At 41.6% G+C, this 62141-nt stretch overlaps 2 protein-coding genes and 2 long non-coding RNA genes across 4 annotated transcripts; 3 read left to right on the forward strand and 1 right to left on the reverse strand.

The window, feature by feature from the left end:
* The first annotated feature begins 38 nt into the window (after nt 1–38).
* Nucleotides 39–1107, forward strand: LOC118561682. The gene is made up of 2 exons (XR_004930225.1): nt 39–138; nt 225–1107. It is a non-coding gene; the product is annotated as an uncharacterized LOC118561682 (long non-coding RNA).
* A 10239-nt stretch (nt 1108–11346) lies between these two features.
* adra1aa (adrenoceptor alpha 1Aa) lies at nt 11347–30418 on the reverse strand. Its single transcript, XM_036133890.1, has 3 exons — nt 30159–30418; nt 24527–25984; nt 11347–13892 (listed from the first exon to the last, which is right to left on the reverse strand). Exons 2-3 carry the CDS (start codon nt 25422–25424, stop codon nt 13351–13353), a joined length of 1440 nt encoding a protein of 479 aa, XP_035989783.1. The 5' UTR covers nt 25425–25984; nt 30159–30418; the 3' UTR covers nt 11347–13350.
* A 12043-nt stretch (nt 30419–42461) lies between these two features.
* On the forward strand, nt 42462–45513 carry LOC105939206 (transmembrane protein 230b). The gene is made up of 3 exons (XM_036133889.1): nt 42462–42809; nt 44966–45088; nt 45182–45513. The coding sequence occupies exons 1-3, from the start codon at nt 42714–42716 to the stop codon at nt 45320–45322; spliced, it is 360 nt and encodes a 119-aa protein (XP_035989782.1). The 5' UTR covers nt 42462–42713; the 3' UTR covers nt 45323–45513.
* A 5229-nt stretch (nt 45514–50742) lies between these two features.
* On the forward strand, nt 50743–61736 carry LOC118561683. Its single transcript, XR_004930226.1, has 3 exons — nt 50743–51233; nt 57839–57934; nt 61703–61736. It is a non-coding gene; the product is annotated as an uncharacterized LOC118561683 (long non-coding RNA).
* Nucleotides 61737–62141: the final 405 nt, after the last annotated feature.

Here is a 62141-nt window from a genome sequence, read left to right on the forward strand (position 1 = left end):
TGAGTCCAAAGATGATGTCCACAGTTTCTTGCGTGAAGACCTCCCCCGCCAAGCAGCAGCAGCAGCAGCAGCAACAACAGCAGCAGCTCCCTCATCAGCCAGTACGCAACCTCCACCAATCTGGCTTCAGCCTGTCCGGTGAGTGCATCTCCTCATCGCTGGCGAATCCCGTCGGAGACGAGATGCATTCTTCTGACCGACATCGTGTTTATTTGTTTTTTAAGGCGCCCAGATTGACGACAACGTTCCCCGTCGTACCACTCAACGTATCGTGGCACCCCCTGGTGGGAAAGCAAACATCACCAGCCTTGGTTAAGCCGCTTTCCCTCGATTGAGCCGCGGGGAGGAACATGGGAGCAGGATCCACGGTTACCACAATCACTCCTGGCTCCCCTGCATCCCTTCTGTCCATTTTTACTCTCACCACCTCCACCATGTCACCTCATTCAAGGAAGAGAAAAAAACCATGTTGTTTCATGCCTCCTGCCACATTCCTGTATCGACGTAGGAGAAAGGGAATTTAGGATTTTTTTTTTATGCACATCCATTTGAATTTTGATGATTTCAGTTGTCTACATAGTTTTATAATGTCTGCTCTACACGTTAAAGCTGTTCCAAGAATAGATCAGAACGCTAGACAAAAGCTTAAGGCCAGGGGAGTCAGTTTTATGACATTTTAACAGCAACAAATGTTCAGTTTTGTGTTGTTCTTATTGCAGATGATTGAATGTTCTGATGACTGCGTAGCAGAAAGCGCTTTTGGCCAGAAAAAGCACCGGCCTGTCCACGTAAAAATACTCTCGACTCTTGATAAAAGACGGAAGCAAAAGAGTTTTAATGGCGTAGGTCAGAAAACAGCGACCCACGTCTATAGTATGACGTCTTTGTTTTGCCAAGAAATCACCAAACTAATTTGGTGCGTATAAAAGTATAAAGTTAACAGCAGTATGATCAAGTGATCAACATTCGTTTTTGAGCCTGGGTACAGCTGGAGCTGAGCAGCGTGGATCCTTACTTGGATCCGCTCGGATACATTTCCTTTTTTTTAGACCATGTTATGCTGCACTGTCGACGAGGCATGGGCTGGCATGAGTTATAGCCTTCGGGGGAAAATTTGACAGTATTTGTAAAAAGATTTAAAGCAAAAATGTGTAAACAAAACACTTAATTTATCTTGATGCTGTGACAAAAGCTGTAAAATGTTGATTATTACAATCAATAATATATGAACCATTTTCTGATGTATTTTTTTTCTTCTTTTTTGATATATCTACTTAAACAAAAATGTATTTTAAATCCCTGCTAAATTTAGCATTAGTTTTCTAAGCACACCTTCTAATTCTTACAATAGCCCTATTAATTCACGTTTATGTAATCAGAGACAACGCAAACCTACCGTGGCCTTGTATGTAGGCCTGCTGGTCGCAGGGAAATCTGCAGACCGAGGAAAAATTAAAAATTAAAAATCACACACAAAACTAATTAGATGCTAAAAATCTACCTTTTGTCATTCTGGTCTTCATAGATTAACAACCGGAAATTAGGCGCTTACTTTGTGGGGCTATCTGCTCCTGTAGCCCATCCTCAGTAGGCTGCCTCGCAGACACGCTACTCTGAGCCACCGTAGTTTTAAAATTGTGTTGGTTTAACGAGACTGCTTTAGTTTCCACACATTTACCCACAAACTGAAACGTTAGCAGATAGCGGATTAATTTTTCTTGTGAAGGAAATTGTCTTTTTTTTAAACCGGCTGACCGGCAGTGCGCAGCAACGGGTGGGGGAGGGGTTCTATTAGGCTTGGGATGCTAATCATTCTGCCACTTTCTCTGGCGTTTCATCAAAGGGACTTATATTGTTTGATGAAAGATCTGAGCCGGCGAGCGGCCCACGACTGCAGCTGACTCAAAAAAAAAGCTTGAATCATCAGCAGGACGTTGTCTTCTTTAACTTCCTCGCGGTTGTGTATTTTTTTTTTTTTTTTCCCCGTTTAAGCTTGCAGTATTCAGTGTTTGTTTTCTGTGCTGTATTCCTCCGTTTCGTTACAGTTGCACTTTCTTCTTCCTCCCTTTTTTTGATGGATGGTATATGTCGTGAAACGTTAACTTAGACTGAAAAGGAAAAGAAAAAGGGGCGTATCGGGGTCGAGCCGCTCACTCGGCGTCGCCCTGAAACTTTGGGTCGACGTGACACTTTGGTGGAGAAACGTGAACTTTTGCCCTCATTATGTCGTGTTTAGTTGTTTTTTTTCACCCTCATGTTTTTTTGTTTTTTTTTCCCGGAGGGTCGTCAGGCCAACAAGCCTCCAATCTCCAGACGTTTGTCGTTCAGGAAACAGACGGACCCTACGGGGGAAGTTTGATTGGAGGTTTCTGCCGGCCACCTCTCCCCGCCTGGTGCTTTCTGACCTTCTTGCTGTACAACGGCAGACGATGTCCACATCCGTGCAGCGGTCGGGTAGTTTCACCCAGTTTCTTTGATGTATTTGCACCTGCAACAATCCAAAAAGTAGTAAATGTGTACGTGAGATAGCAACTTTGTATCGGATATATTTGTACGTTTTACGGATACGTGTTGCCTGCCCTGTTCTGTAAGATATTGATAGCACACTGTATCTATGAAGGCTCTTTAAAGAAGTGAAAAGATGATTTTGTTCGTTTTTTTTTTTTTTTTTTTTTTTTTTTTTTTTTGGGAGACCTGATGAAAATCTTCTGTGCGTGTTTACATGAAGTCCCCTCACAGTGTGCTGATGATGTGTCCTCTGTTCTCGGTGTTAGTGCTGTGAAAGAAGTATTAAGATGCTGTATATTGTCCCTTTACCTTCCTATTTACATAAACACCAGATTCACTTAAGCTAATTACTGTATTCACGGCCACGCGCGTACAGCTCCTCGGCACAACGCTGGATTATTTCTCTTCATTGCCTTGTCAAATGTAGGTTGTTTTTGGGGTTTTTTTTGTATGCAAAGCTATATACTGTGAAGTGATTTACATTTGGGGAAGTTTCTTGGAAAATTGTTTAGAGTTGTAATGTTGAGCACTGTTGTTTGACCTCCTCCACTGACTGTGACGCTCTCGTTCATGTTTGCTTGTTTTATTTTACTTGGCTATAACCAGAGTTCGGAGGGAACCGTCGGTCCCGTCAGCATTTGACCTTCTCTGTGTCGGATTCAATGGATTAAAATAATAAAAGCAAACTTGGCTTTATGAGTTTTTTTTTTTTTTGGGTAACTAGTTCTTAAGAATTTAAAGAAATACACCTCTAGTTTACTAATGATGTAACAAGAAGTGACCATAATTATAGGAAACAAACGGGTGCAGATTTAAAGGAACATTACTCTTCAACAACAATTTATGCCCTCATGTTATTTGTATACTGCAGCCCTGGAAGGCAGTGGCTCTGCTGTCCCTTTAAAACATACAGCAGTGTTAAATACGTCAATGTTTTCAATTCAATTTTATTTATATTGCGCCAATTCATGAAACATGTCATGTCAAGGCACTTTCCAAAGTCAAATTCAATCAGATTATACAGATTGGTAAAAAAAAAAAAAAAAGTCCAATCTAAGGAAACCCAGCAGATTGCATCAAGTCTTGACAAGCAGCATTCACTCCTCCTAAAGGAGCGTAGAGCCACAGTGGACAGTCGTCTGCATTGTCCATGGCTTTGCAGCAATCCCTCATACTGAGCAAGCATGAAGCGACAGTGGGAAGAAAAACCACCCATTAGCGGGAAGGAAAAACCTCCAGCAGAACCGGGCTCAGTGTGAACGGTCATTTGCCTCGACCGACTGGGGGTTAGAGAAGAAAGAGCAGAGACACAACAAGAGAGACAAAAAAGCACAGAAGCACACATTGATCCAGGAATCCTTTCTACATTATGTGGTAATAGTGAATGATCTGTCTTCCCTGGATGATGTCACAGCTAACAGAACGTCACACCAGGTGTACCTACAATGAAGAAAAAAAATGACAGAGAACAAAAAGTTAAAAGCTGAAATGACGACAAACAATGCAAACTGGAGAACAGTAGGAGAACTCAGCAGAGTGAGAGAAATAGATCCTGATGTCCTCCAGTAGCCTAAGCCTGTAGCAGCATAACTATAGAGATAGCTCAGGGTAACATGAGCCACTCTAACTATAAGCTTTGTCAAAAAGGAACAGAAGGGAGTTTTCTCTTTAAATATATTAACATTTTTAGAATTCATATCAGATGTCTATAATAACTTAAGTAATCTACACAGACAGAGGATTCAAAGCAAACATGTCCACCCTGCATGTAAGACCTGATGACTACATGTTGTCTGGCACTATCCGCCTGTCTATGGCTTTTGGCTAAAAGTACACCACACTGGCAAAAGTATTCAGTCCCCCATCCAAATGTTCACAATCAGGTGCTCCAATCACTTCCATGGCCACAGGTGAATAAAATCAAGCACCTGTAGGCATTCAGACTGTTTCTACAAGCTTTTGTGAAAGAATGGCTCTCTCTCATGAGCTCAGAGAAGTGTTGCCTTTGACTACACGCAGCGGTTGCAATCTTTGTGCAGACCTCCATGCTTCTTGTGGCCTGCAGATTAGCTCAGGAACAGTGCGTAGTGAGCTTAGTGGAAGTTGTTTCCATGGCCAATCGACTGCTTCCAATCCATGCGTCACAAAGTGCAAAGCATCAGAGGCAGCGGTGTAAAGCACACCGGACTCTAGAGCGGTGGAGGCGCGCTCTCTGGAGGGATGAATCACGCTTCTCCGTCTGACAATCAGATGGATGAGTCTGGGTTTGGCGGTTGCCAGGAGAACGGTGCTTGTCTGACTGCATTGTGCCAAGTGTAGAGTTTGGTGGAGGGGGGATTATGGTGCAGGGCTGTTGTTCAGGATCTGGGCTTTGGTCCCTCGGTTCCAGTGAAAGGAACTCTGAACGCTTCAGCAGACTAAGAGATTTTAGACTTTAAATGCTCCCAACTTTGTGGGAACGGTTTGGAGATGGCCCCTTCCTCTTCCAACAGGACTTTGCACCAGCGCACAAAGCCAGGTCCACGAAGGCATTGATGAGAGAGTTTGGTGGAGACGGATTAATTAGAAATATATTTACTGGGAAAAACCTTTGACATGTTTAATGCTTATTGTGCAGATTCATGTTCCTTAAACGTTTTTACAATACAAGACTCAGTGTAAGTATTTACAGGGATTTCACTAGAGCATAACTAATGCATAACGGCAAAGTAGAAGGGATTTTAGACATGGATTTTTACCAGTTTTACAAATAAAAACACGCCTCTTTATTTTGATACCCTACAAAACATCCAGAGCAACTTGTTTTTTACCTTTTAGAAATCACTTAATTGATAAATGCAGTCCAATTTAAATGCGGCTGTTCTGCTGAGGCCTCAGGTCAGAGAACATCACAGAACAAAGAGCACCGTAAAGACAAAGGAACACCCCAGACAGGGTTTGGAGAGGTTTAAAAACAACGTAACCCATACGGGGAACCCAGCAGACGTATTAAAGGAGGCACAGTCGACAGTAAACCTCTTAACCAAATGCAGAATGCGACGTGTGACGTAAAAGACTGTCCTCAGAGTAAACGGGGTTATGGTAGCATCACGCTGTGAGGATTCTTTCCTTCTGCGGTTTAAATGGAAAGATAGATGGAGCTAAATACAGGGCAATCCAGTTTGAGGCTACTGTGGATTTGGGAACATGGATTCAATGGAATGGATGTGTTAGAATCAATGACCCAATCAAAGTCCAGAACAAAACCCAGCAGTAAGCCAGAAAACCCTGACGTTCACAGACTCTCTGAACTCTGCCTGAGCTTGAGTCATTATGCGCAGAAGAAATCCCAGTCCCCGTATGCATGTCTGGTAGCGACATACCCAAGAAGACCTGCGGTCGTGCAGAGGAGCGCGGTGGATGGATGCGAATGCACATCAGGCTTTTCAAACTTTTTATTGGGAACTGTTCCCACTTCACAAAGATGAATCACTCTGTGTTGGTCTATTACATCAAATCCCATCAAAACAGACTGAAGTCAGACGTCATAATGTGACTAAATGTGAAACGGTTTAATGGGTCTGAATGCTTTTGTAAGGTACTGTGGAACATTAGATATTCAGATATCGACTAATCTTGCTCCCCTGCTATTTCCAAATGCAGGCTGAGAAGTTTGACACGAATAAGTCGGCAGAGACTGACAGACGACGGCGGCGGTTTTCACACTCATCTGACGGCGACGGCACATTTACCGTTACATTACGGTTTTTGATCCGCCTGCCAGTCAAGCTTCACAGGAAAGGCTCCACATAGAAGCGCTGTCTCAGTAAGTATAGCTTTATGTTCAATGTCTCCAACGTTTAAAATGAAATCTATATTTATCTCAGACACAAGGGTGGCAGGGCAGACGCTGGACTGTTTTTAGGGTTCTTTAGTAGGACATGAGTAGTAGAATCATGAGTAATTATTTTAATTAATTTCACCCAAAGAATCCTAACACTTCTTCCATTTTACAATTAAAAAGTTCTCTTGGTGGAAATCCAAGCAGTCGGGACTGATTAATGGGAATCCCACCGGCCAAACGCAGTCTCCAGCGTCTACATGCGGAATCCTCTGACACATGGATATTAATCCTCACTTTGAAAGATGAATCACCGAAATGAGTCCAAAACTGCCCAATTAGGAGTGAACGGAGCAATAATCATAGCTTAAGTTAATCAATATGCCAACAGATCCATGCATCCGTACCTGCGTTGTCCTCTCGGGGGAGCTGGGGGCTATCTTGAGTAATCAATTAGGGGCAGGTGTATAGAGTGAAAGACACAGACACTCATAAATATGCATGCAAACCCTCACACCTGAGGGACATTTACATTTCTGTTTAGTCACTGTCGAGTTGCTCTCTCTGTGTCAACTATAGAGCTTTCTTGTTCTTCTTATTATGATTAGCGTTATAACTTAATGAATCCCAAAACCCAATCCAATGTTTTTGTTTTGTGCAATCCTAACTATTCAAGTTTCCGCACCTGACTAAAGACAAATTGTTGTTGAATTGCAGTCATGTGAAGAGGATGCTCATGGTTGTCTATTATGTTCCTTCATCTTTATGAAGGATTCTTCTTTGGATAATTATCTCTAGAGGCTGCAGAGTGGTACTCAGAATAGAGCCAGCCTGTTTGTTTAGCTTTTTTTTTTAAAAATTGCTGGTTCTTACTGCTGACCCAACAGATAGCAGCAGAAGATGATGATTATTTCAATTATCATCATGGCTGATTTCAAGCTGTCACTTTGCTGCACCTACACTGAAAATTTCCCCACAGAGGGACAGATAAAGGACTAACTGGACCACAAGTTACCACATTCTATTCTATTCTACTCTAGTATCTGGGGAAAAACATGCAAACTCCATGTTTGAGCTCAGCTAACCTGACGAAATCTACGTGGTGAGAGTCAGGTCACCATGCAGCAGCATCCCCCCCCCACCACCACCATCACCACCCACCCCTAATATATTTTTTTAAATTGCTAAAATCATGCACGCATATAACATCAAATATTGCTTGGAATCAATTCGAGTAACAGTAAACAAAGAATTATCATTATTAATTAGCACAGAAACAAAATCATATGTAATAATAGAAGAAAAGCAAGAGGGGGAAAAACAAACAAATTTGTTTGAAACCATATGATTACATGACATGTAGAATATCACAGTGTACAGATCAGTAACTGGTGAAAATGTATTTTAGGTGGATGAATTAATTTATTGGACCGTTTATACATCATTCTTAATTTTTGTGAGTTTCTGTCCACCACAGCCACAGGACACTAGGTGGAGCCGAGGAGGCGCAGAGTAGCGGAGTCTGAAAGCATCCGCTTTTCCTTTTCTTTATATATATATATATATATATATATATATATATATATATATATATATATATATATATATATATATATATATATATATATATATATATATATATATATATATATATATTTACAAAATATCCCTGCTTCGTGTTTGCTTGCATCCACAGGGAGGGGCGAACAGAAGGTAGAGAGCAGCAGCAAAGTTATCTGATTAGATTAAGCGACGCCCCAATTGGCTGTTGGACAAATGTCCAATTAAGACTCACATGATGAGCGCGTCCTGATGATGGAAGCTGGCCATGAGGACTCCCTGTTATATTAACAGATTTAACTCACTGATGACAGCTTCAAAACGAGAGAGAGAGAGACAGACAGAGAGAGAGAGAGCGAGAGAGACAGAGAGAGAGAGAGACAGACACAGAGAGAGAGAGAGAGAGAGAGAGAGAGAGAGAGAGAGAGAGAGAGAGAGACAGGCAGACAGACACAGAGAGAGAGAGAGAGAGAGAGAGAGAGAGAGAGAGAGAGAGAGAGAGAGAGAGAGAGAGAGAGAGATGAAGAAGAAAAAAAGTGAAAACACCAGGAGATTTTTTTTTTTTTAACCAGGCTAAAACCTCTTGGGAGAAGTGTGCAAACATGAGTCACCGGCAGCACTTGCGATGCTTTCAATCCAGTGAAGCGCAGAGGCTAGCTATTAAAAGACCACGCTCCCTGCCGTAATTGATCTGCCACGACGCGCAGAGTATTCCACCTTTATTAGACTGTAAGTAGTACAAAAACATCCCCGTTAGACGGCCGCTGTGTAATTCCACTAAACTGGCCGAAAACCTGGCAAATAATGTAATGTACTGGTGTGCCTCCAATACATTACAAATAAAACTGCGGGAGGACGATGTGACGCGCGGATCCGGCAGGCGCGGACGAAACACAATGCGCGCTGCCCCTCCAAAGATATAATTACGGTAGATGTTTATGCTGAAGGCTGAGTTCACAACCTCCCCACTTTCCATAAGGAGCCATAATAAAGCGAGGGGGGTGAATTAGGGTCACCTGTGGCAGCTGTAATTTATTGCCCCTCCAGCCCAGTTGCTCCCCTCCTAATGGCATCTGCGCGGAGATGGGGGGTAATTTACAGGTTGGCGGCTATGCCAGTCAATGACAACGGGGACACTCGCAGGCACTCTCGCTGTTGTGTCGCTTCCTTCCCCCTGAGGGGAAAACTGTCAACTCCACTTGTGCGAATGAACTTAACATGGATAAAGAGAAAGAAAGAGAGAGAGAGAGGTGGGAGGCTGGCTTAACGATGCCGACTGCATCTCTTTCCGCCTACACTCGGAAGAAGGGAGCGCATCTTGCAGGGAGCAGGGAATAGCCGGGAGGAAATAAATCGATACAGCTGGCAGCGGTTGTCCTCCTGGCCTTTTTTTCCGCGTAAACAGAGGCACTTTGCAGTCCTGGACTCGCACTTTAAAGCTGCCAGTTTCTCACCTTTAGATTTTGCTAAACACATGGATGCCTGGTGGTGAGGGCCACGCCACGCGGCAGGGAAACCCACTGTGGAGGGTTTGCGACACGGGCGCACTGTGGCTCACTGCCCGGGGCGCCACGTGGTTTCCATGTGGGGGGTGCCGACACGAATTCTGGGCCCCATGACAATAAATGAATAAATAAATTAAAATCTAAATCGTCCTGAAAGCTCATAGACGTGTATAGAAGTTTATTTTCTTGGAATTGTCCTAACCTTCCCCCCTATGTGGCGCCCCTGTTTAAAATACATACATTTTTTTAAAACACTCAGAAAAGAGGAAGCCATTACTCCCAACAACAACATGGAGATCCTTATTACAGCTTAGCCCTACACATGCAGTCACGGACGACGGCCTTCACTGTGAAGATTCAAAAATCGAATTCAAGAGTCCGGCCATGATTACCGTCGCTATGCTTGGAAGAAACAGGATGAAGCTTACAAGCCTGAAAACATCACTCCAGTTTTGAAGCACAGCTGGGAGCGTCACATGGTTTGTTGGTTGCTTTGTTTATGAATTTAAAGGACGTAACAATTCACTTTGAAAAAATCTCTCTCATTACTTTGGCATTTAGAAATGATACGAATAAATGTGATAATCCTAAGTGAGCTAAAGCAGGAAAAGTCAGATTTAATGTCACTGAGAATATATATATATATATATATATATATATATATATATATATATATATATATATATATATATATATATATATATATATATATATATATAAAACTAATAAATTATTAGGAAAAAAAAATGCTCAGAAAGTATCATGACCCTGCATGCAACTCAATGTTCAAAGGTTAAAGAGCTCCAGCAGTAACCTTCTGAGCCCATCGGGTAAGAAATATCGGTAACACTTTATTTGAAGGGGTGTACATAAGACTGACATTCCACTGTCATAAACATGACATAACACCTGTTCCTGTTGTGAACATAAATGACTCTTAATGAATGTTTAGGACTGTTGTCATTAATTGTCATTCAGTAAATTATGACACTATTAAAGCAAAGTTGACATTGTTTAACATGTCTTTGTTATGACAAGCCCTTAATTTAACCAAATCCCAAATTATGACCTTAATTTAACCTAATCCCAAATCAAGCCATAAATTTAACCTAATCCCAAATCAAGCCATAAATTTAACCTAATCCCAAATCAAGCCCTAAATTTAACCTTGTCTCTGTTAATGTCAAGTTGTCATAACAAAGACATTTTAAACAATTTCAACTTTGCTTTAATAGTGTCATAATTTACCGAATGACAATTAATGACAACAGTCCTAAACATTCATAAAGAGTCATTTATGTTCATAACAGGTGTTATGTCATGTTTATGACAGTGTAATGTCACTCTTATGTACACCCCTTCAAATAAAGTGTAACCGAAATATCTCAGGAACTAGCAAATGCCATCATAACGCTCTGCTCAGATGAAAATGATTGTTTCAGAGAAGGCCCCACTTTATTTGACGACTTTAGAGACGATGTACAGTCTGGATGAGTTCTGCATAGTCAAGTCAAGCCAGAAATAATACAAATAAATGTGACCTAATGCAGGGAAACTCAGATGTCAGTGAGAAAATCATTGGTTTGTGATTACTTTTATTTTATTACTTTTATTACTACCCATGGGAACTCCTTTTAAGGCAGTTTTATTCCCACTTTTTCTTACTACGTAATTCTATGTATTATTTCGTCATTGTTTTAATGTCTTTACTAATATCTACAATGCAGGAAGTAATAAAAATAAAGACCTCTGTCACCATTTAACAGAGGTGTGTGTCCAAACTTTTGACCGGTGGTGTACATGGGATAGGCTCACCCAGGGCACTGTTAATGCAACAAACACCACTGGTTGACGGTTATTAAACGGGACAGCAGTAGAAAAAGGGAGCGCGGCCTGAGAGAAGAATGTCTGAGACTGTGTGAGACTTTATCCTGACATCTCTAAATCTGGCAGTTTTTTTTTTTTTAAGAGGCTTGAGGTTGGTCAGGATGGAGGCCAGCAACCACAAGGTCAGTTAAAATTCCTGAGCAGTATATTAAGAGATCCATCTGGCACTGTTCACGAGGTTCATGACACTGTGGGAACGTGGTGGAAAAACTAAAGAGACAAATCGTGCAGTAAATCAACCCACAAAACGAAACAAAGCAGAAAAAACAACAAGCAACAGAAGCTCAGAAACGTCCTCAGAAGTCCCCCCCTTTGGGAACATGTCATAGGAATTTATTGGAAGTGACGCGGAAGCATGTGAGGTTCCTCGGCTTGTGCTTCGGACACGAACATTTTCACAAGATGAACAGCTTCAGGAAAACTTTGGAAACATCAGGAGCACCAGAATTTTTTTTTTAAATATGTCCTTTGAGATCATGCAGTAGATTAAGCTTTCGTATTTACAGGTTTATACATTTAAACCTCTGTCCTATAATGTAAAATACATCAGATAGAAAACGTCCAGACACCGCTGCGAAAATGTTAGATTTTTGTAATGCTAAACCATTTAGATCATGATTAATAATTTCTGAAATCATCAACCTTTTGTACAACTACATTTTTATAGAGATTATGGGGTGGGGCTGCAGAAGTCCCTTACAACTGATTGTAAGGGTGCCTCTTGTACACAGCCCTCTTCAGATCAGTCCACAGATTCTCTTTTTGGTTTAGGTCAATGCATTGGTAATTTCAAAACTACTATTTTCTTCTCGTGAAGCCATTCCTTTGTTTGGATGCATTTGTTGGGTCATTTCTGTGGTGGACGATGAAGTTCTTATTTGTCTTCAGCGTTCTAATAGAAGCTGGACGAGTTTAACTAGTAGTGATGCAGCTGGCTCAGTGTTTCCCTGCTGGATATTGAGTTCTTTTAATTAAATTATATTTTTTTGTTTTTGCAGAGACTGTGGTCACAAAACATAGTTTAATAAGGGGGGGTGGGAGGGGTTGCTTTAATGCGATTTTGCTCAATTTAGCATGGCTATGGTGTTTCATCTTTGTAAGAAATGTCTCCCGTTCTCCCAAGTTACAACATATCTTGGCAGGATTATGTTGTAACTTGGCAACATAATCTTGCCTGCTGGTACTTACAGTAAAATTCCTGCAGCTCCTTTATGGTTGCTGTCTCCATAACCAATCTTCTCGTAATTGTTTCATTGATCTTGCATGGATGTCCTGCTCTCATTAATGCCACTCATGCCCTACAGTTTCTTTACTTGATGACAGCTGTCTTCCCTGTGTTTCATGGTATGTTTAATCAATTGGAAATTTATTGATAGTCTTCTCCTGACTGATGCCTTTCAGCAATTAGTTCCCGCTGATGCTTTGGAAACTCTTGACAGACCGTGACTTTTTGCTGTATGAAGCAACTAAAAACAATGTGAGGAAACATTTTCTAGAACCAGTCAGCTGTGTTGGGTTTGGCACTTTAAATGATGACAGGCGTGTACCGATGCCTATTTAACACGAGTTTGAATGTAGGTCTTAATACAGAAAATGAACACGTGGATAGCAATAAGCGGGTGTGCACACGTATTACACTTTGTTATTATTTTATTTTTTATTTTTCCACTGTAAAAGATTAATTCATTTATTTATTTATAATCTCAATTGTATAGGTTATCGGTTGTATTGAAGGGGAAAACCTTCTGAAATGACTCATCTTGGTCTCATTTTTAGATCAGAAACCCTGACATTTTAACAGGGGTGTGTAGACTTTTCATACCCAATGTGCATGTAAACATTTGGGAATGCTTTAATAAACTCCTCCACCTCACCAACTTTGGATCCCTTACGTTCGACAGATTTAACAGAAAACTACCTTCATCTTTTTGCCTCTGTCAGTCTGGTGAGGGATAATATTAAAGTTGAGGTAAATTTGGGTTTCAAAGCAGCAGCAGTATTCAAATAAAACGCAGGCTGGTCTTCGCCTTTAAACAAGAGTCACGAACAGTGCATGAATGCTAACAGAGGCTATACAGGCTCTCCTTTTTCCGACAGGGATAGCTGGTGGATTTTAATAGTAGGAAGGTCTCCAACAACAGGGGGCTCTGGCGGGGGAGTCCCAGGACTGAGGATGCAGCAGCATGTTTGGCGGAGGCTTTTGTTGCACAGTTTTGCCACCTTGGCTCTGCTCGTATCGGCCCGGCCTTCCCCGCCGCCGATGGGGCCCATGGAAAAGACTTTCCATTCCCTGCTGTCCCTGGAGGAAGGTGTCCTGGAAAGGGCCACGGACGAGGAGGGGCTGAGTCTGCAGGGAGCCCCCCTGCCGTCAGGGCTCAGAGCGAGGCCCAGGCTTTGACCTTGAGTTTGACTCTGAGTTGCACTCAGATGGTGGTGGTGCAGCCTGGGAGTGCTCCTCAAACAGTGAACTCCAAGTAAACTCTGAAAGGCCTTTTTGAACTCCTGGTTGGAGCACGGGTAGATGATGGGGTTGATGCAGCTGTTGAAGTAGCCGAGCCAGAAGGTGATCTTGAAGACCGTGTCCGAAGGCCTGTAGGCAGGGAATATGGAACCTGCAGCGACAGGCGACACACATTTTAGAAGGAAGAAACAACAATGAAGCACAGACAGATGAGCCGCAGACGGTCCACCTGCAAACAATCTACCGGCACGAACTGACAGCAACAGTCTTCAGAGTAAAAGTTGTCACTTTCAGAAGAGGACTGATTATACTGATTATTACTATCATTCCTGATTATAACTATAGCTCTTATTATTACTGAGACTATTTTAAAATGTTGTCTGACCTGGGTTATACCGGCCTTTTATGGCATCTCACGACAGAAACTCACATGCGCTTCCTGTCTGCTGGTGGCATGTTCTGTCGGGCATATCCCCGTTTTTATAACTTTCTCAGCGAGACGGAAAGGCACCTGGATAGTGCCCGAGAGCCTGTTCATTTAAAAAAATAACACAGCAGAAAAAACAGGGAGAGAGGTTGGAGTGGTGGCCTAGTAGCTTTAGAGAGCAGGCCGCATGCATCCAGGAGAGGCTGGAAGGTTCTAGGTTTAAATCCCACAGACTGACACTCTGGGTCCCTGAGCAAGACCTTTAGTCCCAGAATGTTCCTCGGGCGTTGAACAGAGCTCACTGCTCCCTGTGGGATGGGTTAAATGCAGAGGACACATTTTATTGGAATGACAATAAAGATTATCATGATTCTTAAATGGATTACATGGGTTATTCCCATCATCAGTCATGAATTTCTCATCAATAGAAATATTTGAAATACATTTCGTATTCACCTAACAGGTGAATACTGGACTCCTCTGTTGTATGAAGTGAAGTCCTGTATTTTGTATTTTGGGTATTTTCTCCACAGATTCTTTCTGCTACCAATTGTTAAATGCAGCGACGTCCACTGCTTGAAAGAACTGCAATTCACACCGCAAAAAGAGTACTAAAAATAAGTAAAATTTTCTTGAAATGAATGTATTTGCCCTTGATTTGAGCAGGTAAATAAGATTCTTTGCCAATGGAATAAGCATTTTTACCCCTAAAATAAGATAATTAGATATACTGCACTTGAAATAAGATGATGGAGATGAATTGTTCCTATTTTAAGTTCAAATTTTTTTTCCATTGGCAAATAGTATTATTTACCAGCTCAAATCAAGGGCAAATATATTCATTTCAAGAAAATTGTACTTATTTTTAGTTCTATTTTTGCAGTGCATGCCCCTCCACCGAAAGTATACATTAAAAGGAAGGACCTTCCTGTCCCAATTCTCTCCATAAATCTGTTCACCATGGTATACCCAAGGCTTTCGGGAAATGTTGCCAATCTTTTGGAATCCATAGAGTTAAAGCAAGGCTAACAACATTGATTGTATTAATTGCTCTAATCTCTTATGCAAAAGACAGCTTCAAATATCAGCCATGTAAATATGTTTCTAATGTTAAAGATATTTTTGAGATCAATGTTAACTGCGGAGCTGTGTAACAGCGACTGCTCTCTCTGTTTCTCTCATACACACGGTGGGACATCACCTCTGCTCCTTTTTTTTTTTTTTTTATAAATAATTAATAATAACAGAAAGGCTGCTCAATCTAATTTGTTCTCAAAACAAATGAAAAAAGTTAGAAATCCATATTCTGTCTTGCAAAGTAGAAAAATTAATAGTTCCTTTTTTTAGGTCTTTTATTTGTAGGTATGCTCCATCAGAAACATCTCTGTCCTGCAGCATTTTATTGTATTTGCATGTTTTCAATGATACAGAGACAGAGAGAGAGAGAGAGAGAGAGAGAGAGAGAGAGAGAGAGAGAGAGAGAGAGAGAGAGAGAGAGAGAGAGAGAGTTGCAATTTTGATCTAAACTGTATTTTTATATAATAATATTAACGTTTTTAGTAAATACAGATTCATTTTCTTTTCAAAAAGAGGGTTTTTAAATACATTTTGTGAAAAATCAGAACTGGCTCAGTATCAGCAGGCCAGAGCTTTACATAATTGGTGATCTGGGATGGGCCACTCATCTCTTCTAAAAATCTGTATCTCAAAAACAAAAACAAAAAAAAAACACATATATAGCCAAACTAGTGGTCTTGTAATTAAAAAAGTGGCAAATTCAACAAAACATTCACAGTAGAGAGCTGACACTGATTAGGATCAGAATGTCTGACGGCATACCAGCTAATTAGACAGACATAAAGCTATTTCATTAATCCCAGGTGAATGATATTGCCCAGGATTCCAAATGAAAACTCAACAAAATCCCCTCAACCACCTGTATTTATGGTTTCAGAGCAAAGTGTACTCATTATCCAACAGGTATTTGAGGTGGTAAGCTAAACAATAATATCCAAAGCTAGGCTGCGATTCCACCTGAAGTAATTTTAGACCAGCTGTTTCTATTTCTAGTGTCTCTCCAAAGAGAATTTGGAGAGACAACAAAGAATTTCCATAAAGGAACATGTGAGCCGCAGCTGCGGAGATAGTCGTTTCCTTTTTGATATTATAGTTAATTACCTGTTATTTTACTTCATAAAACTTCCACTAAATATACCCCTCCGTCTCACCGTCAGATGTGGCGCTTTAATAGAATTTCAGTAATAGACTGTGCTCCCCTTGATTAGAGGAAGCGCGCTCTAATGTGAGTGGGAACCTTAATGAAGAAGCATATGTAATGGCTTAACGGGGGTATTATATGCAGGTCTGCTTCTCTTTGTATATGTAAGGTGACTTGCCACATATTCAGCGGGTGACAATGAAGCATTAAAATAATTTAAAGCCTTGTCTGCTTGTACTATATCTCTCAGCCTGACGTCTGTTTTCTCGGGGAGAATGGTCGAAGCTTTCTCGTGAAATGCTTTATTGCAAGCTGTTGCTGGTGGTAAAATGCGAGTCCTGTAAATATAAGGTGGTGATGTAATCATGAATGAATATAAGAAAAGAGGATCGTCTGAGAGCAAATGATTCTCTATCTCTAGCTCCAGCTTTAGCAGAGAACAATTCGATCATTGTTGGCATCCCTGATATTTTTTTTTTTTTTTTGTCTGGGAAAAATAGAGTGCTGTTATACATCTGTTAGATAAATATATTGTTGGCCAAAATCAATGGGGGATTTGAGGCTCTGTAATTTAGTATTTTTGAAACCTTCAGTCAAACAACATGTTTTGACAGAGGCTGTTGTGTAACGCTGTTTTGCAACGTTGTTTTTTTTTTTTTTTTTGTATCTATTGAGATTTTAATCACGCAGCCCCCAAAGTAGGAACCTATCAAAAAAGATAAAATAATTAAAGGAACCTGGTATTGTTGCACACAGAAAACAAGGGCAAAGCAAATTGCAATACAATGAGAGCAACCTTCGTTTTCACATAAATAAAGATGTAGTGCTTTATTATTACCTTTTAAGCAGCACACGCTGTATTTTTTGGCTACTGTCAGGCTCACAGACATTACATTTCAACATATGTCAACCATACTGTTGTTCCAATTTACCCAAAAAAACACAAAACACACAAAAAAAAAACTTTCCAGTTAGCTGTGTGCAAGATTAAGCTGATTTTTTCTAAGAATCTAAAGACTTAAATCCGCACTGACAAAACCGATGTAAATTTGTGGATTTTTACCTAATTTGCAGCTTACTGACTGTTTTCTGACTGTAACTTGCTTGTTGTAGAGCATTCTCTGGATTTCATCTGGTAATTTAATTTTTCAGTCTCTTGTTAAAGGGGAGAATTATTGCACCAATTCTCAGCTTGATTAATTCTGACCGGTTGAAAAATGAGAAATCTGATTCTTTTTGTTGGTCAGTGAATGCACCATAAAAACATACAGTGCTGACAACACTCCTGGGTCGAGAAGTTGTTAATGTGAGATGACAGAAGTTTAGTTACTTTTAGGATCAGTGAGGTATATAAAATCGAGCGAGGGGAAGTGCAGAGCTGTAAGAGGCTTTTTAAAAGGAAACTATTTTCTTTGACACACAAAAGACATGTCTGCTGTTCATTCAGGCTGCGATAGAGCGAGAGAGAGAGGGAGTCTTTCAGCTGACAACAGGAAGGCTTGTTCTGTTTTATCCTTTTGAGTTTTTAATAATCTGCTGCGTTTGGAAAAGTTGTCTGTCTTTTAAATATCTTAGAGTGAAGGTAAAGATCCATATTCTGCAGAATACAGATACTTTAGTTTTAGCAATACAAGCTTTTCTACCACATCAACCCCTACTGAATGATGTTAAGACAGTTTAAAATGTGAACTGTGCAATAATTTTGCCTTCACTTTAAAATATCAGCAAAACCTATTTTAGGGTAGCAGCTCTCTCATTCACACATTGTGATGTCACCTCTTCTCCTAATATAATGAAATAATAGCCGCTCACCACAGCAAGGCTAAGTGTTGCTTTTGTTATGTGCTGCGATAGCGTTTGAGGCGAAATCAGCAGTTCAAGGATTCACAACAGCCAGAAATTGACCTCAAAATTCAGACCAGTGTCCATAATTAAAAGCATTTTAATTCTCCACTGTGGATGTGATGAACCATATCTGAACAAAACAAACACGTCAAATGGTAGGACCCAAAGTATTCATACCCCCGGCAGATTTAGATTTTATTCAAGGAATCTTTTAAATGCATTTATTCTGACTGGAAATGAACTAATGTTTTGGAGCCTTCTGACTTTAATCTAATAGAGAATCGGTGGAGGGAGCTAAAGATTAGGGTGATGGCAGGGAGGCGCTCCAACCTGGAAGGCTTGGAGCTCATCACCAACAACGAATATGAATAATTTATGGCAAAGCCTTTCTAATAAATTGCACATTGTAACAGATAATTTTTTTTCAAAGCTAATATTCCTTTTACATTATTCTTGCTTTGTCATTAGAGAGATGTCGTTCTAACTCTGAACGAGAACCATACTCTAAAACTACTGGGGGGTGCGCTTGATTTTCAAAACCTCCTAAATGTCCCTTCACAGTTCTGAAACAATAGCATCCAATGATCTTTTTTTATACAGTCTGATGAATGTGTACACTTCTTTAACTTTAAGCTCAGATGGCATTTTGTTCTTATTATCAGGCAGGATGTCCGAACCCTAACTCTGCTTCCTCCATCTCTAACTGATTTCCACAGGGAATTAAAATTGCTTTTCCAAAACCAATCACCCAAAACTCCCATAGTCACTGGATAATTTTTTTTTTTTTCAAGCTGACACAGATGTGTAGCCAGGCCATAGCATAACCATTTTTTTCCCCAGCAGTTTCAGAAAACAAACAGAAAAATGATGAAAATCAAATCAGTGTGTTCTCCATCTATTTTTCAGTTTGCGTGCTTTAACCTCTGGATCATTGGTTCAGATGTGTGTGTGTGTGTTTTAAAGAACAAAGCAATTGTTTCATCTGCCTGTGCCAGACAAATCAGTCAAGTCTTTGGACTGGACAGATCTAAAGGTCGGATTTAAAGGTCTGAACCCAGGCAATCAGTTTTATTGCATGTTGGAGAATTTCATCAAGATAGAAAGATGAGCAATAGAAGGGCTGGGATTTTAGCCGAGGGCTGCGATGATTGATGCTACTCTCAGCTGGGCAGTTAGTGCGAATATCTGTATCGAGGGTATCGAGATGATGACTTGAGGGGTTTATCTGATATTGAATCTGTCGTGAGTCGTGGGTCATAAAATCTAAATCCGTCAGCAAAGGAGCAATGTGTGAATTAGCCACACTTATACAGTATGTTGCAAAAGTAATTGAGAAGTTCAAAGGCAAGAATACATGGTTTCTTATTTTTCTTACAAAGATGAATCTAATAATTGCAGTGTGTATTGTTATTCACCCCCTGTGTCAATACTTTGAATAATCGACTTTTGCTGCAATTGCGACTCTCTTGATTTATCTGTCTTCGAGCTTGTTTGTTTGTTTTTTTTACAGCTTTTTTACATTTAGAAACCAAATTTACCTTTTTCTCTTTGCAAGAGGACTTAAGTTCAGTATGGATGGATGGCGGCTGTAAACATAAATTACCAGCATTTTTAACATCAGATTCTAACCTTTTGTTTAGAGTCTGAATTTGGACCTTGGCATTCTAACACATGGGTATGATTTGATCTTAACCACTGCATTGTAACTCTGGCTGTGTGTTCATGAGGTTGGAGAATCCGGTCCTGCAACGCTGATCTGGAGCCTGGATAAGGAAAGGATGGATGTGAGAACGTCAAGCCTTTTCAACCCCTTTCTTCCTTTCTTAGATCAGATAAGATTAGAAAAGATAGAAATCTGAAATAAGCACAGATCTTTTCTTAAAAGGTCCTGTTAAAATCCAGCGAGGCATAAGTAACCCTTTGACTTTAGCAGTTTGAATGATGAGACGACTGAATGCCTCTTCATCATTTTATCAGTAAAACCAGGTCGTTCTTCACTGCTTGTCTTTAAATTTGCGTTAGTTTGGTTTATTTATGTCTAATCACTAAGTATATGTAAATACATATTAGTTTGATTAATAATAAACTCACTCTTTGATTATACTTGTGGCTCACAAGATTTTATCTTTGTCTACAGATGACTTATTTTTTATCTCTGGAAATAAATCATGTCGCCAGAAACGAAGAAAAAAAAAACTCCTGTCTGTTAATTGATTGCTTTCTGAGAAGGTCAAGAATTAACGTCAGACTTGCAAATGCATTGTTTAGTTGATTATTAAAAATAGGATGCGGACTGATTAATTAATTGTACAGCATTATAAGTGTTTTGGTGCAAACATACGCTTCATCTTCACACGCTTGTGGCGCTTGTGGCAAACAGAACTTGTCACGGCTTTCTTTCAACAGGGCTCTCTTCTTGCCACTCCTTCACAGAGAGCAGATTTATAGGGTGGGTGGCTAATTGTGGACCATCAACAGATTCTCCCACATGAGCTGTGGATCGCTGCAGCTCATCCAGAGTAGAGGTTGAAATTTTTTCGGGAATCCCACGGGATGGTAGTCAACATTAGTAAATATCACGTGATTAGGACGGTACAGGATTAAATATTAACGGGAGCAGACGGGAACGGGAGTAAACCAATAGCAGGTACAATAAACTAGGATCGATGCCAAAAAATTTAATATAATAGAAAATCATAAATGTAGGTTCACCGCTGCCCTTTTTTTAGTTTTTTTCCCCAAGAAACCTAAACTATAATGCAAGTCAAAAGAACTACACGACCCAGAAGCCAACAGTGCTTCTGGTTTATTTTTTCCGCCAGCGCTCAAAAACAGAATGGGGGGGATCAACTATGGATAATAATAATCATAATCAACTGCTAGTGGCGAACTCAACCTGGAAAAGTTGGATTTGCAACTCAAAGTCTGAAGTAAGGACTTATCTATTAAACTCACAGAGCGACTGTAAAGTTGCAAATATTAACAAACTTGAGGAGAGTTGAATGTCACGGTGTTAACACTCAGTACCCTGCTTGTAAAACGTGTTTCCTGGACTCATTATCCAATGTGCAACAGTGTAATAATACAGCCAATAACTTAAAACTACTTTATTATTTTATTTAGTATTATTTGAACAGTTGTGGGTTTTTTTCTGCTTTAACCCACTAACTGAACAACGTGTTAACACTTCTCTTTCACTTTTTAACAAAAGTAAAATATGTCTACTAAAATTAACATAATCTCACTCTCAATTTTTGATAAAAGTTTAAAGGTCTGTCTAAGAATGTGTTTAATGTTCGATGAATGTATTGGTTCTGATAGTAAACCCTAATTAGTTCATGGATATTTTATTGCAAATGGAAAAATACTAATATGCTTGAATGATATTTAACTTTTTCTTTTACTAAACTGAGTTTATGAACCATTGAGGTTCATTATCTAAATTGTGACAGTAATGCCTTTATGCACTTTTTTCTTAATTGAGTATAGATCTCTTGCACGGTGCGTTATTCTTTAGTTTCAGCAATTTGAAACATAAAAGTAACTTCATTATTCATGTGAAACTATTACTTAATGAATTAGTAAAAGGCAACATTGTACATTTTGTTTATTCAACTAAGATAGGCATGGTCTGTTTCCTTGTTTGTTACTTTTATTACTTATTTATTATCATTCCTTTTACATTAACTGGCCTTTACTACTGCTAAAACAGGAACTTAACTGACCCTTCATAAACATTCAGGTTTAATGTATTACCAGAAAACTTAATGAAGACAACAAAAATGGGAGTGGCACAGGAGCGGGAGTCATTCTGAGTGGGAGCGGGATGGGAGTGGGAGTAAGTTTACCAGGAGTGGGACGGGACAGGACTTTTTTTTCTACTCTGGCCCGGGAGTGGGACGGGACACAATTTTTTTTTAGTGGGAGTGGGATGGGACAGGAGTGAAAATCCATCCCCCGTGTCACCCTCTAATCCAGAGCTGCCAGGGGCCCTCAGGCTGCTTTTCTGATTATTGATCTCCTCGTTTGTTGTTTTTCAATACTCTTTCTATTTTTGGACGACGGTTTGAACGGTGCTCCTTTAAATGCTCGAAGCTTGGAACATTGTAGTACAGCCAAATCCTGCTTTGAATTATTTCTTCCAACTTCATCTCTGACCCACCTGCTGCACTCCTGGGACTTCCTGATGCGGCTCATTCACTATTGTTCTCTGAGAATCCTCTGAGGCCTTTACCGTACAGCTATACACAACTGGACTCTACTAATTGGGTGACCTCTGAAGGCCTTGAGCCACAGTAGAATTTATATAGGTGTATAAAGGATAGAATACAAATGCCAAATGTAGCTTTGAGATTTTTATTTGTAAAAAACGCATATGTTTTCATTACAGAATTATGTGCTCCTTTGTCTTGGCCTGTCAGCTTAATTCCCCCTGAAATGCATTAAAGTTCGTGGTTACATTGGTGATTGATTGCACACAGAGTAAGAAATGTAAAATAAGATTCCTTAGGGGCTAGATAACGAAGTTAGAAAAACCAGAAAGATGTTTAGAGGACTGCGCAAAACGCACAGAGCAAAAAGCATGCTACTGAATTATTTCATTGTCGGTGTCTAATTTCATGCGAGGGCAGTGAATAAAGCTCTTATTTTAATTAGCAGTGGTTTACACCATTAAACAACACAGCAGAGGAACTTCTGAAATGTCAAGGGGGGAGAGAGAGAGAGACGACCCTCAAATAAACATGAGGCTTAACAACTCGTCTTTTTTAGGATCTCAACCGTGATCCGAGTCCCAAACCTTTTTTTTTGTTTTTCTCCCCCCCCCCCCCCCCCCCCCTCTCTCTCATGACACATGAATGTCAGTCAATCACGGGCTGTCCAGCCCCGTGTCAGAACAATGCCGCTGCTTGGTGACTCACAGCTAAATCTATCATCGTCGACGGACATATGTGGCATGTGGTCTGAGAAGTGACACCGGTGTCAGAGCGGAGCATTTTTTCAGCGGGGGCTTTCATGCTCGTCTACCAGTCCAGAACGTACGCAACCAAATGGTCGGCTATATTTACAAGCATGAGACCATGGAACAAATAGAAAAAAAAAAAAACGTTACAGGATTCGTCAAGGTTCATACCAGCTTGCTTAAAATTTCCGTCCCACCTTATCGACGTCTGGACACGCCGCATTGCTCGCGTGAGGATAAAAAAACCAAGAGATTTTGTTTCCATGCATGCTAGCCTTGTCATATAAGCCTTATCTGTCAATGTAGGAGTGGCACGCAATAAGGTGAGTCACGAAGACACGGGCACAGCAGAAGCCGGAGGAGAGAGCTGGTTTGACATCTCAGACAAGAGTCTGTGTTTTCAACGTATGTTGGCCCGAAATTCCCAGAGCTTGTATACAGATGGTAAGGACAGGAGGACGTCAGCGATATGAAAGATTTATATGGGCTATTTATAGGTCGTCTACCCTTACATTTACAAGTGCGCTGTGCTCTGGAAGCTACACGACTTGTCTGACTTCTTGTAACTCCGGTCCGAAGCCACAGAGGAGTGATTCAATTAAAACGGCCTGACCATTAAATCGGGAAGCACTTAAAATCCTGGCAGCGGGATAAATCAAATCAATGAGTGGGATTTGTCCAATTAATTAGTTCAGACTGTAAATGGTTCTCTAAACATGCACTCAGGCATGACTGTAGATGTGATTAAACAAGAGTGGCGATGAATAAAAGTTCATATTTTGAGACGTGAAGAATGTGAGCAACCGTGTCAAATGTTTGGTCCCGCCACCCTAAGCCTGGCTCAAGCTAGAGCCGTCAGTGCTTCCACCCAACTCAGAAAAGGGTGAGCTAATCATAAGTTGTAGAGTAGTAGAGAATCAGGGCTTCTTTGGATATTAGATCCCAACTCAGAGATATTTCACTGAAACGCCGATCCTCAAGGACAACACCGGAAACAAAGGGACACTAACACAAGGAGGTAAAATAAATCCAACATTACATGCGGGAAATAAACACAGTACAAAGGTTAAGAGATTGTAAGAAGGGTAGCTGCTTAAATAAGCTGCAGATTTGGCATAGATCCCTTTTTTCAGTGTCAGACTGGAATAAATAAAAAGCAAAATAAACAAAACCAATCTATTTACCATTCAAACACTAAATATAAGACACAAATGCTAATCGGATTAAAACGACATTATCCTTTCAACTATCCAATCATACTAGTTGGGTGTCCTCTGCCAACTGGCAGAAATCTTTTGCCCACATTGCATCGGAGGTAAAGCTGAGGATACTCACCGATCGGTAATACCAGGAAGAACGGCAGCCAGCACAACACAAAGCAGCCGACCACAATGCCCAGCGTCTTCGCAGCTTTCTTCTCGCGTGAGAACTTGAGTAGCCGCAAGGCGAAATGCGTGCGGCTGCGCAGGGACTCCTCCTCCAGCGCCGTGGTGTTCCCCCGGTGGATCCTCAGAATCACCTGCTCCGAGTCCGACTTCTCCGTCTTGTGGCCCTCCCTCAGGCCCTGGCTCTCTCTGTGAGCTACAACGTAGACCCGGCAGTACATGACCAGTATGATGGCCAGAGGGAGGTAGAAGGAGCAGACGGCTGAGAAGATGGCGTATCCCGGCTCCTCTGTGATCTTGCAGACGGACTCGTCCTCCGGGGCCGGTTCCTTCCAGCCGAACAGCGGCCCGATGGATATGATGACGGAGAACATCCACAGCAGCATCACCGCCAGCAGGGCCCTGCGCTTCGTCATGATGGACGGGTAGCGCAGGGGATAACTGACTCCAATGTAGCGGTCCACGGAAATCACGCAGAGGCTCATGATGGAGGCCGTGCAGCAGAGCACGTCCACGGCCGCCCAGACGTTGCAAAAGGCCCGTCCAAACACCCAGCGGTCCAGGATCTCAAAGATGGCCGAGAACGGCAGCACGGTGGAGCTGAGCAGCAGGTCCGCCACCGCCAGGTTGACGATGAAATAATGCGTGACCGTCCGCAGGTGTCGATGGCAAACCACGGAGAGGATAACCAGGATGTTTCCAACCACTCCGAACAGGATGAACACACCCAGGACCATCCCTAGAACCACAGTCTTGACCACCCGGAGCTCTGGGATTAAGATCTGGCTGCAGTTGGTGCAGTTCTGAGTCAGAGAAGCCGGGGTCATGTTGTCCAGCGCGGGACCCATCAGCTCCCCCACGCTGCTGACGGCGGGCACAGCTCCGCGAAAGACGCACCTTCGCTGCAGTCCTCTTAAGAGAGACGGGGCATCACGGCATTGTCGTGAAAGCTATCAGTGTAATGATCACATTAAGGCAGTCTTGTCAAAACATAATTTGAATAATGAGGCCTCCGGCAAATGAGCCATTATGCCGGCAATACGCCAGGATGCTTCAAGAAAAACAGAGAGAGAGAGAGAGAATAAAATATGCAAATGAAACCTACTGTGCTGAAATCAGGTAATCCATCTTGAAAACATTTGCGAGGCTATTTCTGATATTATGCAGCTGGTGTAAAACTGCGAAGGAAAAGCGGCACGGAGGGGGCCCACAGACGGGCGCACCTTGCTTGCTCTCGTAAAACCCAAAAAATTGTGACTTTGGACCCAGGTTTCAAGTCTTTTGTATCAAAAGCTGGAACGAGAAGCGGCTTTTTTGGACAGAGTGGGAGGTGAGCAACACTCGGCAGACAGCCTCTTCCCATCCAGTGCATATTGAGCTTGAACGCACTCTGACAGCCTTCCGGCGCCTGTGACAGAAGAGAGACAGAAGAACGTGCCGTGAGCGAAACTGACACACAAACACATCACAAACGCCTAAACATCTACGTTTTTTTTATTTTTTTTTTTGCCCACTGTTTCGGGTCTGTAGTTTCCTTTTTTATTTCCCCGCGCAACGATTGCTCAGCCGTGTCGAGTCTGTGGGCGAGCGACGGCGTCTGAACTACGGTTGGTGTGAGGGCTGCGTGAGCGCAGGCTCTTCTTGCTTATCGAACAAACAAAGTATGAGGCACGGGAATTTGAAGAAACTGCACCGACGTTTTCAGAAAGTATAGCACGCTGTTCGGTAGATCGTGTCGGGTGGAGCCAGGCGTTAAAAACGAAGAAACGGCGAAGACCCTCACGGCAGCCCCGGAGTGTCAAAGCTAAGGTGGACGCATCGAAAAAGACATTGACGAAACAGACATTTCTGTGTGATGGAGAACTAGCATTGCACATTACCCTGAACGCACCATCCCCGGGGTAATCAGTGGTAGTGGCAGCAGTGTACTGTGAGAGTGGTTTGCAATAGTGGAGCTTAATACAGGGCAACACTGAAAGAAGACCTGTTACACTGCAAAAACAGAACTAACAATAAGTTAAAAGTTTCTTGAAACAAACGTATTTGTACTTTATTTGAGCAGGTAAATAAGATAATCTGCCAATGGAATAAGATTTTTCCACTTAAAGTAGGAAGAACTCATCTCCATCAACTTATTTTAAGTGCAGGATGTCTCATTATCTTATTTTAGGGGTAAAATTACTCTTACCATTGGCAGATAATCTTATTTACCTGCTCAAATCAAGGACAAGTGCACTCATTTCAAGAAAATTGTACTTATTTCTAGTTCTGTTTTTGCAGTGTAGAGGCTGTAAGACACTGAAGGTCAACCCTTCAGCCCTAAACATACAGCCAGGGCTACAACGGACTTGTTCAGATCGAAAGATACCCTTATTTTAGAACGGTCCAGTCAAAGTCCAGACCTTAATCTAAGTAAGAATCTCTCAAAAAAGGCTGATGCACAATTTCTCTACACACATTCTTATTAAGCTTAAGTTATATCACAAAGAGGAATGTGGTACACTGAGAGAATTTGCAATTGCAAGCAAAAGGTGAGTCCACAAAGTATCGATTTAGGGTGTGCTGAATGGAAACAGTTCTCACATTTTTATTTATTGCAGTTAAAAAAACAACAACATTGTTCCTGCACTTCCCAATTAGGCATCACTTTGTGTTGGTCTATTACGTGATAAAAACACACTGAGTTTTGTGGGGGTACGGTGATGAAATGTGGAAGAAGGAAAAAAAAAACCTGAAGAGGAACGGCTCCTTGTGCAAGGTACTGTATGATTAAACTTCAAAGCTCTCTCCATGATGCTGTCGCACATTTCTAGTGCAATGTGATGCACAAGAGCTGCTGATGAAAAGCGTTCTTCCCCGGTTCTTCACTTTTAATAAGGGTAAAATGTGAATTTCAGCCCCTCCTGGGTAAACCTGATGCTTCTCCGTACACAGATCCTCTATCGCAGCGGCTCGTGGCTTCTTTTTTTCATAAACAGAATTAGCTTCATTTGCCACATTTTTTTAACACAAGCAACAGATTTTCCTTCGGATCCACTTTGCTTCCTCGACGAAGGGAAGCGTTGTTCGGTTTAAAATCGAGTCACGTGGGATGACAGCATCTCAATGTCGCAGAAAAACTTTTTCATGTGGACGGAAGCTAAATTAATCCTGCCTGTCCAGATTAAATGTGCGCAGATTAGACAAGACATGTAAAACTACTGCGGTATTGTTAACAGTTGGGATTTTGATAAGCTGCTTTGTCGCAGACTAAAAGGTTCTGAGTTCATCCGTTCGTTCATTCGTTCATCCGCCCGTCAGCCTGTGTCCGTCTGGCTCTCTGTGTGCTCAGATATTCAACATGTCCCATTGATTTTGCTCGGGTCACTGACAGGCTAGCTCCTTTTTTTGGCACAGTGTGGAGAAATCTCCATTGGATGAACATATAAAAAAAAAAACGCCACCTATAAAGCTTCTCTCACCCACTCAAGTCAAAGAAGGAGCCTGGTAATAATGACCATCAGGGACCCATGAGACTTTCCCTTTCGAAAAATGAACACCTGTCTAGCTCAATGAGACTAACACCTTTTTTTTTTCTTTTCTTCACGTGAAAAATTGTCTGGACGTACACATACATGATCATGCCGCTCATTTTATCCTTTATTGCATTTCCTCTACAGCTTATATATTTATGCCTGATGTCTGCGCTCAAAACTGAGTTCAAATTCCTTGTTTGTGCACACAGTCTTTGCCAGTGAAGCTGATTCTGATATATTTTTGGCAATATTAAGGTCCCTTAGTTTAAAATAGCCACAATTCTTTCGATACGAGAAGAAGTTATTTTATTAGAACCTTACAGTCTTGCAGTAAGGAAACGTATTGGACTTAAAGTGTGGCATGCGTTCGTATTCAGGCCACTTGAGTTCACACCTTTGAGAAACCCTTTTTGTTGTAATGACAGCTGCCAACCTTTTTGGGGCATCCCCACAGCAGGGTGCTGCCACCTCCACTTATCACAGAGGGAATTGTGTCTTTAGGGGGATGTGCAGAGTCAGTTTTTCACTGCACATAAACCAGAAAGCTCAGATGTCATCTCATCTGACCAGAACATCCTCATCCTCGTGTTCGCTGTTCCCCTACATGGCCCCATACGGAACCACGCGCGCTTTCTTTCAACCGTATATTTTTTTTTTTCTTGCCACTCTTTCATCAGGTTAAATGTATGGAGTGTACGACTTAGCATACGGTTGTCATCCTGTCAGGAGATTCTTCCACCCGAGCTGTGGATCTCTGCAGCTCCTCTCGAGTTACTGCGGGCCCTTCTTTGGCTGAGCCTCTGGTTCTGTCAGCTGATGTGTGATGGCCTTCACAACACATGCTGGGCACGATTTACTCAGACCGCTGCTCTAGATTTAATTTAGGGGTATCCGAGTCCGGTGAAATTATTTAAAAGATAGATAAAGTTCAGCGTGAGATGTGAAAAGGTCCCATGTGAGCAAGGTGTCTACTCTTCAGCTGCTCTTTCACTAACAGGCTAAAAACTGAAGACAGACACGCAAAGGTAAAGCTCACTGCGAATAAGAATTTTGAAACTGTTTAGATTTTTTATATTTTTTTTCCATCTGAGGAGAATGGTTTGCGTTGATCATGCAGTAGAGTGACAGGTTTCCCTCTTCTTCTCCGTGTGTTTAATATTCAGCACACCTCCAGGGGGGTTGCTGAGTGAAAGGGCAAGCAAGCTGCAGGGTGGCCCCTACAAGAGAAAAGCTCCATGTTATAGAAGCTGCCACATGGCTTTCACTTCAGGGAATAACACACCCTGTTTTTATTTTATTTTTATTTTAAGTATGAATTTTTGGTTCTTCTCCAATGCAGGGTGATCTTCAGCCAGGTGTGAGCTCCGTGTTTGGCTGCTTTGCTGTCAGTCACACGACAAGGTGATGAGGCGGTGTGGCGGAACCGCTGCGCTGGCTGTAGTTCTCTCAGTTGGTCGGAGGTAAACAGGCGTTCTGGCTCAGATGTAATCTCGACCTCTTCACCGCTGCGCGCCGGAGAATCCCAGCTCTATATAGGAAGCAGCGTCGGTGCTGGACGGCACCTGACAGAAGGTTCATATCCAGCGCAGCAAGATGACAAACGGGCAGCCGGGGCTGTGGCCGCTGGAGAGCTCGCACGCCAATCTTTCCTCTACGCGCCCACGGAAAACTTCGCTGTTATTAATATAAGCGTGACATTTTAAGGTTTCTTTAATGTCCCAAGAGTCGGGTTTTAAATGGGATGAAGCGCAGTTACAGGGACAACAACTAGCGCGGATTGAAAAGACGAGGGTTGCGTTTGGATGAACCGTGCGCCACAACTTCAGGCGCTTTTCTTCCAGTGTTTGTATATATCATTGGATACTTTTTTATGATCTATCACTTGGATTATAATGTAAACTCTACCTCTAGATAATAGTAATTATACTGCAATACTAGTGCGGATAACACATTTAAGAAACCGATCAGGTAGACAAAATCAGTTAGACAAAAAACAAAACAAAAAAACAAGTTACGCACGAAAAAGATACTTCTCGGGTATTTGAAACGAACATCTCTGGGACTCACCTAACTTTAAGGCTGCTCCCGCATCCCCGACGGCTGCTGCGCTGAGCGGCGTTTGGACACGGCTCTGATTGCCGAGTAGAGCTGCTGGAAGGCGGCGGCGGCGGCGGCGGCGGGCGGAGAGCCAAGTGCGCTCATAACGGAGAGAGCTCACATCTGCCGGGGATAATCTGCCGAGCCTGCCCCAGGTGCTCCGAGTCTCTTCAGATGATGATGAGCACAAAATCACTCACTGCTCTCTTGAGTTATTTTCTCTCCATATCCCCCCCACCACCACCCCCATCCCACCCCAATGCTGCCCCACCCCTCCCCCCACCACCACCAACCAACCAACCATCCTCGCATCACCTCACCGCCGCTCAGCATCACCCAGCTGTGCGTCATCGCAACCAGTCACCGTCGACCCTGCACGACTTTTCCAGCAATCGTCACTCACCTTGACGACTGTCAAAACTGCGAGACTAAACACAAAAGAATAGTTCTCTGTTCTGAAATGTAAAGAAAGTGTCCGTGCTGCCGTCCTGGTAAGCTGTGAATGAACACGGAGCTATAATACCGGATTGGATACATACCGAATGGCTAAAGAAGTGATGCCTGCCTTTTGACTTTTTGTGACACTTTATATGAAATAATCTCCAAATACCTCACGGATAGCTTCAACGGGAAATAAGTTTTATAAAAAATTGTGTTCTTTAAACACGACGTAGCCAAGTCGTTACAGGCTTACTCCCAGCAAAAGATCTGCAAATCTTGCAGCGCTTTCGATGTTGTGTGTTTTAAATAAATCATTTTAAAAGTTTCTTTGTATTAAATAGTCTACGATATATGACTCAGAAACACTTAAAACCCAGATTAAACTTTAATAACTGCAGGAATTGGAGGGTCTCTAAACATTAAGCCTTTTGGCACAGCCGCCACTTATCCCTAATTAGATAATCCAGGCCTTTTCTCCAACATGACTCATTGCTGAGTTGTTCATCTCAGTTTGAATCTATGAGGAGGACTGTGCATACTCAAAATATGAAGATTAACGCCAAAACTCAAGAATATACAGTGCTGTGCCAAAACACTCAAGTCGCTGGAACCTTTTTACCCTTTTTTACACTTATGACAAAGAACCTGAATGTATTTTACTGGGTTTCTATGGTAGACCAAATGTATTGCATATTTGTAAACTAGAAGGACAACTGGAAAAGTGACAAAATAAAGATGCAGTTAAGAGAAAAGCGCAATGAATTTCGATTTGTAGTTTGCCACAAGCCACGTTGGCGAATCGGCAGAGATGTGGTGAAATGCTAACACTGCACTGAATGCAGCATTAAACGTTTTTCACCAACAGGCAAAGACAAGCTGGTCAGAGTTGATGAGAAGGTGAACGGAGCTAAATACAGCGAGATCGTTGAAGAAGACCTGTCAGAGTCTGCAAAAGACTTGATACTGGGACTGAGGTTTATCTTCCTGCAATACAACAACAAATAGCTGAGGATATTAAGTTCAAAGCTCGTTTGTGCATTAAAATGATCCAGTACAAGTCCAGACCTGAATCCAACTCAATAAGCAATAAGTGAAAATGAATGTCCACAGATGTGCTTCCTCCTGTCTTATTGGACTTGAGTTGTAAAGCAAAGGACAATGGACAAAATATATATTTTTTTTCAAATGTGCAAAACTGGAAGATACATTCATTTAAACATGCGCAGATGGGTCACCGAATACAAAAAATACATGATAAACTTTTCAGATTTTTATTCATGTAATACATTTAAAACCATGTTATATGTTACCTTTCCTTTACAATTATGCAGCACTTTGCATTGGTCAGTCACACGAAATCCCAGTTATTGTCTTTGATGGTAACATGAGATGTGTAAAAATAAAAAAGAAAGGGGTATGGATATGTTTGCAACTGCACGGTCATCTCTTGATAACTTAGTTATTGATTCCTTTTAATCATACACGTCTGCAAAACTGTACAAATACGGACATAACCATGACCACAAAAACAATACCCATTAGACTGACACACTTTTCCCGAGCAACAAAAACAACACAATAAATTCATTATAAATGAATTTTTCTTCCCTAATTCTACAACCAACCCAAAGTCTGTATAGACTGGATACATAAGTCAGTATAAATGGTAAATGTATGAAGTGAGACTGGTTGTAGTAATTTACCAGAATCACTGAGTGCTTAATTATCCAATAGCTGTTTCAGATGGTTACTGGATAACTGTCCCATTTTCATCTCTCTTAAAAGGAGCAGATTTTTTTTGAGGAGGCATAGTCACTGTTTTTTTTTCCCTCGCTGTTGTCAATTCCTCAGTTCAGCCAGACAGAGCATTTATCGCTTTTAATGAAAATGTAGAGCGATCACCTAGAGCTGCAAGCCTGCTTAGACAGATGTTCAGTCCGTCTGTGAAGTAAACAGCTGACCACTTAAAAGAGCAGCTCCAGCACTCAATCAATGATGAGACTTTCATCTTCCAGTGCTTATCTTTTTTTTTTTTTTTTTTTTTTAACCTGCTGCAAGGTTCTGGGGAAAATAAATCGACTTCTACAAGTCAAAAGCAAAAATCACAAGCACAACTTTCTGCTCCCTGAAAGCACCAACTCAGCGCAGAAGGCACAGAGAGAGACATAATTGGACGCCTCTGTTCTGTATGCACAATAAATTGATTATTTCATCAAAGCAAATGCAAGAAATGGAGCGGCCTTTAGAATTGACAAACAATTTTCGCAGCAATTTAGCCTGGAACTGTCATTACCTTTGAGGAGATTACGTCTATCTTTGTGCGCGCATACGTGGCACTGGAAGAGAAATGAAAGAAATCCCTTTCGAATTCAGCATTCGACACAACGGGACTTGTGTAATTATGTCATGGATGCAGAGGATGCATGCTTAAAGAATTGACTGAAGCGAGCAAGCAGCAATTCTCATCCGCTCCCCGAGCTTGTTAGCTCCTGGTCTCCGTGTTGTAAAAGTAATTAAAGCTGTCTGACTCGCCCATTCACTGAGGTGGACTGCAGGCTTTGAAACAAACTGAGATCAATACCCCTGCACAGGGATACACATTTACCATCACAGGGGCAACGACCCCGAGGGAAGCATCCGCACTAATGTTGGCACTGACAGTGACATTCAGCCTAATTGCATATCAAGAGAGTTCGCCTCCAGCTGCTCTGACTCCCATAACATTCTGATGAAAATTCAGATTTCAGCAGGTAAACAGAAGACAGCTAACATCATCCTGCAGCTGATACAAAAAAAAAAGAAAAAAAAAAAGTCTCTTTTTCATTCAGGCACGTTTGGCATTGAAGCTCTTGTTTCCTGTGTCATGCTGTCATCTTTCTTTTTCTTTCAGCACCCCAGCTACTGTATACGGTGCCTGCCTTGTTCTAATTCATGAGCTTAAGGCAAAAAAAAAAAAAAAAAAACGGAGTTGGCATTGTGGTAGAAGTGTGATATTTCCGTCATGGTGCAGATGAATCTCTCCAGGCTGGACTTTAGCAGTCAGCCATCCACCCACACACAGGCTAACTCCAGCCTCGCACCTGAAACGACTGAAGCCATCAGAGGTAATGGACTGGATCTGAGGACTCATGACTGCAACCGTGCAGCAGCTACCCCTGCATGAGCGTCAGCTCATCGCTACCTGGCATGGGGATGCCGGGTTTTGAGCCAAGTGCCTGCGTTCTGGGAATGAATCAAGGTTGACAAACCCTTTCCTAATTAATTTTGCTCAATCACCGACACGAGTGATGCGGTGATGCCTTCACAGCGGTCTATCTGAGACGACGTCTCCTTTCTCTAAGGCAAAAGGGTAGTCAGTAAAAGGGGATTTTACTACACCGGTGGTTAATATGATGTTCTCATTACTGAGGTGATTAAGTCCGGGGTACAAGGGTTTCACATTTAACGTATCACTTTCAAGAAAGAACATTAATTAAACTGAAAGTGAGATTGAATATAAATGGCTTAAGTTTTCAGTATGAGATTAGGCTGGCGTGGTTCAGGGCTTTTAATGTTGCATTTGAAGCGTTCTTTTTCCAGAGGTGGTGGGGTGACACAGCAAAAAACTACAATGAAATTAAAGCAAGAATTAGGTGCACAAGCTCAAATTAAATCAATACATAATTTATTAAGTCTCATGTAGGTTCAACATATTAATCCTGGCTCAAATTCAGTAATGTGGAGGAAAAAAATCTGATCTGGATGCCCTGCTTTAGGTTGTTTGTTCTGCTAACTTATTTGGACATGTGGATATATATAAACAAGTTCAATAATACAAAAAATTTCAAGTAATATAAAAAAAATTGTTAAAAACTTTAGAAAACACTTAAAAATGTATCAAAATGAAATTTAAAAAATCGGCACATGTCTCAAATTTATCCCAATCAAAATGGCTAAAATTACACACAGGTGCGTCATATTAAGCCCACGTGATTGTAACATTATCACTGTGATGGAAACATTATTACTCAGGATTTTCGGATATGTTTGACCTGAGACATGGGGTTTGATGTGTCCATGACTCCTGCTGGGAGAGTGAAAACCAGTGGGAGGCTAAGGTAGTGATCCGAGTCCTTCAATGAGAACTTTGTGGGAACCTATGTGACTTGATTAGGAATTTTAAAGAAATCTCAAACGAATTTGAAATCAGCCATTCCACTGTACGGACAACAGTTTACAGTGGATGACATTTAAAACAAATGGTTACATGCCCAGATCTGGTGTCCAAGCAAGTTCTCCCTGAAAGCAGGCCACAAGACATTGGAAGAAGTCAAAAACTCATCAAGGGGCTCATAAGCACCTCTTACTACCCTGCGATCAGAGAGACACTGCACAGGCTTGACTTTAGTGAACAAAATCTTTGCTCTCTAACTCAAAGGCCTGACTACAATTTGCCAGACCGAACATAGACAAAGACCAGGACTTCTGGGATAGTGTTCCTTGGACAGAGGAGTTTAAGCTGAACTATTTGGATCCCGTAACAGAGACATATTTGGCCTAAAACGAATAAAGCACTCAGGAAAACAACATCATGTCAACTGGGAAGCACAGAGCTGGAAGTGCCATGGTTTGGGTGACCTGCAACAGGACCAGGCTTGCTCACAATCGTTCTACCGTGAATCAGAGGGTGCTTGAGGAAAAATTGAGCCCTTAATAATCAAGCTCCATCATATGTCAGATCTCTAATTACCCCATATATTTCTAACAGAGCACTTTGTTCACGGACTGCAAGTCTACTGGTGGTTCCTAGAGTCTCTAAAACCAGAATAGGAGGCAGTTCCTTTAGTTCCTCTCCTGTGGAACCAACTCCCAGTTTTGGTCCGTGAGGCAGACACCCTGTCTACTTTTAAGACTAGGCTTAAAACTTTCCTTTTTGACAAAGCTTATAGTTAGAGTGACTTAGTTTATCCTGAGCTACCTGTGTAGTTATGCTGCTACAGGCTTAGGCTGCTGGAGGACATGTCTCTCACTCCGCTGAGTTATCCTACTGTTCTCCAATTTACAATGTTTGTTGTTATTTAAACTTTTAACTTTTCATTCTCTCTGTCTTTTTTCTCTTCATAGAAGGTACACCTGGTCTGGCGCTCTGTTAGCTGTGACATCATCTAAGGGAGCAGATCATAACATAGAAAGTATTCCTGAATCAGTGCTTCTGTGCTTTTTTGTGTCTCTGCTCTGTCTTCTCTAACCCCCAGTCGGTCGAGGCAGATGACCGTTCACACTGAGCCTTTTTCTGCTGGAGGTTTTCCTTCCTGTTAAAGGGGAGTTTTCCTCTCCACTGTCGCTTCATACATGCTCAGTATGAGGGATTGCTGCAAAGCCATGTACAATGCAGACGACTATCCCTGTGACTCTACGCTCTTTCAGGAGTGAATGCTGCTTGTTAAGACTCTATGCAATCTGCTGGGATTCCTTAGACAGGAAACTTTTTGACCAATCAGTCTGCATGATTTGATTGAATTTGACTTTCTAAAGAGCCCTGAGATGACATGTGTTGTGAATTGGTGCAATATAATTAAATATAATCAAATGGAATTTAATTGAATAGTCCAAGCAGAATTATGCCGGGATTTGGCTGATGCCTACAAAAGGTTGTATGCCTTGAGATGTCGCGAGTTGTGAAGTGGTGCTATATAAATAAAATTAAATTCAAAATTGAAATTGAATATTTTACTACCCTTGTTTAAATTGGTTGGGGTCCTGGCACAAACCTGCCTGCTAGGCATAGGCCATTCATTTTAAAGGGATTCAGCTCGGGGGCCATTCCAGCAGCTTAACCATAGCCAGCTTTATCCAACCCAAAATCAGCTTTGACGTCTGTTTTGGATTGCTGCCATGTAGGAACACCCAAATCTCTCCAAGTTTCACTCATGCGACCCAAAATGTCCCCACTAGATGAAAGGATAATTTCAGGGTATTTAGGAGCACCAAATGAATCGCCAAGGCTAAGCCTCAAACTGGAAGTCTGACAGGAAGTCTTCCAGTCTGACTTCCTGTCAGACTGGAAGATGCTGCAACACCAGTGGTATTCTCTGTGTTCAACCCCCAAACTGAGAATCTGCATTTACTTTATATTTAGATCTTCTTTTAGTCCTTAGGTCTAAAGCAGATTTTAACCCACTAGCATTTGAATTTGTTTCATTTTCCATATTTACGGTAATAGATATCTGAAAGTTGCGTCTTTGTTGCTATGTGTAGCACTTAGTAGCAGATCTATCCTTTCATGTTTTAATCCATTAAATGCATTTGCTTTTGCATTATTTTTTTCATTTTCCTTTCTTTTCGTACAGCACTTTGATCATCTTGAGTTTTTTGTTTTCTTTGCAACTTTGAGAAAAGTGGACTTGACCAACGTCACTTGGCAGGATCTGAGAAACTGCCAATATAGAGATAAATTCATGCCTCGAAATTGACAAAAGCAAGTTTGGGTGACATTTGCAGTTGATTATGAGAACAAGGCAAATGCCTTCTGGAAAAATGTGTCACAGTCAATGAGACAAACGCTGAGCTGTTTGGCCATAATGGCGAAAAGAATGACTGGGCGAAGCAAATTTAAGGCTCTCAGACCTGGAGAACACTTAATCATATGTCAAGCATGGTATTGGCAGTGCCATGCCTAGGGTCAGTTTTACTACCCAGTGGTATCTGAGCGCTGTTCAAGGTGGGCTTAAACATGAAGATACAGGACCACCTCCTTCGTCTTCAACTTCACCTCCAATTACAAGCTGGATACCTGAATCTCTGATGCAGTTGGGTGTTCTAAAAGAGACAATTGTCTAAAACAGAAATTAAAACTAGTTTTGGGTAAATCAGACAACCGCTGAGGTTCTAGACATGCCTCAAATTCCCACCGATTAAAAATTTATGTACTATGCCTAAGAGCAAATATCCAGCCAGGATTATTAAAAAAAAGATGTGAGCTGATGGTTACACAAAGATTGTCAAGGTGCAACATGCTAAAGGACATTCAAACCTATTGGAGGTATAGATATGTGTATAATTTTCACCTCCCTTGGATTAGAAAGATTCCACAACATATGAAGACTTATGCACAGAGATCTTGTTTTGGAATTTTGCTGAAGTTGTTTGTTGTATAATCATTTCATCCTGAAAAAGGAATGGTTCAAAAAAGGCTCTTTATATCATTAGCAGAGGGAATGTGTCAAAATGCAATGGATTTTTATTATATATGCTGTCAGAAACAGGAAACATTACGGTGGTGCCAACAGAGAAGTCACTCAGAGTAACAGAACATGCATTAAATCTCTGCCCAAAATGTTGCCCCATTTTCTGTAGAGGATAAAGATCTTGTATTGGAAGGTAATCTCTTTCCCACTGAGAGCATTAGAGGGCAAAATCACAACCACATAAAAAAGCGAATGACAGCGCACAATATCTCACAAAGCATGCTTTAAAATGCAAGAAATCCTGTTGCTCGGTTGCAGATGTGCACGTCGGATCGCTTCTGCAACCTGTTGGTTCCACACCTAAAGAAGAGGCTGAGCTCCAGGCACACTGCCTGATGTTCACATGGTATAATAATGCTTTTGGGCTTTTAGCAGACTCTGAGCTTGGTTCAGTGGGCAGACGCTTTAATGGTGACCGACATAATTAACTCCAGAATGAACAGGTCTCTAATTATGGCCTAAATGCTGCTCTCTTGCTCTTCAGCATCATGCTCACGGGTTGTAAGAGGGCAAGTGCTGCTGTCCTCCTAACCCGCTGGTGCACAGCCATGCGTGTGCCCACACTCAGCCTGACGGCTCAGTGCACTCAGCTGTTCAGTGCAGGCATCACGACCTTATGGTAGGGATTATCCAACATGACGACAGACTCTGGTCCCCCCCCCCCTCCATCATCTGATTAATTAATCATCATTCCAGATGTCCTATTGGTAACCTTGCTATTTGGAATGTGATGCAGCCAATAGCTAAAACCAAGAACGCATAGATCAGGTTAAAACCTGTAAATCCCACATGCACTGCAGCAGCAAACGTCAGAAAACAACTCCAGACCCAAGATGAAGTCATGTCTGAAAACATGCAGGAGGGGCGGCAGCGTTAGTTACAAATAGATCAATCCATCACTCTGACTCTATTCTGGCTCCATTCATTGTGAATTCATGACTGTACAATAATTGCAAATTTATCCAGTCTGGCAGATTGTTTCAAGGCCATGGAGCAGACAAATTAAATGCCACGTTTCTAAATTTGGACCAAGCGGAAGGGGCGAGCAGCTCGTTCATTGACCTTGAGTGTAGGTATTGAACATCAGAGCAAGGATCCAGAACAGATAAGAGGAGGGTTATTTAGCGTACAAAAGGAGGATGCACCAGCGACGCGGCTTTGATGTTCACCAGGGAGCAGGGCCGATACGCAGTCATTGAACATTAGCCTGAAATGATTAAGGAAGCAAAGGTCACAGCTTACCTCTGTTCTCAACGGTGAAGATGGCAACATGCACATGCAACATGTCTATTAATTATTTATCAAGCAGACATTAATACATTGTGTATGGCTCTGTATGAGCTCAGTGCAAAACCGGACGTGTGCTCGGTAAAAAAGAAATCATAAATAAATATCCCTTGAACTCTTTCACATTTTGTTATATCACAACCACAAATTAAATGGTATTATTTAGGGATTGTTGTGATAGACCAACATTATTTTTGGTGGACGGCTTGTATACGTTTTTACAAAATAAAAAAATCTGATAAGCGTGCCGTGTGTATTTATTCCGCCCCCTTATACCAACGCCGCTGAAGAAAATCCCGTTCAACCAATTAGTTAACAAACAGCCTGATGAAGACCAAGAAACACAGCTGACAGCTTAGGGATAAAGTTAAAGTTGTTTCACCGTCCAGAGAGTACAGCAGAATTCATCACCTAACACCAAATCGGCACCCACCATAAACTGACACACCAGGCAAGGAGAGCATCAATCAGAGAAGCAGCTAAGAGACTCCTGGTTGCTCTGGAGGAGCTGCACAGATCCACAGCTTGGAGAAGGCTGCCATTGAAATAAGCCTCTAAGCTACAAGCTTTGCGAGAAATACAACATTTGGAAGAAGATACATTAATCAGATTGTTGGTCCGCATACAAGGTGTGGTAGAGAGTTAGCACTGCACATCCTCCTGAATCCATCATTCTCATGGTGAAACGGGGTGGGGTCAGCATCATGCCGTGGAGATGCTTTTTGTTTCAACACTGGCAGGGAAGCTGCAACTTTTAGGCTGAGTTGGAGGTTCGCCCTCCAGTAGGAAGACAACCCAAATGTTTAGATCACAGCGCATCAAGTCACAGAATGGCCCAGTCAAAGTCCAGATCTAAATAGAATTGAGCATCAGTGGAAAGAGTTGAATGTTGATGCTCATACACTCTCCATTCAATCTGACTGGCGTTGAGCTGTTTTGTGGAGAAGTATGAGCTCGTGTTTCGGTCAAGGTTTGCAGAGACACGCCCCGAAAGATTTGTAGCTGCGATTGGAGCATGTATTAACTTCTTTTATGTGTAAAAGCTTTAGGAAATAGTGTAATTTTCCCTCCGAATGGCAATGATGCAATACTGCGTTGGTCTTTTTAACACAATTTCAACAAAGCATGTTGAATGTCATGGTTGTAACGTTTTATTTTAACGGTGTGTGAATTCTTGTGCATTATGATTATTAACAAAAATGGTTATATTTGCAGATAAGCTCAGATACTGAACAATCCGAGTGAAGTGCAGATGAATTGTTTTAGGGCTTATCTTCTCCCTCCTGAGATGAACAATACGACTGTAAACTATAACAATGCAACTCAAGGTCAAGGTCAGTATTTACGCTTTTCACTCTTGACTCATTCTGCCTAAAGCGGAGGTTATATTTTTGAATATAAGTACCCACGCTTAATTGTTTATTTCACAGCAACGGTCGGCAGCTGCAATCTTTAGTTGCTAACTTATTTAATCTTTAATCCTTCCAAGGGTTTGAGAAGACATGATGTGCCTTTGTTGATTCTAGCACCCAAACAACAACCTTTAAGAAGCCCAAACTAATGTTGTTTTTTAAAAGTAATAATAAAAATTGTGTTTTGTTGTATTTAAAAATATTAGTAGCTATTCTAATTACTAAGAGTGATTCATGGCATAATTTGATGACTGGTAAAAACCCAGGAGACAGATGTGTCCTTTTTGAAAGGACATGATGCTGTCAGCTGCTTAATGCTGGCAACATATGTAATTATGTAATTTTTATCAAGTGAAAAATACTAAACCACTTATTTTCCGTATCATATCTTATTCTCCTGCATGTTTGATGTGATGTGACTTTAGAAGATTCCTTATAGGTGCTGAAATACAACCCTTGGATGATGCATAGCGTGAGGTTCAGCTTCAGTTTCATGAAAATGCGTCAAATATCTGCAGAGTGGAGAGAAACTCTATCATTTGGGAACACACAGTGATTGCAAAGCTGTCCTGGGAGAGAGAACACCTCGGGTATTGAACATCCACATAAGAAAATTAATCCTGACACTGCAGCGTCACCGTTCTGACCTGCGCGCTTTAATGAGACGCGACCGCACCCTCTTGTGGAAGAAACAGGAGAGTACAAGTCACTTCCTGAAGTTTACAGGTACACATTTATGTGTCATCCATTTCAGAAAGTCAAACTCAAAACACATATAGGCTTTATTTCTTATGTTTTTAATTGTTACCACTTTCAGATCATGAAAACCCAAAATTTCTTTGTCTCAGAAAATTGGAAAGCAACATAAAATTGACAAAAGGGATTATTTAAGCAGAAGACTTATTTTATTGCACTCAATCCGTGTGTGTGCTTCATTTTGCGCAAAATACAGCATCAATGTGGCATGGAGGCGATCAGCCAGTGGTTCTGCTGAGGTGTGATGGAAGCCCAGGCTGCATAGACAGCAGGCTTCGGGTCATCTGCACTGTTGGGTCTGGTGACGCCCTTATTCCTCTTGACAATACTCCTTAGATTCTTTGTGGGGGTCAAATCAGGCTAGTTTGGAGGCCAATCAAGCACAGTAACACCATGGTCGATGAACCAGCTTTTGGTACATTTGGTAGTGTGGGCAAGTTCCAACTTCCAAGGCCTGCTAGAAGAGGATATCAGTATCTCCATGAAATTTTTCAGTCGTGGGAAGCTCGAAGTGCTCTAAAATTTCCTGGTAAAAGGCTGGGCTGACTGTGGACTTCAGAAAACCAAGTAGACCAATACATTGCATTGACGCAGTGACTCTTGCAAAGGAGGCCCAACCAAGAATGAAGTGCATAGATATATAGATATAAGCATACTTTTCAGAAGCCTAACATTTCTGGTTAAAGTGTCCCTCTCTATTGATCCTATGTAATCTTCTAATCATCTGAGACACTGAATTCTATTTTTTTCCTCAAGCCATTAACATACAAATGAAAATAAATAAAGACTTGAAAATATCTCAGTCTGTGTTACTGTGTAATGAATCCATTTAAGTTTTACTTTCTGATGAGTGACAAAAATACATAACGTTTTTAGGACATGCTACACACACACAACTCAGATAGATAGATAGATAGATAGATAAATAGATAGATAGATAGATAGATAGATAGATAGATAGATAGATAGATAGATAGATAGATAGATAGATAGACGTGTAAATTAAAGAAGATTAAGCAATATATTTGTCTTTAATATACATATATGTATATTAAAGAAAAAATATATAATGTTCACTGTTTAATGTAGCATCTACCTAATGTTTTTTAATATTGCGTATTGATGACGTCTACAGCTGCGCATGCGCAAAGTCGCAAATCCGTGACTCGTCAACGCGGAAGCTCCTGGTACAACAACACCTCCATGATTTCTTCGACTAACGTGTTGTAGAAAGCTGGAGTCTCTCTGTTGCAGCTTCAGGGTTTGTTTTTTTTACTCCGCTTTAACTCTCGTAGCTTCTGAGGGGGGAAACATGGCCGTCGCACCGTTTATTATTCTGTAGCTCTCCCTGCCGTTAAAGCGCCGCCGGTAAAGTGTAACGACTTCCCGAAAAGCTGAAGAAAATGCCAGCTCGGAATATTGTGTCCCACGATCCTCCCAGCGGCAAAGTGAGGTACTCCCGGTTAGCCACGGATGATGACGGCTACATTGATTTACAGGTGAGACACGCATGACTTGGTGAGATTCACCCCCTGATCTCTATTTAGTCACTGGGTTGCTGATTGGCCGTCGCTGTGAAGCCACCAGCCGCCATATTGGTACTCCCTATTTTCCCCCAGTAACTAGGGAATATGTGCGCTACAGCATCGAACAACGATGATTTTCTCATGTTCAGGGGGGGCTTAAGACTTTTAAAATGTCAAATGGCATATACTTTTATGCTGTGTCTGTGCATTAGCCTTTAAATCTGGCATAGATTTACAAAAGAGCTAAATTAATGAAGCAATTTAAGCACTCCACAGAGTTTCTGTTTCTGCACTAGAAAAATCACAAATTTGCAAAATACACACTCAAGTGTACATGTCTATACATTACATACACAGCGTGTGTCTGCACACATAATAATAATAATAATAATAATAATAATAATAATAATAATAATAATAATAATAATAATAAAATTGCAAGTAACAGTAAACAAATTACCAAAAATATCTTCAATGATGTAATGATATACAGAGTTGCGGTTCTTGTTGAGAATTTGCACGTACTTGATACTGTTAGTACATCCACTGACTGTAAAATTACCTATGAAACGTCTTCCCACAGAAAACTGCTTGTTGTTGCAGCCAAATGCTATGGGCTTCTGTGAGAATAGGGAGTAGCAAGATGGCGGCCAGTGACTTCAGTATTTCGGGCCAATCAGCACTCCAGTGAATAAATAGAGATCAGTGGATTCACCTCCTCTCTGTTGTTGGGATAGTTCCACTTTCATCTGTCCTCCTTCCGGTCACATTATAGGTTGTTGTAGTTAACATCTCACTGAAATTTCAGACAAATAATTTATACGTTTAAGAGCAGATTGTGAACCGAAAGAACAAAACTTGGGCACCTGAGCCTTTGAAAAATTTTATTTTTGTTTTTTTACTAGCACATGCAAGTGTTTCTCTGGTAAAAGTACAGCTGTGTGACAAAGTAAGGCTTTTCATTACAGATTTTCCTGAAATGCAGCGTTTTTTTAAACGCCTTGAGGGATTAAAAACAGCTCACTCTGCTCTCTGTGTGTTTGAGTTGGTTACATGACAAAAGGTAAAAGCTGACCAGCTGCCACGCGTCAGAGCTTGAACTGGTGCGCCACTGTTTATATTCCTGACAGAACTCTGTTGGTTCCCATGCATGTCCGCCACTCGTCAACTGAGAGAACACACTGCTTTGTTTGCATCCACCTTAAAAATCTTAAAGAACATTTGCATGTATAATTGATTTCAACTGTATCATAAAACACACTGTGAAGTAGAAATTGCTGTATTTTCTCTTTCTCTCAAATTTGTGGTCTCAACTCGTCCCTTGTGCATGTTGGAAAGCTTTCGACGAGGCTACCAGCTTCGTCGAAAGCTTTCCTTTGGACTGGAATGACGGCAGTGATGGGTTCTACAGTAGCTGAACTGGTTGGATTGGGTCTGATTAAAAATCCCAGAGGCAGCAGGTGATGCAGCAGTTCTGGAGGAAGCATGGCTGGGACCTGAAAGTCATCTCAACAGAAACCCATGATATGGTTTTTCTGACACCTTGGATTAAAATATTCTCTCAACATCTTAGATGATGGAATCTGGCCAATGATGTGTGATCTGGTCTTCTGATCATTCATAAAATCCATGAAGTGTCCTCCTGATTCAGCCTTACTGCCCACCCCGACCCCTTAGATCAGCTGATCCGCTGCTACTGACAGTCCCTAAAACTAGCCTGAAGCTCAATCAGACAGGCCTCCTCTTTTCCTGTTTTTAAATCTCTTTTAAAAACTGACTTTTTTTAAAATACTCTTGCCATGAACCTGGTTTTTAGCTTTCGATGTTGTGTGTGTGTGTGTATGTTTTTAACTTGTTTTTTTAAACCTTTTCTTGTTTTAATGTACAGCACTTTGGTCACCCATGTGGTTTTTAAAATGTGTTTTAGAAATAAAGCTGATGGATTGATTGATTGACATAATATGGCATGCAGAGTGAGGTTAAAATCTGACACGCTGCTACTGCTATTCCTTTTCTGGCCAGTTTCTGTTTCCAGACGATTCCTGTCTGTCTCTGGGCGTTGCGTCAAACTTGAACGACTTCATGTGTGACAGAAAAGATTTTAATCGACAGTTTTTCTTCCTCTACAGTTCAAAAGGAGCCCACCCAAGGTCCCGTACAAAGCAATCGCCCTCGCCTCGGTGCTCTTTCTCATCGGCTCCATCTTAATCGTCATCGGCTCTCTTCTGTTGGCTGGATACTTTGGAGTTACCGTGAGTACTTTTTTTTTTTTTAAAGCAGGCTTTTTTTGTACAGAATGTAGCAAGCAATATTTTAAATTTAAAAAAATGTACTACATGTTCCAGAATTCTGACCGAACAGTGCCTGTCCTGATCATCGGCATCATCGTCTTCCTGCCCGGTATTTACCACTTACGGATAGCTTACTACGCATCAAAGGGCTATCCAGGGTACTCCTATGATGACATCCCAGACTTTGATGACTGAAACGCACCAAAGCTTTAGCTGCAGCCTTGTTGCCCTCGCATGCACTCATTTATCGCTTGTAATGAATTTATAAAAACAGCCTAACGAATCATTTTTGTAAATCGATGTTCTTTGTGTAGGTGTTATGTCTAGTTAGTATGTGGACGTCTTTGTCTATCTTAATAAATTATTAAAACAATCCTTTAACTATTCATTTGCTTAATGTCTTTTTTTCATGACTCAAGTGGACTACCTTTTTAGTGTAAATTATGTTTAACTTTCAACCAACATCATTGTTCTAAAAGTTTGTGTCAAATTGGTAGCTTTTATAAAGCATGAAGTGATTTATCATAATCAGGGGAAGTAGTTTGGCCTGTAATATGCTTATATGTGTATATTTCAGAAATTAGTTTCTCACACTGATTCTTTCTGTTTATCAGCTAAAGCCTACCTAATTTCCAGATTTGTTCTTTTTTTTTTTTTTTTTCTTGGAGGATTTCATGTGATTAATTCGGATCCTTTGATCTCCATATGGTGCACCTGGTCCCTCTGAGTCAGCATTATCAAACAGGGAGCTACTAAAGCAATTGCAAGCCTTTCCCCCCCCCGTCTGATCTCTGCTTTCAGCTTGTAAATATCCATGATTTTGAGGCAACCTGACAAAAGACCAACCTCATTTTGCACCGCAGGACATCATCGTGTAAGGACGTTGCTGGTAAAGGGTGGACTTTTCTAATCCTATCAGATGCGAGGCAGCCTGCTGCTCTCCAAAGGGATAATTCAAGGATGCACCCTTGCTATTAATTGCAACCCCTTGATCAATTACCGACCCCAGCATACCTGGTATTAGTAGGATCGGATTATGCGCCGTAAATCAGCTCAGGAACTTTTTATTCCAACGAAAAGGCTGTTTTTATTCTCATTGACCACTCACAGCATCTCTTAAGGAAAGCAAGAAGCACACTGTCTAAATCAGCCACATTACAGTAGCCTGGAAACTAAAATAAGATGGAGGCAAGAAGATTTTGGAAGCTTGAATTTAAAAACCAAAGAGTGAACAGCGGTTATGACTGAATTTTATTTAATTGTAGTTTTTCCTTGTTTTTTTTTGTTTCGTTTTTAACACGTGTTCAGTTAGAAAAAAAAAGTTTTTGTAACAATAGGATAGTAAAGCTTTCATCATTTCATAATTTTTGCATTTTCTCACAACACCATTCAGCACCAAAGAGGATAAATAACATGGAAATCCTCCTTTACCGTCTGTTTCTGTGCAATATTAGAACTGGTTGGTTTACCAAGGATATTTTGGTTATCCAGCTCATGTTTGGACTGCAGAGAGCTCGGCTTGGCTAATCTCGTTAAAGACCACTTGAGAAATAAGTATGATGGATGTACAATAACTTTGAAACTGGATTAAATAAAAAGTGAGTTGAAAAAAGAAATAACTGAGGTTATTTAGCAATTTGTTGCAAAACGGGTATAAAGGTGTGCTGCAATTTTGAGTTGGCAGTGCTCTTTTTCACTCAAAAATCAGTCTCTCCAATATATTGATCAATTGATCCGTTGTCTTTACCTGTTATCCACGCAGTTTGGCATAGTATCTATCTGCAGTTATTACAATGTTTATGTTGCCTGTTTTTAAAATTCTCATCACTTTGTTTTTTTTTTTTTTTAGAAAGATTGGTAATAGTGTTGTTTCAGCATCAGAATCACAATTGTAATTTTATTTCATTTGGTTGGTCTTTTCCTTGTGTTTATTTAAATGCCCTTATGTTCTTTATTTAGCTTTTTTTTTTTTTAAATAGTAACAGGCTGGACACAAAAAAAATATTTGCCTGTAGTGACAAAATCAGAATCCATTTATTTACATTTTCATCTACACTCCTATCATTATATTACTCAAGTGTCGTACTGTGTTACAGCGCAGAAATTCAAGAATGCAACCAGGTTTTCTTACTTTCTTTTATTCATTTTTAATGGCTTTGCCTGTCTTTGTTATTTCGTAATTTCTTATAGGCTGGAAATATATACATTTTTGCCTGCTCTGCTAAAAAAAAAAAAAAAAAAAAAAAAAATTCTTCCATTTGCCTATTCATTCATACATGTTCCAAATTTTGGTTTTACCATTCTAACTCTTTCACACTTGGTATAAATTATCTTAATGTCGGGTTTGTTCTTGTCACAGAATCGTTGAATAATAATAAATTACCACTGAATTGCGTCCAATCATCCAATCCTTTGATACACAAGTTATTTGGCGTGTTTACTCGGCGGGGATGTTTCTGGTACATTACCGCCACCTAGTGGTGGAGTTCCCGGCTCCTGATTGGCTACTTTAAATGTAACGTAAAGGACCTCTGTTCCTTATTCACTTAACCATCTTCAACATATGTCTCAACATGGCAGAGCTTTAAAAGTGAATGTAAGGTAAGACAATAAAAAAACAGTTTGTAAATGTTTGGTTTGTGTCACAACAAACAAAATGTGAAACTACACAATGTTAGCCGGACTCAGAATAACTGAAGCATATTTAGCCAATAGCTGGTTTAGCTGGAGTGACCAAAGTTCCCCTTTTGCCCGGACGTGTCCGCTTTCTGTGCCGGGCATCTGGGAATGGATTCATAGATAAATGAAAATGTCCGGTTTCCATCGTTTTTTTTCAACGGGACGATGCGTGGAATAGGACATCCTGCCCTTCGTGGGACGTTCTCCCGAGCTGCCGGGTGGTTCTCGGTACGACAGCCGGGCTTCCCCCCGTAGGTCCTCCGCTCAGAGGCGGAGCAGCGGGGCAGCAGTAGAGGGTGTTTCACCTTTCATGCTGCATATTGTTCTAAAAAAACATTTAATATATCTCAAAATAAGCTGATACTTGGGTCAAAACGTACACAGAGCTGCTTTTACTGTATTCTTTGACCGACCCCTGCTTCAAACGCTCTACGTACAATCCTACCGGTCCTCAAAAAAAGCCTCCATCTCTGGACTAAATGAGGACAGACCTGTCGCTGACACCTGGACAGGTAAAACTAGGTGTTGGCCAGTCTGAAGGACATCACAGGACCCTTGCTGGACTCACCCAGATCACATCCAGCACCCGGACTATCAGCAGAGGTCGTTTTTATTTAGAAAATAATTACTACGTCTCGCCAGCTTCAATTATTTTATAATTTTTTCTTTTAATATATATATATATATATATATATATATATATATATATATATAAGAAGGTCCTGGGTTCGAGTACACCCCTGGGTCTATCTGCATGGAGTTTGCATGTTCTCCCTGTGCATGCGTGGGTCCTCTCCGGGTACTCCGGCTTCCTCCCACACTCCAAAAACATGACTGTTAGGTTAATTGGCTTAGGTGTGAATGGTTGTTTGTCCTGTTTGTCTCTCTGTGTTGCCCTGCGACAGACTGGCGACTTGTCCAGGGTGTACCCCGCCTCTCGCCCAGTGAACGCTGGAGATAGGCACCAGCAACCCCCGCGACCCGCATGAGGGATTAAGCGGTTTGGAGAATGGATGGATTATATATATATATACACACATATCTATCTATCTATCTATCTATCTATCTATCTATCTATCTATCTATCTATCTATCTATCTATCTATATACACACATATCTATCTATCTATCTATCTATCTATCTATATCTATCTATCTATCTATCTATCTATCTATCTATCTATCTATCTATCTATCTATCTATCTATCTATCTATCTATCTATCTATCTATCTATCTATCTATCTATATATATATATATATATATATATATATATATATATATATATATATATATATATATATATATATGGTGGACAAGTTAATTAAGTATTTATTATTATTATTACTATCATTATTATTATTATTGTGCAATTTGTTAAAAATGTATTTGCCTGATAGCACTTCAGTTGTAAGGATTGCTTATCGTGACCGTAAACGCTGTAATATGTGATAGTAAAACATGAAATAAGAATAGCTTAATCACAGGAAGCTGTGATAGTGTCATAATTTATTAATAGTTGTGGAATGCTTCATTGATAAGGACCGCAGCCCCTGGGGGGGACACACTGTTTACATCTGTAAGAAAGGCGTCAGATGGCGCCTTGTTTTCCTTTTGTTACAGTCAGTCTCCAGCTTCTCACAGCGAAAGGCGCTTTTGTTTGAGGCGCTAAAGCGTCAGCTGCGGCAAGTTCCTCAGCAACTGAGGGATGATTGACGGAAGTAGATTTTTGTTCTTTCAAAGTTAAAGCATTATATTATCATGCAGGAAAAAGGAGCTATGTTGTGCTTTTATTGGAACTCTGTTTGTGACTACGGATAAATTTGACTTTAAACATACTTTGGTGGCGATAGACCTTTATTTTATAAATGAAAATTAGATGCTGCTAAGTTAAAGGTAGGCAAAAAAATATGTCCCCTCTAATCATCTGTAAAAACATAGTCCATAAAGATAAAAACGTGTTTTAGAGCAGATGTGGCCATTTGGGACTTTTTTTTTTTTTTTTTTTTAATTTATTTATTTTTTTGCGTGGCACCTGGACCACAACTCAACTGTACACCAAATTTGGTAGTTGATCTAGATACCCTTTTTATTTTTAAAATGGGGTAAAAATCTTACTGGGGCCATGCCCTTCATAAGAGATGCAGACAAGCGCATTTTTGCTAGGAATTTAATTTCAACGTAAATAAGATCGCAAACTCCAATAATTTTACCAGAGAGCACCAGCTCTCTGGTAAAGCTTTGCCTCTGGGATGTCAGGATTAGGTCTGTCAGACAGGTTTTCAGTTTGACTTCAGCTTAAGCCCTCTGTTGGTTGATAAATTTCTTCCTTTTGTTTTTAACACATTACCTCTTCCATTTCATCTAGTGGTCATTCAGCACGATTTGTTTTTCCAGTCGAGAGCTGATGTTTTCACAGGAACCCTTACATTTTTTTTAGCACTGAATGAAAATCTCTTCTTTTATTTGTTGTAGCTTATTCATCGAAAATAGTGCAATCTACTGTGATTTTTAGAGTGATTTCTAGAGTGATTCTTTTCAAGCTGTATGCAAACGAAATTTCGTTCCATACACACTTTGTGCATACAAAATGACAATAAAGATATCTATCTATCTATCTATCTATCTATCTATCTATCTATCTATCTATCTATCTATCTATCTATCTATCTATCTATCTATCTATTCATTTTAGTTCAAAAGTAAAATAAATAAATAAATAAAAAACGCCAAGTCACGAAAATGACTGAAAAAAAAGCAACAATCACCTAATAATTAGGACTGAAATCGTCACAACAGCCGATTGGGAACCTAAGGTTTGTATTTGTGCTGGCGCGTTCACGGGACGGGGAAAGCTTTTATTTTGAAAGTTTTAAAGGGGAAGTCCCGTGGTTGCGCCGGTGTGCGCGGCGACAGGAGCGCGTGCAGCCGCCGTAGTAGAAGGAGGGACGATGCTAATGAGGAGGGACGCGCCGGCCGGGGACAGTGAGCAGCAGCGCTCCCACCGACCCTGCGGCGGCGTGCTCTCCTGACGGACGCGCACTGGATGCTCCACGTCGCCTGGAAGACGCCTCTTCTGATTTAAAACGCACCGGAAAAAGCACTTTGCGCGAGTTTGGACTGAGAAGAAGTGAAATGCACTGCTAGGAAAAGTTTGTGTTGACTTCAAATGGGCTGAGATCGGATGCAGATTGTAGCGAGGAGGGGAGAAAAAAAAAATCCGATTTTCCTGAAGACGCAAAGAAGTTCGCGGGACGTCCGATCAGCATGGAGGAGCGCGATTAAAACCAGTTTAAGGTGTTTTTTTTGTTGTTGGTCTAAACTTGTATTTAACCTCAATTTAAAGGAATGGACAGTTAAACTCTGCCTAAAAGAAGAAGAAGAAGAATAGCATCCATGGATTGAGAAAGTGGACCTCCAGCGAACGGTAAGGTGCAGGCGGTGCTAAAACGCCCTCTTCCAGGAAACCCCCCTAAAAAACACTGGTAATGATGTCAATCTGGATCCCTGCAGATCAATATGACTTCAGCAGTCCTTCAGATTGACAGCATGTTGTGTTTAGCCATTTAAATCCTGTCTGCTTTCCTGATCTGTTATGTCTTGCATGTTAATGACTCCACATTTTAATCTTACTGTAGCATTGGATGCTTTTCCACAGCCTAAATATTCTCAGTAGCCGCCATGCTCACAGTCTTACCATTGTTTTAAACGTGTTGTTGTTTTGGGCGTATCACATGCACTACCTGTAATCTCTGAGCGGACCCTTTTTACATGTTAAACCACTCTAAAGAGGTTTAACCGTCTGCATTGCCCCTTTAAACCAGGAGCTCAGCTCCCTGGATTAAAACAAGGAGAAACTGACTGCTGTGCTTACAGTATGGGAGTATATTTGGGTTTTTAGGGCCCTCCTTCTCGTGTGGCGTTAGAGGCCCAGACTAATACAAAAGATGCACCTGTTCAGTTCAACAGGAGATCTGGGTGGCTTGGTGTTCCAGTTTATCCGCCTGCTGCTCTGTAAGGCGCAGCGCTGTTTTTCACACAAAGGCCTGCAGCCGTCTTTTTGCTGTTTGAAAATTGTTCTTTGCTCCGCTGTCCTGAACACTTTACTGAGAAACCCGCTGTTCTCTCGTGTGCTTGGTGCGCTGTGTGTATATATTCTCACTCCCACTTCATTTTCCCATCAATTAGCATCTGTGTTTATTACTTATCAGCTCGATTGCCTTTGACAATTTCAGACTAAGGTATAATATGCGTGCTTTGTTCTAAAAAAAATGGATCCCCTGTAAAAAAAACAAACAAACCCAAAAGCATCTGTTTTTTTTACCATTTATTACAGATACGGCTTCGAATTGCTCTTGAATTATTTACGCACAACAGCAGGAACCTGTGTTTCATTTGGAGTCGGCGTTAAAGCCAGTATCATCCAAGGCCTGGAGGTGCTTAAAGCCTGTCCACGTGAACAGCTCAGGTGTGGCTCGTAGAAAGCCCTGATATTCTATCCTGTCTATTGCATTGTTTAAATAGTGAAACTAAATGGCCAGGGGTCAGCTGCAGACAGGCTGACATGCTGGAAGAAAGTGGCTGGTCTTAGAGACGTCTTATTTATGAGCTGAATAGTTATGATTACTCCTGATTTGTGGAGCTATTATAAAGGAGAACTCTAAGAAATAAAGGATGAAATACATTCAGACATGATCCAGCAGGGAAGAAGTTAGAGGTTCGGTTCATTTCTCTAGCTCTAAATTGTAACAAATCCCATCTTAACACACTTACAGGTTCACTTCATATCCAGGAATCTTGGGTCTAGACATGGATTTGTTTCTGGTGTGCAGGTATAATAAGGTTAGAACATGTTCTGCTTTTAAAACTGCTAAAATGTTCACTCCATTCCTATGTTGCCCCGTCCATTACTCTTATTAACGTAACACTGTTTTAATGTAGGGATTTTCAAGATATGAGTGGCACGCCCGTGAAGCAGTCAGCTGCAGGTTGACTAGCTGAGTAGATAGCCTGACTAGTTAACCAGCTGATTACAGGAGATTATATTATTGTACATGCATTACGCCGTAAAGACAATAATACTAAAAATGTGCAATCGCCTTTTCAAAACCTGTAAATCCATCGGGTGTTAGTTTTACGTTTATGCTTAAGTGTAGATATTAAAGTCAAAATCACTGTAATAATCAATAAGGTATTTTATGCAGGCAGCTGTAGAACTGGTTTTTCGGTTTTCCCTTATAAATAAAGGCATGCTTACATTCTTCTTTTGAAGTTTTGCTTAAATGCAGTGAAAGTGAAGTTATCATGCCATTAGAATCTCATACCGGTCCTTCCTTGTATAGATCCAAATCCAGTTAATAATTACAATGTAATGCAATCATATTATCTCACTCCAGTAAATACTTTCTAAGACTACCAGTATAATGGTGCATTACAATCACAGTCAGTTCATCTTATAATACCGGTTGCTAAAGAGTTTATCGAAGGAGCTCCGTTCAGCATTGAGTTGTTAACTTTGCAGCATCCCGAGTAAGCATGTGGCGACAGTGGAAAGAAAACAGTTATTTTTTCTAACAAGAAGAAACCTCCAATCTATTAGCAGCTGTCTGCCACGCCGTATACCTAACGCGGTTTTGTGTTCTGCACCTCGGTTGTGTCCTGTCTGCGAAACGGCGCGTCCATCACGCCGTAAAGAGGAGTATAAAGTGAAAGAAATAAGCCTCATTGTGTCAGCGTCCAATAAATTCTGCGCAGTACGTCAGCACGTTTGGGCTAAAGTTCACGACCTCACATTTTAGGGCTTCGGTTCGCTTTACAAGACTAAACTGCTTCTGAGAGTTATAGCCGGCGAAGGAACAAAAGCCCGGGACATAAAAGGCCGACGCTATAGCGGCTTTGCTTCGTTTGAGCCACTGTAGATGAATGTAGATCATGTGCGGGGGGGAGAGAGGGAAAAAAAAGATTCAATCAGTCTACTCAGGCATGAAGCACATGGGCGATTTACCGGTGCAACGCGAGGAATCAGAGTTGCACGGGAAAACTCGGACGGAAGAGAGAGGCAGAGTGAGGAATCTGAAAGCACAGCGAGCAATTATTGTTAAACCCCCGTAGTGGCACATGTTAGCGTATCAGCCATCACTGCTAATCCATATGCAGTGGGTTTTCCCCGGGAGGCTGGGACTCCCCTCCCGTGCCATGCCGACTGGGCGCTCGGCTTATTTCCTCTCCGTTAAAACAAGCGTCAGTGGGTTTTCCGAACTAGGTTGCAGTGCCGGGGGGAACTAAATCCATGCATTGACTGCTCTGCTCTGGCCGACCAGTCCGGCGTTTTGGGACCAGTCACCGTGTTAATAACGGTGATCTGCCTTGTTGGAAATCTTTGGTTGAGCGGTCAGAGTTTCTGTAACGCTCGTAGTCGCCGCAGCACACAGGTTTGTGCGGAGGCCGCGACCTGTTAGGATTAGGAGGGATTACCAAGAGAGTAATACTACTGCTTATCAGGCCTGTATCTGTCACTGGCATCACTGACGGGCCCGCTTAGGTACTGAGGGATAACACATGCTCTCTCTCGCACACACGGGGTCAGACGGCCAGTTTAATGGTCACTTATTAAGAGTAAAAGCCCGACGTACAACTCGCCCAATGGAGCACGATGCAGACATGCGTTGGTCAGGGGAACGTTTGAATAATGGCCGTTGTAGAGGTGACTTACATGGAGAGGTTTAGCCTACCCGCTGTTAAATCTGACAGGGTGCAATCAGCTTCTTACCCGGGCGCGACGCTTTTTGCTTGTCCTCAAGCGAGAGTATGGCAAGGACCCACAAGACTTAAGATAGACGTCGTCGCTGGAGGGTCTGCTCAAGGTGCAGATGTCCAAAAAAACGTGCAAATCTGGATCGCTTCGTGGACTGTACCCCCGAATTTACAGAAACAGATACATTGTGGTTGCACAGAGCTCTTCTTTTTTTTTTGGAGTCAGGCCGAACGTTTAACATCTGCAAGTGTTTATCATCGTGCTTCTTGCTGCGCTTCATCAGGCAAAGACTAAAGATCAGTCAGTTTGAGCGTCACGTGTCGTCGCCCTCCTAAAGCCCGAACATCGCATTAAAGCTGCCCTGCCGGTGAGGGACCCATGCTGTCTCCTCCAGAAGAGTCCCTGGAACACCCCCCCCCCCCCCCCCCACCGGCGGGGGGAGACCTTTGTGACTGGATGTAGCTGTGATTGATCACTGCACAGCTACACCGAAGCACGCCCTGGATAGGTCTCAACAGTTTGATCTCTAATTCAATTAAACTATTAACACTCCAAACAGGAGGCCAGGATTAGACTGGGTGTTACAAATGTGCCGTCCAGAAGGCTAAGTCATGCTGAGGTCCAAAGCAATTTGTGTCAGTAAATCCAGTCCAGTTACATGGTGTCAACATGCACGCTTCGGTCTGAAATATCTGTCGCTGAAAGAGGATCTTCCTCCTGGTTTAATGGTGAAAAAACCCAGGAGACCTGTAAGAAATTTGGCCTATGTTTGTCTTTATATGCCTTTACTCTGATACCCTGAAATAAAAGGCACTTTAGTCCTTTTATTTCAGGATTTCTGGAATTATCCAGCTTTTCTGTGAAGACCTCAGAGGTTTGTTAGAAGAAAAATTAGTGAACAAACAGCACCATGAAGAACCAAGGAGCACAGCAATCAGATCAGGGAGAAAGTTCAAAAGAGAAAATACAAGCGGGGTTAGTTTGTAAAGCTTTGTACGTCTTACATAGCACTGTGCTATGCATAACAGAGTCTGGCACAGCGACAAACCTACCCAGAAGACATTGCGGTCCACCGAAGGACCACAGGACCGGCAAGGATAGCGTTTATCCGGAGCAGGCCCAGTAACTCTGCAGAGAGTCACAGATCAGTGGGAGAACACGTCTACCCGATACATGTTTGTGGTTTGTGGACAACACAAAACTCTTTAAAACATATGTGGTGGTAACGTCATGCTTTGGGGTTGCTTTTCTTCTACAGGGCCAGTGAAGCTAGTCAGAGTCAGAGAGACCGAGGTGCAAGTCCACCTTCCACCAGGACAACAACACTAAAAACACAGCCAGAACTACAAGGGGCTGGTTTAGATCCAAGCACATTTTTATGTTAGAAGGGTCCAGTCAAAGCCCACAGCTAAATCCAGTTGAGAAGCTTAAGAGTTTCCACCCAATCTAACCGAGCTTCAGTCATTTAGCCTGAAGCATCGCCAAACGCTCAGCATTCCCGGCGTGCAAAGCTCGCTGAGGCGTACCCCACAGAGGAGCAGCTGGAATTGCATTAAAGGGGGATTCCTGCAAAGCATTCTGACAAATACAAATGCACGCCTCGTTTTTCAGATTTTGTTTTTTGGTTTTTACTTGTTTCCAAGCTTTGAGAACTATTATCTTCTGGTGAATACTGTTGCGAGGCACCTCGTGTTGCTTTGGAATCATTTTATGCGTTCCCTCTGAATTTAATATCAAGCGTCCTCTGGGGACCCTCGAGTGCACATGCCAATTATAATGGCTCTGCTCTGCTGCAGGAGGAAATAACCTGCTTGCCTCTGTCCTAAGACTGCACCTGCAGACAGCCCCCCCCCCCTCCACAGTCTTTCCCTGTCTGTCTGCACTAGCCTGTCACGCCGTATATTCTGGTGTTGACACATATCTCCGAGTGAAGGAGGCGGAGACGAAGCTGATTTAGATTGTCCGATGCTAGAAGGAAGCTTAAATGGCAGAAACACTGTAGATGGGACTTTCTGCACCTGCATACCCCACGCTGTTAATAGAAGTGAACCGGACAACAGGAAAGAAAAGATGCCGTAACGTGCAATCACTTTCCGTCAGATTTTAGCCCGCTGGAGGTGACGCATAAAACAGTTTGGATTTGCACCGATTTGTTGTTTATCTCCGGAGTCCGTCGAGTGGCGTGCTTATTTCAACATCCCCGAGGCAAACCGAGGGTTGTTGAGATGAACCCTGGCTTTTTTTTTTTTTTTTTTTTCATTTCCCCACAATGAATGTGTTTGTTTTGCGTAAATGGCCGCTAAGCGATCAGATGTCTCCTCAGCCAGATCGCGGCAGGTCGGGTTTGCATTTGTGCGTTGCGTCCTCGGTCGTGTCCTGCCCTGGCGTGTGACGCGCCGTCCTCTGCGGCTGCTCAGGTGAACTCTGAGCAGTGAGCTTGTGTCGGGGTGCTGAATAAAGCAAAATTAAGGGAAAGGGTTGAAGGAGGCTTTCGTCATGTTTGGAGGGCAACAACATTAACTCGCCTCCAATCCAATTTGAAGCGAGGGACCTCCGCGGGAGCTCCAGCTGTTTCAGACTTTAGAGTAGTTCAACAGTTTTCAGTGGAGTCCGTCTGTCGTGCTCATTAGGAGATAGAAATCTGAATATTTTGTCGTTGGACTCGTTTGAGTCTTTTGCGCGTCAGGTCATCAGAGGAATCTTACCTGATGCTGCTGTGAAGCAAAGAGTCTTAATGTAAGTCTAAGTCAGCTTGGCCTCCAACAGAAGTCTGTCTAGGCTGCTTAAGTTCCTGTTGGTAATATGATAACATCTGCAGTTGGGAGACTTACTTTTTAGTGTCGGTCCCGTCACCTGTCCATTCCTGTTGCCCTATTTAGAATCAGAGCAGACATCATGGATGAGCTGGACCAATCCCAAGCAACAGGTTAATCTGTACAAACACCTAGACCCTTGAAGAGGTCTTCCTCGTCTCTAACACCCACACTTAAGTCCCAAACATCCACAGACGCCGAGCCTCGGCGCATTTTAATGGTTGTTTTAAGATTGGCTCAGTTTGTCTTAATCCAATTAAAAAATAAAAAATATGTTTCTCAAAGAATACTCTTATGTCTCATCCAAAGCACATCTGGAATGTAATGTTATGCTTGGATAATGTGCAGACATCGACTCCAGGATTACATTTGTCTGAGGAGGGGTGTGTGAGGGATGTGGATCTGTCAGGGCTGCCAGAGGCTTTCTGCTGAAGGCTAAACAGGATGTACGGTGTTGTTTTTCAGACTGCGAGATGTGTGGAGGAGAGTGACGGACGGCCATGGGACTGGAGAGACGGTGGCTTCAGGCTGTCACCACTGCTGTAGCCATCTGTCTGCTAAGTAAGTATGCTAATGCAAATATGGATTGGCTGCATTCATTATTCATGCATTTCCACGTTTCGTTTCTGTCTTGGTGGCATTGTCCAGCATTTGTGGTAAACCAAGCGTCTACGGTCTAGATTTCCAGAGACAATCTGCACAGCTGGATCACTTTCACTGATGAGGATTGTGTTACATGATCACAACGTCCCTGTCTGGGTTTCATTGTTTGTCTCCAAAGAGTTTGAGGAAACACTGAGACGACGTTAGAAAATTAGCTTAAAAGCTTTGCACAGCAATATAATTTGATGACATGCGTAATAGAGCAGCAAAAACAGCAGTCGACGTCGCAATGTGTCCAATATTGCTACCCAAGGCCTTCTTGGGTGCAATATTATATTTCCAGAGCTGGGACTTTCGCTCTGCATATAATAATATTTTTTAACTTTTGCCAAGAGATGCTGAAGCTCACGAATATAACATATTGCTTTTTGTGGTTTAAACATCGTATTGTTGATTTTCATACCCAGACCATCGCAAAAGCATATAATAAAAAAAACACTGAATTTAATAGAAGTTTTCTAGGGCAGAATATTATTTTATATAGCTAGTCTATATTAGCCGGTTGATTAGTTGGGCTATCTGCTCATGTAGCCTTGCTGCAGTCAGCTGCTTAACATGTTGCCCAGCTGGCCAGCAGTAGCTTTAAAACAGCGATTCCTACACTAGATATTGAGAAGTTGTGCTCCTGTAGTTCCTACGCCTTGTCTGTTTGGGCCTCGCAGATGAAGGGCAGCGCTTCATCTGCCCTTCCTCTCGCGAGGAAGGGCAGCGCTGCATTACTGCATGCTTAATACAGTTGAAGAAAATGAATTACTCCAGCAATTTCGACCTAAAAACGTGGGAAATGTTGGAAAATGCTGGTGAAGATTCTCAGTCATCCAGGTCGTGGTCATTCCAAAAAAAGTAAAAAACAAAGCAACTGGACTTGTTTTCCGTAGTTGAAGACGTTTCGCTTCCTCTCCAGGAAGCTTTCTCAATTCAAAATACGAGTGATCAAAACATTGTTCCTTTAAGCCAGGCCAATAACAACCCTAACGACTCCTCGTTACAGAGGAGTGGACCAGTTTCTGTTCAATCTGCTGGCTTAATGACTTTAACGACTGCCCATTACTAAGGGGTGGACCTGTTTCTGTTGTATTTGCATGTTATCTAAGCCATTGCAAGGCCTTTGTTTGGCAGTAGTATAAAGCTTGGTACTGCACATTACTCCAGACTTTTTGAATTGAGAAAGCTTCCTGGAGAGGAAGTGAAACGTCTTCAACTACGAAAAACAAGTCCAGTTGCTTTGTTTTTTACTTTTTTTGGAATGAAATATTTTTGCCGTTTTGAAGCCATTCATCTCTAAAGCCTCGGTTAGAGTTGAGTGAGGTTTAGATTTGAAGCTATCGTCTCAGTTTTAATACGTGCAACATTGGCAAAGGGAGTGCTTGGGTGCCAGTCAATATGGTTAGGGTAATATTTGACAACAATATTGCAATTCCATGTTTTTCCTAATACTTTTGCAGCCCTAACCTCGGCATACCTGGATGCCAGTAAGCTTCCCTCGCCAACATCGTTACATAGGATCAACAAGCATTTGAGATGCAGTCAGAGGATGCTGTTGATCCCATGGATGCAGACGGTCCGCCTGTACAGGTCATTTATCAGCGCGGTTCCCATCGTTTCACGTCGGGGAGAGAGTGAAGAGGAGGGGCCGCAGCTCAGACGCGAGTGGACAGAGAGAACGGGACAAAATCCAACTTAAACAACATACTCTGGGTGTGTGATTTAGATCATCCTGGATTTATGCTACCACACAGCCCCCAGACCCCCCACCCCAGGCACACACTTCTGTGTGTGTGCGTGTTTACAGAAGGGGGGTGCTGGTATGGGATTGATCGTGCTGGTCCACAGACCATGTGTATACCCCAGGTGAGAGGTTGGCTGGACCCAAACACAGAGGGTCCTGCTGCATCAGAGCGTCAACCCCTCCTCCTCCTCCTTTCCTCCCTCTGAGATTAAAGTAATCACCAGGCCAGATGAGTAGTGGAGCAAACACAGGCGCCCAGTGGAGCACACACCCATGTTTAGCACCGACAGCCACGGAGATAAAGGAGGGGAGGGACGGATCCTTGGTCCAGGGTGCACTAATGGTGGTTGCAGCTACACAATCTTTTTTACCAAATGTCCGCATGATTTGGTTGCGAATGCCCTCTGATGGCTTTTGTCAGTCAACTCAGCAAGCTGATCTGTGAACAGTTTCGGCCAGGATCATCGCGTGACTTTACTTTTTGTAACCGTCTTATATGGCCTTTCTGGAGCAAAGGCGGTGAGGGATTCCCGTGAGAAAACCTTTAGTGAAATATCACAGCATTAATTCAAAGAAATTTAAAACAAACTTGTTACATGGCATGATTGCTTTTATTTAAAACAAAAACCAGCAGTAACTCCCTGCGCTGCTTGAAATGATAAGATACATACAGATTTAGTACAGAAATGGGTAATTAGAGTTTCTAAAATCAGGCCCTTTATGGCCAATAAAGATTTCCAGTTTTCTTTGAAGGCTGATCGGACGATTCCCGATTTAAACGATAAAATGTAATTTAAAAAAAGGGCTGCAGGTTGTTCGAAGTAGCTTTATTAAAGCCCCGCAAAGTGCATCAAAGTTCATGCTGTTGCTTGATGAGTTTATTGGACACAAATTTTGGAAGTTCTAAGTAGGGCTTGGCAATATGAACCAAAAATAATATCCCGATACCTGTAGGCTGAATGCCGATATACGATATTTATCTCAATATGTTTTTCTTTTCATAAAATGATTAGAAAAATACATCTCTGAATCAAAGCTTTATCCCAAATGTCCCACAGGCAACATTTTTGTACAACAGCTATAGATAAATTAGAAACAGCTGAAAAATAACCTATCAAAGGGAACACAGACCATCTCAATATAAAACTATATAGTCTCATCTTACATCTCTTTTTATAAATCTCATGTTTTGTTTTTTAAATCTTGATGTATTGCCCAGCCCTAGTTCTAAGTGTGGCCGCATTTATTGAATCAGAGTTTCAGTATTTGACTTTTAGATCACTGACAAACAAAACAAAACAAAAAAATGTACATTTTTGTTAAAGATTAGATTTATTACATGGACAAGACTTAAAAAATAAGCACCACCAGTTTATTTGTAGCTATCAGGTTCGGCCTTTTCTGCTGTTCTCCATGCTGATTAATTAGTCGGCTGTGTGCTCAGGTAGCCACCCTCACAGTGATACAGTGATTTGCAATATATTGTTCTGCCCTGTTCCACTAAATAATGACTCTCGTTTTGCATAACCAGAAACAAATATTTTAGCCAGCTGACCGACAGTGTGCAGCAGACAGAGGAGAGACAGGGACACGGTGAGCTCAGCTCTTTCTTCGCCATCTGTTAAGAGGGAATATGTTGGTTTTTTTTTCATCATTTTATATACCTTTTCCCTTTTAAAATCCTTAATCCGGCCCCTTTAAATAGCCTATTATTAGTGGTCAAGTTCTGTTAGTAAATTTGATCCATTCTCCCATAACAGTTTTCACAGAAACAGAACCCCTAGCCAAACGTTCAACGCGTCTGATCCTGCTCTTCTTGAGGCCGTGACTTCCTTGAAAGAGCGTCTGTAATTTGTCCGGTTCCTGTTATTGCCTCTGGCGTAGTTGCACAGATCCACCCAGGACGTTGCGCTGATGACATGCCATTGTGGTTCCAGGTGTGTCTCGGGGTTCGGCATCGCTGGTCCGTGCAGAGGGGCGGCTCTGCAGAGCTGGACTGCAGTTCTGACTCCCACCTCCAAAGAAGCCACCACCCCGAACCTCTTTCCCTTGCACGTCGTGGAGTGGGTCCGCCTCGGCTACAACGTACCCGTTCTCATCAAATTCGGAGTGTATGCTCCTCGTGTTCATCCTAATTATAAAGGTAAGCAAAGGCAGCTTAAGTTCCTTCACGAGGTACAACACTCCTGCCCGTAGACCTAATAAAGCTGTTTTTTATCTTGTGAGAACAAAGGAGGCCACACTGGTATTAATGAAGACTTAAGGAGGGAGAAGTCGGTTGTTGAAACCCTACCCCAGATATAAATAATCTAGCCAAAGCAACTGTCCTGTAATTCAGGTGTTGTTCCTGTGTTTGGAGCGTGCGTTTTTTTACAG

The sequence above is a fragment of the Fundulus heteroclitus genome, unplaced genomic scaffold (genome assembly GCF_011125445.2).
Source record: "Fundulus heteroclitus isolate FHET01 unplaced genomic scaffold, MU-UCD_Fhet_4.1 scaffold_695, whole genome shotgun sequence".
Lineage (NCBI taxonomy): Eukaryota > Metazoa > Chordata > Actinopteri > Cyprinodontiformes > Fundulidae > Fundulus > Fundulus heteroclitus.

Bases quoted from the DNA above. Each gene is read 5' to 3' on its own strand.
- adra1aa (XM_036133890.1), bottom strand. From the start codon at position 25,424: ATGGGTCCCGCGCTGGACAACATGACCCCGGCTTCTCTGACTCAGAAC. The intron at 13,893-24,526 runs GTGAGTATCCTC...CTGTCGCTGCAG, and splicing joins CTTCCTGGTATTACCGATCG to GTTCCATATTCCCTGCCTAC.
- LOC105939206 (XM_036133889.1), top strand. From the start codon at position 42,714: ATGCCAGCTCGGAATATTGTGTCCCACGATCCTCCCAGCGGCAAAGTG. The intron at 42,810-44,965 runs GTGAGACACGCA...CTTCCTCTACAG, and splicing joins ACGGCTACATTGATTTACAG to TTCAAAAGGAGCCCACCCAA. The intron at 45,089-45,181 runs GTGAGTACTTTT...TACATGTTCCAG, and splicing joins CTGGATACTTTGGAGTTACC to AATTCTGACCGAACAGTGCC.